This window comes from Amborella trichopoda, chromosome 2 (assembly GCF_054954075.1).
Source record: "Amborella trichopoda isolate Santa Cruz 75 chromosome 2, AtrichopodaSantaCruz75HAP2 v2.0, whole genome shotgun sequence".
Lineage (NCBI taxonomy): Eukaryota > Viridiplantae > Streptophyta > Magnoliopsida > Amborellales > Amborellaceae > Amborella > Amborella trichopoda.
This window is the reverse complement of record NC_142337.1, coordinates 43,860,223-43,932,311: the sequence shown is the minus strand read 5'-3', so window position 1 is coordinate 43,932,311 and position 72,089 is coordinate 43,860,223. Positions and strand designations below refer to the sequence as shown.

The 72,089-nt window shown below is 37.2% G+C and overlaps 1 protein-coding gene and 1 long non-coding RNA gene across 2 annotated transcripts; one reads left to right on the top strand and one right to left on the bottom strand.

Moving 5' to 3' along the window:
• Positions 1-21,315: 21,315 nt before the first annotated feature.
• On the top strand, positions 21,316-22,935 carry LOC18440971 (uncharacterized). The gene is made up of 2 exons (XR_016050620.1): positions 21,316-21,900; positions 22,559-22,935. It is a non-coding gene; the product is annotated as an uncharacterized LOC18440971 (long non-coding RNA).
• Positions 22,936-23,532: 597 nt separating this feature from the next.
• Positions 23,533-52,226, bottom strand: LOC18440970 (eukaryotic translation initiation factor-like protein). The gene is made up of 6 exons (XM_006851100.4): positions 51,989-52,226; positions 50,725-51,898; positions 50,337-50,527; positions 25,511-25,547; positions 25,325-25,392; positions 23,533-24,485 (listed from the first exon to the last, which is right to left on the bottom strand). The coding sequence occupies exons 1-6, from the start codon at positions 52,087-52,089 to the stop codon at positions 23,939-23,941; spliced, it is 2,118 nt and encodes a 705-aa protein (XP_006851163.1). The 5' UTR covers positions 52,090-52,226; the 3' UTR covers positions 23,533-23,938.
• Between the last annotated feature and the right edge of the window lie 19,863 nt (positions 52,227-72,089).

The window sequence follows — 72,089 nt, the reverse complement described above, 5'->3', positions numbered from 1 at the left end:
TTGCTCTAGTAGTAACCGAAGCAGCGCAGGATCCCACTCCTTCTCGAAGGGGTACACCTTGTTCTGGTGCTGAATTCAGTAGTCACTTTGATTATATTTTTAGGGGGCGGAACCTTGTTAAAGGACAACTGTTACTTGCCTCCAGCCTGAGGTGTTGTCTGTGCCTTGGTTTTGACTACCCCATTGGAGAAGTCGAAGGTTTGATGTGCGACCTACTTAGCGTCAGTCACGGTGACAGCCGCACTAATCACCCCTTTTTGCTGGTTGCTTCGATGGTTGAAGCGAGAATTGCCATTTCCTGGCCGTTTCCCTAGCTAGAGGGCGGCTGACGAGATCCACCATGGTGCTTGGACAGACCTTCTATATGAACCGCTTTAGAGATGAGTTCTGACATAGAGGGTGGATTGGAAGCCTCAACATGTAGAACGATCTCGGGCAGCATATTTCGTATGTAGGTCTGAACAGCTTCTCTTTCAGCCATGGGAGTGGCATGATAGGTTGCCAACTCTCCCCATCGGGCGATGAACTTATCGACTGGCTCACCAGGCTCTTTAGTGTGAGTGAGGAACTCGACGGTTTCCACGTTTCCCTGAACTTCATAGAAGCACTAGTAAAACAATTGCTACATTTCTTGCCATGTGTGTATCGAGCTTGGAGGTAGCCGAGCATACCACTGGAACGTTGGCCCTTTGAGAGTCTTGGCGAACTGACAGAGGAGGAGTCACCCTTCAACTGCCGTCTCTCGACAAGCCTCTTGGAAGTGAGCGATATGCTGGTGTGGGGATGTAGTACCATTGAATAGGGGGAGCTTCCCTTTTTTATTGTCAGAGGGAAAAGGCACCTGATCGATATTGCAAGGGTATGGCTTTTGGTAGAGCGGCTCCCCATGCATGCCCGGGATCATACTCTTGAGGCTGTGGGTCACCATGGCATCTATATCGGCTTGAGAAAATATGTAGGGAGCAGAGCTGTCTTGGGAGGCCGGTGGGGGAGTTTGCCTGGGAACCATGTCCTCACCTGGCGGGAAGTTGGACTCATGGTGAGAAGAAGGGAGACTGGAGGCCTCCAGGCGATCCATCTTTTCGAGAATGGATTGCATCATCACCTCAAACCTATTCATCTGATCTTCTTGGGTGACACTCAGCTAGTCAATCACAGTGACACTGACCGTTTCCTCTAGAGGGTCAGAGCCAGGTGGAGTAGTGGACTACTGGGGTTGCGAGTCGTACTCGGCAAGTCAGTTTGTAAGGGCTCAGCGTGCGACTGGACTCGAGTCTTGTACATTGACCATGTGAGGACCGGTTCTTGACGGTCTTGGGACTGTGACTTCTTGGCAGCTCGGTCTTTTCTTGTGACGGTAACCACCGAGCAATATTCTTGGACTTCTTGCTTAGGTTGTGGAGTCTGAAGGGGGAAGAAGGGATTGTGAGGTAGGAGGTCATCAAGAGTGGTGACTTTGACTGGCTTAGGGGCCTCTTTAGTCAGAAGCTGCAGGCCTCTCTTCATCTTGATCTTGAGGCTGCAATAGACTTCACTCCAAAATTGAGCCTGGGATCTAGGCTGCAACGTCTTTCTTAAGCATGCGAGGGTTGTGTCCATCAGCTGGAGCAAAGAGTGAGGTCCGAGGATAGAGGTCAAGCTGGGTTGCTGCCTTGAAAGTTATAGGCTTCTATTTGCCATCAGGCCTTTGCCCCAAATTCCCTTATGAGCTCCGGGTGCATGGCTGACCTAAGGTGGCTGACTCAAGATAGTACTCTTAGGGAAAACCTTTGAGTACCAGGTCTCGAGGTGTTTTCCTGGCAAAGGAAGGGTGATAAAAGAAGGAACTAGCTCTCGACTCCACCTGAGTCGAGATCAGGGAGGAACCTGTGAAGCTGGTGTGCTTGCACCTTTGGAGGCAGCCCTTCGGGTGACTTGGGGGTCATCCCAGGCTCAGTCAGCTGGTTCGACCCTCCGAGGCCGAGACCTACGAGCTCGTGTCTATGAGGGACCGAGTAGGAGCTTATCTCTCACAGGGTGAAGCCATATGTGATGAGAGGGAGGACGAAGTAATCGACCCCTGTGTGCTTGAGCTGGCGCAAAACTGGCACTGCCCCGAGCTGTGGGATGCATATGCATGGTGCATGCAGGGTTCAGCCCGAGAAGTCTTAGCCTTGGACGTGAGCTCAAGGCAGTATGAAAGTTGCCCCGAGGCACGGCTCGAGTGGACGAACCACGAGCCTTTAGGTGTGTGCACGAGGTGGAGGCCCCAGGATCTCCTCCTCGATGTGTCGAGCCTCTAGGCATAGAGGTTTGGGGTGGTGAAGGAGTATGGGGCATGACCTTGTGGCGACCCTCAAGAGCAATTGCAACCTGCTTGCCTTTCACGAAAGTGAACTGGGCAGCCTTTCGACGTATCTTAGCAATGTGACTGGCAAGGGACTTACCAGTAGCAGGTTGCATACTGTGGGTGGTAGCAAACGTGCTACCAATGAGAAAGGCCTTGGTGGAGGGTCCACCCGGACTAGAAAGTGGGGCGTTAGGGACCTTCAAGTCCCTTCTCACACCAATCCAGGAAAGAACCTGGGAGTTAGACTGTGAGTCCCAACTCAAGAGGAGTGTAAGGAACGAGGCTTGAGAAATCGCTTCCCCAAGATGGTCACTAGTGCAGGGATGAGAAAATCCCCAACTCGGATGAACGAGTTAAGTAACCCAGATGCCATGAAATGCAGTGTAGAAAATAAAAGCTGATGTCGATCAATCAAGAGTGAACCGACAAAGGGGTAGTAAGTCCCTAGTGGAGTCACTAAACTAGTAGGATGCCTCGATCTCACCCCCCCAGATCTAGGTGATCGGGTGACACGTGTCTCAGGTTTAGAAGACCCAGGACCTGAGACCGCTCTCTCGAGAACCTTGTTCACTGAATAAGGGTAGGTGCCCAACTGGTGAGAGAGGAATTTTATTTGTGAGGTGGGGACCAACCTCACCTAGATATATGACTTACTCAGGCTAACTCGGCCCCCCGGCTACTTCAGCTGGTTCGGAATCACCTCCCTTGACCTGCAATCTCCTTGTTTTCTGCAAAGCACTAACATGGTTAATTTGCAAGACAAGTGGGTCGGGGGACCCACCCTTGTCTTAGGGGAACATGCACAGATGTGTGCATTCACATGGCAGAGAAGATGAGAAGTTAGGGTGATGAAGAAGAGGATTTGGATAAGGAGAGAAAGAAAGAAAACTTGACAAGGGAACAAAACTGTCATGATAGCTAAACCAGTACAGTGGCCGACTCGGAGTGGTAGCAAGATGGACACGGTAGCTTAGACTGGCATGACGACAATGCTACTCGAAACTAAGGCCGATATGACTGTCCTAATCTGGTGTGGCAGCAAGATGGGCATGGTACTCTTGATCAGCATGATAGCAATACTACTCGACAGCCAAACCGTTATGACAGTGCTAAACTGAGTCTGTTCTTTAATCAAGTGAGAAATAGAAGGAAAGAGAAGAACAGAGAATGAAGAGAACACACGAGATGGCGTAAGAAGGTCCCTGACGGATTTAGGCATCGCCGCCCATAGCCGTGGAGTAACAGTGTCATGGCCCTTGGAAGACGTTAGACACTCTGCTGCTCGCAGCAGAGGGGTGAGCAATGAACTACAGACAGCGTTGACCATCGCCGTCGGTGACACGGAAAGGTAGCAAGACCCTTCACGAGTGGCGATAAGTATCGCCATCTGTGATGGGCATTGAGTGCGCAAGAGAGGCCTGCAGACGACGATACGCATTGCTAACTGCGACAGACGCAAATCACGGGTGAGACCCCCATGGGCGGTGATAAGCATCGTCATCTACGATAGGTGCGCAATAGTGTAAGACCCCCGTGGGCGGCGATAAGCATCACCGTCTGCGATAGGCTCGCAACAGGGTGAGACCCCCACGGGTAGCGATAGGCATCGCCATCTATGACCCGTAAGAGGAAAAATAGATAGTCTGCGATCGACGATACACATCGCCGCGCATGGCACCAATCCAAGAACTAAAATAGTAGCCCAACCCACTGCTTGAGTACGGCTCGGCTCACCGTGTACTCTTTCAGACGACGTTTCACACAACAACGACTAACGCCGTGCGTGGACTATGTCGAGGGAAAGAGACGAATGAAGAGGGAAGGAAGGAAGTTCGTGCATGGCGCTGTCATCGTCATGCACGACTTGCCAAGCCATAGGAGGTGGAAGAGAGAATAAGGAGAGAAAAGAACGAGAGAGAAGAAAGAAGGAAGCATGCACGGTACTGTCACTACCGTGCATGGCCTCTGAGAAAGACTCAGCAGAGAAGAAGAAGAAGATAGACGGAGAAGAAGAAAGAAGAAGAGAGAGGAGAGAGAGAAAATACCTTGAAGGTAAAAGGGGTATCGTTCTAAACTTTCTCCCTCCTCTCTCTCTCCAAGATGTGCTCAAGAGAACTCAAAAAGAAAGCCTTTCTATTGATCAAAAGTTGAATCCTTGTACAATGATTTGAATCCTTGTACAATGATTTCCAGCCTAAAGTCCCCTCTTTTCAATGAGAGGTAACTTTTATTTATAGGCTAGGGCTAAAACGTGGGTGAATTACCAAAAACTAACCCTAATTGATGATATTTGAATTAAAAAAGTAAGAAAATATGATACAAAATAACTGATTTTCCCCTGCCTAACAATTGGGAAAATTTCAAAATAGTCCCTACTGAGAACTAGGGACGTTCTTGATTCTTCTCGAGAATAGTGTGCGGCTCCTCCTGTTTCGGTCTTTACTTATAACTTCTTCCTGGAGTGTCCGTTTAAGTTAAAATTTGACCCCTGGGGGTTTCAACCGTGTTGAATCCAATGGCAGTGGTTCTATGGCCGTTTGATTCTCCGAGAGTAAGGTTCCAGTTATAGGGGTTCGTTTTAGGGTGCTAGAGGCTGATTCTGCCGAAACTCTTTCTTAGTCTGCAGTGCCTTGGAAATGTCAAAATGCGATGAAACTTGACAGGAGCCTTTTAGGAGTCCTTATGAAGATCTTGACTAATTCTAAGGTCATTCTGAGACTTTCAAAATTTCCACTATTTGTCAAGCTTTATTGACCGACTTCTCACTTTTATTCCGCATTGGGGACCCATGGTGCTGAAAATTGTCTTCAAACAAGGTGCTCAACCTGATTTTCTACTGACAAAATTGTATTGGGACATAAATATCACTAAAACGAAGACTCACTAAATGGTATGATTTAGGGATGAAACTTAGCACTAATTTATATTTTTTAGTCTATTTTAATACTCAAAAAGTTTCAAAGATAAACTCTTCATGAGTTGAAAGATATCTTATTTGTATCTTGGGATGCTCATCTTCTATTCTGCAGTAAATTAAAAGATGTGGTATGTTGAGACACATCTATGGTAAGGTCATATAGGGAAAGAGAATTCAGTAACCTTTTATTTTTAAGTTTCATATACTTATTTGGGTTTTTTTTTTGTTATTTTTTTTATGAATATGTATGGAGTGTATGGACATTAGGTGATAGGTGCAAACAAATTCGAAAGATCCAATTTTGAATACCCTGTATTTTTGTGCCTCCTTGTACTTAAGTATGAACTACTTATAGTAGTGATACACATTGAGATATGGTTTGATCGAGGGCTTTAAGCCTAAGTATCAAACACAGGAGATGGGTGTGGCTCATTCAAATATGTAAGCATGAAGGGAATGTTCTAATAGAACTTGTTCTTAGTGACCATACTCCCAATAAATGTCTATAATATGATGTGTTGCATATGATGATGATCTCTTGATAAAGTCTCCATATTTACCAAAAATGAAGTATTTTGTCAAGGTTTTAATAATTATTCTTTAGTCATGCATTATTTTGGATGAAATTAGAAGATGGTATTTATGATTCGTTTTTGTGGCCATGAACTTGACTTTGTAAGAAATTAAATGTGAATGCTTTAAAATGATTTATGAAGGCTAAGCATGCATTTTAAAATGAAATTGATGATTTGAGAAAAACCTAAGTCTATAAATATGGTTTTGAGAAAACCACATCGTCTTACAAGGTCCACTAAGTCTTTATGAAAAATCATTTTAAACCGTCATATTATTATCTAACTATTGCTTGTGAATGAATATATGTATACTAAATCAATAGTTTTTTTTTTATGTCTTGAAGGTATTTATAAAATTGGGAGAAAAATTGTCATGCACTAGTTTTTAAATACCCATATGCCTTGACCCATGTTTGTAATTACTTGGAATCCACGATTACCTAAGATCTTGAACCATATGGAATATTGTAGGAAGGTCATCTTGCTAGGTCTTTTTGACACATGCAGTGTAGATTAGACAACTTGATTTGTATGGGTTTACAACCAAGAGACTAATGCGGTTGAACCTTTGTGGATCAAAAAATGGTTCTACGAAAGAAAACGGATATTGAGTTATTGTTTAGTATGAGACTTGCTATATTATCTCATGACACAGGCATGATAGTGCTAAGATAATGTTTCTTATGTGTTATGTTTCAGTGGGAGCTATTAACAATCCCACGATTATTTTTAGTTGCTTGGATATTCAATTATACAGGTATCATGTTATGAAAAGATCCAGATAAACTCAATATTCCAGTGGGAGCACCAGCTTGTGTTTGATGGGCCTGTTGGAACAACGTACCGTTGTTCACCCATGGAACCGGGATGCATGGCACTAGTTGTATAGCTATATAAGGAAGCAACTTGATTGAAGAACTGCTTTAAGCCAATGAAGATACAACCCCATGCAATGAGGATATGTGATGATCTTCTGCGACAACAGGTCCATGATTCGTGATGCAACATAAAAGATGGATTGCAACCACGTTCGAAATGTGATCCGAGCATCAAAGAGAAAGAGGCGTCATAAATCCTTTGTGAAATGATTGATGGCAAAAGCCATGATTAATATAATAAAAGAAAATAAGTGAAAAATGTTTGTGAGAGATTATAATTGAGGGGATGATAATGTGAGAAAAAGATATTGTAAGGCCTCCAAAGGCCAAGTGGGAGATGTTAGGTGTATGTGGCTTTTAAAGGTCTTAGAAAAGCTTGTATGAGCATTTTATATAGTGAAACATAAACTCAGCAGGAGTGTGATCCTCTTGTGAATCATACTAAAAAAATACAATTTACCGATAATCGGACTAGGCTCGACGTGCTAGGTCAGCCGAGTTTAGAAAAACCAAAGATACTTGGGTATAGCGATCTACTGAGAAAGGTTTAGTGGGTTAGGCCTTGATGAGGTCGGAGTATACCCAGATGAGAGTCGAGGGACTATGTAGCCCTTGAGTGTGATGATAACCTTTAGAGACAGGGTTAAAACTTCATCGTTATATCATCACAAGGCATGTACATAGATAGCTATTTTGAGATTCACCAATGGGGTACATATACCAGAGATTACCCCTATGCACCATAGAATCATGGTTGCATCATGGTCTAGAGGACCATGATTTTTTTGTATTTAGCGGAGAACCTGGAATCCATAAGCTGGGATTGCATCCCCTAGTCTATTGGTTGAGTTTGGTGATCCAATCATGAGCCCCTGCAGTGGACTGTGGGTCATGGGCACTATTGGGTCAGTTTGATAAAGCTAGATAGATCGTGGTCCACAGTTGAAGGTGGAGTGCTCCCGTATATTGATAAATTCTTAGATCTAATGGATCTGATTCCCATCAAAATTAATTAGTTTTAATTATTTTATGATATATGATTTTTAAAATGTTTGTTTGAATTTATGTGAATCTTCTGATATTTTATTTTTTTCATTTGGATTTATAAATTAAGAGAAATTATTTTTCCAATGTTTTAAATAAAATATAGATTTAAAAATTATAAATACAAAATAAAATATTTTCTAAAATTATATGGGACCCTCTATAAATATGGGGGCCCAAGTTAGAACATGTGGGATTGAGTGGGGCCCATGTGTGGCCACCAAAGGGTGGCACGCCCCACCCATAGGGACTAACTTGTTCTCAAAGATCGGGAGATAGTTATCCCTTGTTTGTTGGCTTATCTTTTGGGTATAGTCAACTTACATGATAAAGTCAAATATTTGAAATGTTTAGTAAATCTTTTAATCAAAATTGCTTGATCCAAGAAATAAAGATGGGATATACTAAAATAGAAAATAAGATATGTACCTTTTTATTTAAAGATTTGATGGGAATAGATCTAGGAAACGCGGATAAGGCTCTAGCTTATCTCTTTGAATCATGATGGTGGATTAAAGAGATGGATGGCCCAAATCTCTCACCTCACAAGTCTCCTAAGATCGACGGTCAAGATTTGACCCTACGAATTGAGGCAAACCCCAAGGCATAGAAAATCTATAAAAGAGGCTCTCTCACCTCATAAAATCTCTACACCTATTTTATCTTTTCTCTCTAAGGGTTTATCTCTCGCTCACACAAAGATCTATATAGGTGGCACGCCCCACCTAAGGCTTCAAGATCTCTCCCAAGTTTTTTTAAGGAGGCTTCAAGATGTCCCCCAAGTTTTTCTAAGGGGGCACGCCCCAACCAAAATATCTCTCAAGCCAAGGGGCAACGCCCAAGCAATCTCTCTCAAGCCAAGGGAGTACACCCAAGTAATCTCTCAAGCCAAAGGGGCATGCTCAGGTCATCTCTCTCGTTTCTAGATGTTCCGCCTAGGTAATCTCTCAAGCCTAAGGGGCATGCTCAAGTCATCTCTCTCGTTTCTAGATGGCACGCCCAAGCTAAGATTAGCTTGTGGTAGTTTGACTTTTGGGTAGCAAATGAGAGAATCCCCTTGATAGTAGATCTCTCCCTCTCTCTTTGATCTATCTCTCATCTCTCAAAAGATCAAACCCGAGCAAGACTAAAGCATTGAGGTCTTAGGTAGTTGGTTTTAGATCCAGATCATTATGCCATTGAGTCATATGTAGGAGAATCGTAGATCCGAGCACCATCGGAAGGAGGAGACTCGATGTGGGGTGTACCAAGCCCGGTTGAGGTAATCTCTGGCACTCTCTTTTTGTTTCTTGTCATTTTTAATTATATTGTCTTTATATTCCTAAGCATAAGAATTGTTGATATTTTTTTTGTTTAAAGAAAATTGGTTTAATGGCATCAAGATTTTTAAGATCTTAAATTTGTTATTTTTATTTTCTTTGAAACAAAAGTTATTGTAATAAAGAAAAAAAAAAGAAAATGGATGAAAAGATATATATATATATATATATATATATATATATATATATATATATATATATATATATATATATATATATATATATATATATATATATATTCTCTAGCAAAATCACATTAGTGTTTCTTTCGCACACCACACTCTTAAAAAAATATCTCCACGGGCAGTTTAGTCAGCATACTTGAAGGGCAGGTTTTGTAAATCATGTGAAATAGTCCCTCCACATGAAAGGTTATGGTGCGCACATTTTAATGGCTACGATGTGCATAAAGGAATGGAAAACTTTGCATGTGGCGGGACCTGCATATTAGAAGTGTGATTCTTATTTCCAGTCATTCAATCTAAATAGACAGATTGGATAGTTTCAATCATAATGTCACAAGTTAATTTCTAAGCAGTTAATCTCGAATGGATGGCTCGTAGGGTATACCATTTTTTTTTTAAGTTTTATTTTATAAATCTTTTTGACATAAAATTTGGGCCTTCACACATGTCATAGGGTGCACTAATAAAAATACAGTAAATTTTATGATTAAAAAATATGACTTGAATACTCTTGGAACTTTCAAGAGTATTTTTGAAAGAAAATTTTCAAGAATATTTTGATCATCATTCTTTTTCAAAAAATAATTTTTGTTATTTTTTTTAGGTGAAAAAGAGTGAGCAAGCCCAAAATTTCATATCAAAATAGTTTGTCATAACTTATTAAAAAAAAAAGCAATATTACGCATGACATTATGGTTGAAGCTCATCCTTGTATTTTCTCCTCTTTCTCCCTCCCGTTCCACTCTCTTTCTAAAACTTTCTTTTTTATCTTTTATTTTGCTTTTCCTTTCTTTTATTTTCCACTATACTTATCCTTTATTTTTTTTTCATGTTCTCAATGAAAAAGGTAACTTAATTCTCATATATGTATATATATATATATATATATATATATATATATATATATATATATATATATATATATATATATATATATATATATATATATATATATATATATATATATATATATATGGGAAAAGATAGGATTAGCCCACTAGCTCATATGAACATATGAGCCCAACGTCCCAGATTGATTCTGGGCCGATCTGACGATTACTGATATCTAGTAGTATTTTAATTTTAGTTATTTTTTTACAAATCAAAATCACTTGAAATTTTACTCGTGTGTTCATCAAAAATTAGTGAATCTTTGAAAAATATCAAAAAAATATTTTACATGAAATAACTTGACCAAAATACCCCTGAAATGCTTCGGGGGTATTTTGGTCATTTTACTCTTCACTAATATTTTTTTATATATATTTTTATTAGGTGCGCCTTGATGAAAAGAACACATACTTAAAATTTCAAGTGATTTGGATCTGTAAAAAAATAAATAAAATTCAAGCACTATCGAAGATCTGTGATCGTCAGATCGGCCCATATTCAATCTGAACCGTTGGACTCATATGTTCATATGAACTAGTAGGCTAATCCATCTTTTTCATATATATATATATATATATATATATGATTGAAGCTTTTCCAATTGTCTATTTGAATCGGAAGGCCAGGAACAGCACTCAGTGATATTTTATGTGTGTGGCACCCGTTGTAACGGTCTTCCGAAAGGGATAAACTCATTGTGGTCTACTTGGACAATTTTGTACAAGTTGGTTTACACCTTAATGGTCTACTGGACAATTTTGTACAAGTTGGTTCACACCTTAACCACTTATTTAGGTGGATTTTTCTAACCTAAAATTTTTCAGATTCCTTTCTATTCACCTCTTGAAAAGAGCAAAAAATGAAGTCTTTAAGACAGTCCAAACTCTTTCTTGTATGACTATGGTCCAAGGCATTTTCCGGAATTGGAGCATATATCTTAAAGTTGGAAAAGGACACTATTTAGTTTCGAACAAATCCCCCATATTATAGGTGTTTGGCCCATGGACCAAATTATTTAGTAATTTGGCCTAGGGAATCATAGGAAACTTTTCCAAAAGACATAGAACTCAGAAATACACAAGGGAGCTTGGGCACTTCCCCAAAAGACATACAAATTGTAATAGAAAACAAATTAGGGAAAGTTATAGATATTCCCTTGACCCTATTTTTTAGGCATGCTACCCCAAATAATTTGTAAGTCACACTATTAGCCTCAAAAAAGACTATATTTGCAACCAATCCCTAAAGTCAAAATGTAGGCTTTGTTTAACTAAAGTACCCTCTTTTTAGGCCACATTTCACCCCTCTTTTTGTCCTGGACAGGCGCAATTTCATTTAAAGCCAGTCTGGTATTAGGGAAGGATGCCTAGAAAGTACATTAGAGTTCTTATAATTTTACCATTAGAGTTCTTATCATTTTTCTAAGAGATTATTCTGGAGTAGGCGGAAATTGAAAATTGGTGGTCGGTGGGCCTTATTATTGTTGTGATAATAACAGTCTCATTAATTCATTTGATGAGGTGTGTAAAGCCAAATCATTGTCATCGAAAACCTACTTGATTTTTACATTGCCACCCAACCTTTATTTATTGCAGGAAGACGAAGTTCCATTTTCTTTATTCTCAATTTTGAAATTATTCACGAGCATTGACGATGTTGTGTCATTGTCAATAGGAAAATTGTTTCATGGGGGCTGGACTGCATTTCTACCATATACAATCTCAAGGTATAAAGCATTCATTTTAAAGATAGATACAAATAGGTAGTCCATCTAAAAACAATTGAAACTAACAGTCCAGATGTTTTCATTATAAAATACGTTTTTTTTTTTTGCCATTCGTGATCTCCATGTTAGAGATTACGTATCCTTAAATTTTGAATCCGAAAATCCATCTCAAAAATAAATTTTTAAGAGTCGACTCATTTCCATATGAGCTCGTAGAAACCGTGTTCTTGTCAATATGTTTATTGTGCTTGTTGTGCTTATTCAATTCAATTCTCCCCCTCTCTCTCTTGTTAAGCACGTGGGTGGCTCCTTATTTTTTAGATTGTTTTTTTTTTTTAAGATTTTGCTCAGCTAAAACAAAGTTTGGTGCCGGACCCAATAATTTATCGACATATCTCACGTAATCCCTCCCGATATGTAGATATGTGTCGTTTTCCAGATCTGCCACGTAATCCAGTATAAATTTAAGGTTAGTGAAAAAATTTGAACAAGGTCTATGCATATTAAACCCACATCGTCTCTGCAAAAATAGGGTTTTGGTGGTGAAAAAACACCAAATGATCATCTAACCTCAAATGTATATGGGTCTTAAACTCTAAAAATAATGCATCTTATAGTCCATCGTGTGGACTATCTACTTTTCAAATATTTACTGGATTTGCAACAAATTTGAAGCTTCAATTCATAAGCTTCATTTGAAATTAAATTCTCAAACTCTCATTGGGCTTCTTGGAATTAGAACTGCATTTTTTGGTGAGCGGCCCAAAAACCCCAAAATTATCATCTCAACCTCGAAATTTATGAATTTGAATAAAGATGGACCTCAAGTCTAAAGATAAAGTATCCTATATAATAATACGGAGCATCCATTTTCAAGTGTTCACAAATTCACTAGATCTACAATATCTTCGAAGTTTCAAATGTTATAATTATATATGAAAAAAAAATTGAACAATCCAAGAGGTTTATGAAACTGGAATTATGTTTTCCAGTGGGGTTATAAGGTGGGGTTGTATTAAAGCCTGGGCCTTAACACTAATTTGGGACTGCTATTTTATTGATACAAGTGAAGATATTGCATGCATAGCCAAATGGACTAAGGCAAATGTATTGATTATATCGAAGTACCCTTACGTCGGCCTTACGAATTCATATCATGTATTATTTGTCTTTGTGAGTGCGCCGGCTCTAATTTTGTCTCATCCATCTTTAGTAAGATAAATCCGGGTTTCATTTCATAATAAGTCAGATTATGCCTACAGTTGCATAACAAATTATCCCAATAATTATAATGCCATATGATAGTGGAATTGTATATTATAAGATTATTTACCAAGGGAAAATTACATACATATATGTTATACTTTGTATTATTATGGATGTACCTAGTTTCTGTTATCCGTTTTTTACTTTTTATAATGTAATTTTTAAAAAATACGACTTTAACTTTTTAGGATGTTGAATAACCAAATTAGAGGTTTTTCGGATATTCAGCATCCGAAAATTGGCCGAAATTTTAACGTTCACATTCTCATTTTCGGATGTTGAACATCCGAATTGAACGGTTTTTCGACTGTTGAACATCCGGAAATGGTTTCCGATGGTAAACATCCGAAGACATCCGAAAATATGACTTTAAATTTTCATAAGGTCTCTAAAATTTCGCAATCATTTTCGGACGTCCAACATCTGAAACTATTTTCACAAGGAATACAATGTATCGACATAACCCTTCAATTCAGATGTTCAACACGCGAAAATGGAAATGTGAACGTTAAACTTTCGGCCTATTTTCGAATGTTAAACATCCGAAAAACCTTCCAATTCAGTTGTTCAACATCCAAAAAAGGGTAAAATCGTCTTTTTAAAAAATTACGTTATAAAAGAGAAAAAACGGACATACATGTAAAAACGAAACTATTTGGTACATCCGTAATAACGCAAAGCATAACGAATATTTATATAATTTTATCTTATTACAAAGTGTCACAATTATGCTTAGTCATTAGATATCAAACTAGATGGCTTGGAGTGTGTCGTAAAGTTCAATATTTTTTTTTTTTCAACTTTGAGTTTAGTCAATGACACTTATACAATCAACCGATTTGATACGTGACGTACAAAAGTGTTGGTGACCTCTTGTATCAAAAGTAAATTGTCTCTTTGTATACTTTCCATGTGATAGTATACAACATTCTCTCTCTCATTACCAAATTATCCGAATAATTTTAGTATTCTATAATAGTAGTGTTGGTATGTGGGTCGGGTATGTAGCGTCCACCCCTCGCTTGCGGAATCAGGATTCTCAAATATCAGGATCCCACCCAAGATCGTGTACATAATTGGCTAAATGCAAAGTAAATGAATATAATTATAAATCGAGTGCAAGAATTAAAGCAAGCATAAAAGGCACACCACAACAATACACGATACACGTGGTTCACCTCGCAGGGCTACTTCCACAGCCTTAGCAAGTAAAAATCCACTATCTCAATAAATATTACAATTTTTGATTCAAGAGATAAGGGAAAGGTTTTTATGCTTCCCTTATAAATAGAAGTTCTATCTTCCCCCTACCATCCAACCGTCTAATTTTGATCAAGAGAGCCATTCACTGTTTGATCTTAAATCCGATGTCTCAAAGTATTTAATTTTTAATTTTTTTTTATACAAATTGTATGAATATGAAATTTGGTACGTGCTATCTTCTCATTGGGATGCACCTATAAAAAATATTAAAATAATTTTTTGATAAAATATAATGACCAAAATACCCCTTGGATTTTTCAGAGGTATTTTGATCATTTTATTTTATTGAAAATATCTTTTTTATATTTTTCACTAGTGCGAGTTTTATAGAGGAATGGACATCCAAAATTTGGTGTCAAAATATTTTATAAAAAAAAATTAAAAATAAAATAGTGTAGAGACGTGACCTTGTGATTGGGGCAATCTTAGCCCTCCATTCAGAATGGACAATTGGATAAGGGGGAGGATAGAACTTCTATGCTGTAAAGGAAGCATAGAAAGCTTACCCATGAGATAATACCTTTCTCTAAACATCAGTAACAAAACATCACCAATCTTCCTTCTAAACCCGTTTGCCCGACCGAGCAACATCGTCGATCAACATCTTTCCCACCTCCATACCACTATCAGAAAGAGCACTTTGAGAGTAAATAAGAGACTTTCTCTCTCTAGAAGTGGAAACTTAACTAACCCAAAATCCTATGGGAGTACCACCTCTCTCTTGGAAGCCATGTTTCTCTCTCTTGGAGACTCATCTCCATCATGGAGATCCTTTCCATAACCCCCAAAGGGATGACCCTCAAAATGATAAGTATTGTGTCTTCTTTTGTCCCTCTTTTACAGAGATCACTTGGGTTTCTTTCTTGTTCACCAAGGAAGCCCATTTTTATTTTCCCATAATACCCTCAATTTTTTAATGAAATATATATGTGGTGATTTTGACTAGCACCAAAACTAACAGTGTCAACCTATAAACTTGATACAGGTCGAATCTGGATCCAAATATTGGATGAAATGAGTCAAGTTCGGCTCCAAATGACCACGATCTGACTTGAATCGAGTATGGGTCGAGGTTCATGCTAGAGAGTATTCAAATTGAGTGGTCGGGTTGGGTCGAGGTCAACTTGGCCCGATATTTATATATAACATGTATGAATGTGTTTAAATTTATTTATGTACTATAAAAGTACTTACTCTCTTTTTCTTTAATCTAGACCCGGACCCAACCAATTGGCTAGGTTGTGTAGGGATCCAACGACTTAGATCTAACATGGGTCCAGGTCGGGTCTAAGTCCAGTTAAGACCCTGTCATGTCCGGTCTAGATGAGACAGACCCAAAACCATCCCTTAATACATGACAGTAGGCCTCTCCCTATCTTATATTTTATATATATGCATGCGATCTATGTGCAAACAACTAGCACATATAATACTCGTTAGAATAAATGAAAATTCACGTCTTAACTACCTTCTGGCCACTACACATGAACAAATAAGCAATACCTCATTGACTTTCTCAAATAATTGAAAAGTAACATGATGAAAGATTAGGATATAAAATATGTATTGCGCGCACACACACATATAAGGCATATAAGACGTGGTTACGGTGAGTCAGCTGACTCACTTGTTGTTGTGCGTCCCCTTAATCTTCAAAGTCCCTCTAATACTATGGACACTACAAAACGGTACCTCCTAAAAAGGCAAAACAGATGGTGGAGAAAAAAAAAGAATTTTGAAAACACCAATTTTTATTTTTTCAAAAAAAGAAAATTTGAGTTTGATGCTCATCTCATAGTTAAGCTCAAGAAACCCTAAAATTTGGTATCCAAAATCCATGTTAGGATGGATTTTGAAGGCGGCACATATATAGGTGAGTTGGTTGACTCACAAAATATTTATGTGTGTGTTTGTGTATATGTGGTATAAGAATGTTACAATCATTTTTGGCTATTGATAAAATCCAATTTATGAAAATACGTCATAACATTCGAGATTTTTATTTTGGACTTTATGCTCAAATAATGACATATTCTCAACCACCCGATCTCAAATCTAACGGTCAGTGAAGAATGTGACCTCCTTGTATCATAAGTAATATTCTCATTATATATATATATATATATATATTGGTGTGGTTTCTATAAGGTTGCAACCTTAAACAATCCAATTAAGGTGCACGTCCAAATTTTATCATACCATGTAAGTTTGGTGTAAAACATTCTTAAGATTATGTGAAAATCTATTTTTATATCTAATTATAAAATTTTAAACTTAAAAAATAGTTAAAATCAATTAGATCTATAAACATATGAAAATCTTGAAAATGGACGGTCTAGATAATGTGCTGCAAGATGCACTATTTCTTGGACTCAAAATCCTTATTTTTTTTCATATTCATACATCTCAATGTCAAGATAATCAATTAGAGAGTTTTTAACATTAAAACAACCTTTTTGGATAGATTTTGTATGTGTATCTTTAGTTCTACATTTTAAAGTTGTAACCTTATATATATATATATATATATATATATATATATATATATATAATTTTGTCTTGAATTAACAACCTCTCAAAATACAAAGGTTAAAGTTAGAAGGGGTTGTGATGCGTATATATATAAAAAGGACGATTACTTTTTTAAAAAAAAATCATTTTAATAGATAATATAACTATTAAGCAAGAAAAAATTTAGAATTTTTACAAAAGTACAATAGCAATTTGGAAGCTAGTGTCGTGGAATTTTATTTGTAGAGTGCTATTGTCTTTTAGTAAAAATTTCAACTTTATCTTTTATGAAGATGACAAAAATACCTCTTGTCTTATAATAATATTTACAAAATTGCCCTTACCTAATGATGAAGATATCATTAAAAGTAACTTTTTTAAAAAATATCGACTACAAAATTAATAAATCCAACCTTTACAACTCTCTCTATCTTTAACCTTTGTAATTTGAAGGGTTGTGAAGTTTAGATTATCCCTATATATATATGAAAAAATCTAAATTCAGTCCACCAGCTTATGAAACAGTGTAAGCACAACAGCCCATATTGAATCTGTACAGCTCTGGCGGCCACAATCTCATTTTATAATATAATTTTAATATTTTTTTCTACAAATTAAATCACATGAAATTTTAGACGTCTAATCTTCTCATCTAGACACACCTAATAATATGTTAAACTGAATGGCTTTGGGTGAATCACGAAGTTCAAGAATTTGTTTTTTGGAATTTTGTGTATATTCAATGACACTCATATAACCGCCCATTTTGAAATTTAGGGGACCAGAATGACTGTGAAGTCCATGTACAAAAGATCAAGAGAAAGGTTTATATAAGTTTGCAACTTTAAAATGTAGAATTACAAATGCACCTCAAAAATCCATTGGAGAATGTTGTTTTAATGTTGAAAAACCCTCTAATTAATCATTTGACATTGAGATGTATGAATATGAAAAAAAAAAAAAAGATTCTAAGTCCCAGAAATAGTGCGTCTTGCAATATATTATCTAGACCGTCCATTTTAAAGATTTTCATATCCTTATAGATCTACTTGATTTTTATCATTTTTGAAGTTTTAAATTTTATCATTAGATTTGAAAATAAATTTTCAAATAATGTAAGAATTTTTTACACCAAAATTATAGTTTATAATAAAATTTGGAGGTACAGCCTAATTGGATTATTTAAGGTTGCAACCTTATAGAAACTACACCCAAAGATAAATGGCGTCTTTGTAGATAACCGTTTATTTATGTTATTCACATTTATGTTATTCATGTTGTCACCAAATTCATGCCGTATTTCTACTTTTTCATTAATTATTACCATGATTATTATTATGGTAGTGGACGCCAAGATAAGATAAAATTATTCGATTAAAATTAATGATAGCGTGGCCTCTAAAGCAAAAGAGCCCCAAAAATAAGATTGCACTTGGGGGAGTAAAGAATGTCGAAATCATGGATTAGTGCTCGGTCAACCATCCAACAAATGAAAGCTACAGCCGTTGACTTGCTAACCAAACCTTTCTTGCGTTTCATGAGAAAGCATTTTCAATACTTTGAAGTTTCTATAAAGAATTTTCAATATTTTTAAGTTTCTATAAAACAAAATTCAATATTTTGAAGTTTCTATTTTACAAACGTACGATTGAAATCACCAAAACTCATGACTCTGTTCATTTATTTGCTAAGGACAGTTAAAATTTTTCTAAAGAACATTCCTTAAAAACAAAAAAAAAAACAAAAAGGAAAGATATATAAACGAACGAGCCCATGTATTATGCTCCCATGGGGAGCAATACTATACACCTGCTGTCTCAAGCAGATCAACTACGTGAGAGGATCTTTTCAATTTAAAATTTTGGAAACCACCTAAAAATCATTAATTTAATTTTTTCTTTCAAAACAGAAATTTTAAATTTTAAGTTTTCTAATACTTGGGTCTCACCCTTGAAAATTTGGATTGTAAGATGTAAGAATCATTAATTTAATTTTTAAAGAGGATAGAGTTTTTTATTTGAAAAGTTTTTTTTTTGAAGTTAGTCCATGAGTTGAAGAGGTAACATCCCTAAATTTAAAGCATTGCAAATACTCCTAGAATGGATTTTACCTGAGGGAGTAAATGGACAGTATGCTCCCATTGGAGCATAAAATCTTTTGGGGGTAAAGGAAATATAATGAGAAAATTGCCGTTGATTTCCATTTTATATACTAAACAAATTTCATGAACTGTATTAGACTGCTCAAAACAAATTTCATGAACTATAGCACCTTTTAATGGTAACCGATCAAAAGCGTGTTTGTTTCATAAAAGAGGGGGTTTCTAAAGGGCCCTCTTTGAGAAAATTTCGAAGCCCTCAATTTCATGGGTTACCATGAAATTGGTGGTCCAAAAAAAAAAATTTCTTGTTTTAATGCTGCTTGGAACAACAGCGTCCAAAATCCCCATACACTTCCTGCATAACAAACAAAGGATTGCGACAGTAGACACAACTTCCACAAAACAAGCACGCCATTAGTTTTATTGGGCGGATATAATATGCTCCCGTCGAACTGTATAACAACTCCTTCAGCCAAAATAGTACCTTGGCAGAACTTTTTTTATTCAAAATTTTGGGATTCATCTTAGTTTTCAAAAGAAGAATTCGGATTGAAGTTCTTGAACACACCTAGAACTTGCTCTCCAAACTGCAGGGTTCTTATTCAATCTTAAAAAGTCGCACATGGAAAGTTCTCTATTTAATTTCTCTTCTTTGAGGTTTTAGCATTTATAGCTTGCTCCCACAAGATCTTGCTATAGATGTACTCCCTCGAGAGAAATATTCTAGGGTATGTATACTATGTTCCTTCGGTCAAAAGACTTATTTCTACTCCCTCGTCAAAAGGCTTCTTTGGAAGCATTTTTTTAAATTTGAAATTTTGGAAACCACTTTTGAGTTTTTTAACACTTAGATTTCATTATCTAAAAATTAGACAGTCTCTATTCAATCTCGAGATATTATTTTTTCAAATGCATAGGAGTTATAATTTAAAAAAATGGTAAAATTATATAAATATCCGTTTTAATTTTCGTTATTATCAAAATACCGAATACTTTTCATTATTACTGATATGTCGGCTTTTTGAATTTCATAACAATTTTTTTAAAAAAAGACAAAGCCACCTAGTTTCGATTTTTCAAAAACCGAATCAGGCCAATTTTGTTTTTTAAAAAACCAAAAATTTTAAATTTTTGATTGTTGAATAATCGAAAAAATATTTCTCCCCGTCTTTTCCCTTTTAAACTCTTCCCTATCTTTTCTATCTCCACATTTGCAAAAATAGCCGGTCAACCTATAAATCAATATGGGCCACTTGTGAGAGCGCCATTCATGTAATTTGACCTTTTGTAAACTCCTTGACAAATGGAAGAGCTATTGAAAGAGTTAGATGAAACTCGAAGTTGAGGATCGTGTCAAATCAGATATTTCTGAGAATCTAAGAAAAGCTCTTTAAGAGCAGCTCAACAAGTTCAAAGAAGTCAAGATTCGGATGGAAAAGTAGTCTGAAGTGCTAAACCGGCGATCTGAAGAAATAGTGGTTGCAAGGTAAATGTATGAGGAACTAAAATCCGGACGAAGGAATCTGCCTAACTGAGAAAGAATTTGCCCTGAAACGCCTGAAATTGTCACGAGAAAGAGGAGAGAGAGAGAAAGAGAGGTGTTTCCTTTCAATTAATCTACCATCCAAAAACCCCCCAAAAGATGAGAGATCAATCAAAAAGAGAAAAAAGAAACAAGAAACCTAACTATTTTTTTTTTCCTTAAATTGCAAGTCCTAGCTCTTTTGAGTGTGAAGACTTTGAAGACCTAAAAAACCTATAAAAAGTTGCAGAAAATGGAAAGCTTCGGTGTGCTGATGACCCAACCCATGATTCTCTCAAGACGCTGGGTGAAATTTACCCAAAAAAAAAGCTCGGTCAAGTTTTACCCAAAAAAAAAAAAGCTCGATGAAGGGGAGAGAGACTGTTCCAAAAAAAGCCCTTTTTACCCATGTAATGTCTAGAGAAAGAGAGGTAGAGAGAGAATATACCAACAAGAGAAAAAAATTTGGGTTGTTGAAGAATCAAAAATTTAAAATTTTAGGTTTATGTGAAATTGATTTGATTTTAGTTTTTGAAAAATTGAAAATATATAGTTTTATTTTTTTAAAAAAAAATTGTTATGAAATTCAAAAAATAAATATGTAATACTAGAAAGTATTCGGTATTTTAGTAATAACATAAACTAAAATAGATATTTATGTAATTTTTTCAAAAAAATTAATCTATTGATTGAAAGGTTATCTCTAAAATTTGATTTGCTAAAATTAATTCAAAATAAAATTTTTCAAAACTACCCCTCACCGAACTTTTCAAATCTACTTTATTCGGAATTGAAGTCCGTACGGGACCCGCCAACGATTATTATTAGAGACCACTAACAACACTCCGCTTAGACGCCTCGTATTCAGAGCTTATAAAAATATGAAAAACAGAATACAAAGCTTAACCAATCCATCGGAAAATTTTCGTCGACAGCCTTTTCCTGCTAGATATGGGACTGTTCGAACTCGTTCCTTGTTGCCGGAAACCCGTACAATCTGAGGAAAACACCGGCGAGGAGAGTCATTCTCCAGCGCCGATTCCAGGCGTAGTTGAGATCTCACTGCTCCAATCAGTCTCTTCGAGAGTTTCGGAAAGGGGTGAAATGTTGCCCGAAAAGAGAGAGATTGCACCAGAAATCGACGCGTTCCGTTTGGATGGAAGGAAACGGAGCCGGAAATATACGAGGTGTTCTTGTTCGGTGTTGAAGCAGTGGAAGCCTTCGCTTGATGCTATAGCAGAAGAAGGGGCGCTGGTCTTGTCCAGGAAAGGAGAGAAGCCGTCGATTTCGACTGCTAAAGGAGAAATTCTGATGAAGAAAACGGTAAAAGGAAGGAATACGATTAGGGTTCACGCCACGAAAGAAGGTGTAAGGTAAAGCACAGGCCCACGATCATGACCTGTTGTTACTTGTTCTCCTTTTACTACTATATCCATTTATCTGCTCAATTCGAGCAATTTTTTTACTTTTTCAGTTAGTTAAAGAGAGAGGGAGAGGGAGAGAGCTTTGCTTCTCTTGTCGATTGTAAGTAATTTTTCGGTTATGAGGAGAGGGATAGATGTTCAATTGGAGCAAAATTTTCAGTTACATTAGATTAGAGTAAAGGGGGAGAGACATTTCAAGTTTGATAGTTGATATGTTCAGTTTGAGCATTCATCAGAGACGGTTATAGACGGGCGATGAGATGGAATGATAGTTTCTGCGGAAGAAAGCTGAGATAATGGTATCCCGTTCACTGGAGCATAACGGAGAAGCAATTCCACAATGGTGATTTTAGGCATTTCCACCTTTTACTGTATTATACTGTATTGAGGGAGAATACCCCAAATGTATAGATTCGAACCCATTTTGGTAATAACACTTTCTACCATCTCAACCGGAAATTGTATTAGATTAGGGTTTCAGCAAGAATTGCAAAGAGAACTCTAGTAATAGTTGCAGAGCTTCACGTAAAATATTTAGCGTTAGAGATCTAATTGCTTGACTGAAAAGTCTGACTCTTTCTCTCTCATCATTTTCTTTTTGTTTCAGGTATTCTCAAATTCCAATCGGCCTTCCGGCCTTCACTCCAATGGCTTTCATGTTCTGAGACATGACCTCTCTCTCCCTCCACCCCTGTGCCGCTTTCATGTTCTGAGACGATGGCATCTCTCTCCACCCCTGTACAGGAGATGCGAAGAAAGAAGAAATTCTCAAAAAAGTTATATTGTTATTGGATTTTGTTGATTCAGAGAACGTTATCTCATGTTCTGAGACGATGGCCTCTCTCTCCATCCCTCTTTGTACAGGCGATGCGAAGAAAGAAGATATCTCTTGAAAAACTTATATTGTTATTGGATTTTGTTGATTTTAGAGAACCTTCTCTCAGAAGTTTGTAATTCACTATAAAATATTAATTTTTTATGCAATGTATGTTTTATTGTTTCAGTGAGTCCGCTCGGACTCGAGCTCGAGTTGGGTTGTCCAACTCAGGGACTTTAAAAAACCAATCATAAAAATTCAAAAAAATAAGAAATCTATTTATAATGTCTTTTTTGTGTTCTATCAATTTGACAAAAGATTGGAAAATATTTTAACCATAAATACTTACTTTTACATTTTTCCCTTTTTTAGATTATTTTTTGAAATACCCCCCCATCAAAAATTGATTTTTCAAAATCTATTTTGTGACTATATTTTTTAACCTCATTTAGATGTGTTCAATTTTACTTTGATCCTTTTTGTTTTGGATTTTTTGTAGTCTTCAAAAGAAATTTAACATTTTTTAGCTTGATCAACACTTAGCCACTAGGGCGCCTGGGCCGAGTACTCGGCCCCAGTTGTTCAATCAACATTGGTTTTGGCGATTCCAAATTTGCAGCCCTCTTCTCCGGAAAGAATCGCAACCTCAATGCTGGCACATTCCTAAGCAAACTCCACTCAAAAAGACAATCAGAAATGGAAATTGCTCAATAAATCAAAACCAATAATAGGCATACCACGCGTGAAATGGAAATACAGAGATATTTTAAATCAGGTCTAAAGCACGATATGCTTTCATTAGAAACAGGTGCATATCGCCCCAACAAGGCCAGGCGCGGCCAGGCCATTCTGAAGATCGTGTATTCATAAACAACAGTAATCACCCCACAAGGAAAAACCTCACCAAATGCATATTCAAAATCAAGAATCGGCATCTATCTTCACTCAAGTAGGTTACATTATCATTTGTTATCGAACTCTCTCCTCATGTGGTGTACAAATTTTTCATGCGCTAGGATTGTACCCCTTGATTTCGTCTCCTCATGGCACAAGCAGCCAATGGCCAACAATGAAACGATGAAAAACATTAAACTAAACTGATCAACAACGATTCTGAGCAGAGGACATATTCTTCAGCTCCAACAGCCACGAAACAGCTTGACACCCTCCTCAGTAGCCATTAATTTGGTGCTGGGGCCCACCAGAGTACAATGTGTGCGTGTCTGTGAGCCTCGAGAAGGGGACCACCGGGCCGCGGCCAGGCCCAACACTCATGGACCGGCCCCTCTGGTGGGCTGCAGTGGGGCCATCTGAGAGGTTTGTAGAGCTCGAGAAAGCCTGAGCAAGCTCAAGGGCTGATGCCACCTTCCCATGCCCAAACCTCCCCGACCGCTCAACCGTGCTCGGCTCAACCGCCACAGGCTTGCGCCGCGTCTCAGTCTGCTGCTGCTGCTGCCTGCGCTCATATTGTTGTTGCTGGTGCTGCCTCTCATTACGCCAGTTGTCAGTTCTATGAGAGTTGTTGCTCCTATGACTGTCAGTTTTGTCAGCTTCTTGGTCATGCCGATTGGATGGGAAGTCGGGGCGGTTTCCATGCCGCTTTTCGGCAAATTGTTCAGGGTGGCGGACAGTGTAGGCTTGGGTTGTGGGCAGATCAACAGCAGCAGCCTTTATGTCTAGTTTTAGAGGAGGGTCTGCTGCTGCTTTGTTCGTAGTCCTTTAAGAAGTTAGGTACAACAGTGTTAAAGACCCACAGCAAGGATTATGACAAGCAAAAACATTCCTCGTCGAGATGCAGCAAAAACATTCCTCAACGGTTCCAAGAAATTGGCATACGCAAATGAGATGAGAAATACATCATTAGAAGATGTGTCGCATTAGGAATTTTTGTCTTTTTCGTTTATGATTAACATGGTTACATTAGTTGTTTCTTTTGCTTTTCTCCCCCCTTTTCTGATGATTGAAAAAGGTGGGTTAGCATCCTGGGTACAGAGGAGATTCCAACAATCGGCCAAGCACAGATATTCTCAGTGAAATAAAGTTTCTTTGCCAAGCATGTTTGTGTGAAACGAATTGTCACAGATAGAACTGGAGCTATCCAATCCACAATAAAAGCGATTTAACTTTAGAGAAACGCCCAAATAATTTTTATGCATTAATTACCTCAGCAAAAGGTCCCACAACATCATTTAATCAAAAGTTCAGAACCAAATTCCCAAATTTATTGATAATATTGAAAAATGATTAAAGCATAGTGAGCAAGAAATATTTCAAAGGGTACACAAAATAGGAACACACTCTCAATACTTGCATGCCATGTAATTATATGTATATCTTGAGGGAGTAGGAGCTTCTATGGAGAACCAAGGTTTTCTATTCTACTGTAACAACCCATTGAACAAGACTATGTCAAGGTATCCTATTTTAGTTTTTTTTGCAAGTAATAGGTTTAACCAGCAAACAATTAGATAAGTTCCGATGTCCATATATTCGGCAATTGATTTTTAAGTTTGGAAATAGGAACCATTCAACAGGCAAGAGATGCAAGGAAATTACCTGCTGGATGGTTCGACTGAATCATGGTAATGGAGCACAACATCATCAACACCACGCTCCTTTAAGACCTGTAATTTGAGCATCATAATATCAATGAAAGGCTCAACATGGAAGACCAATTCAAAATTGAATCAGAACTGACGATCTTTCATCCATAAGGAAGACAAGCTAGATATCCTGGCTTACCAGTTCTCGTGGGCGTGCACCACCGAATAATGATTTCCTGTACATGAACAACAAATGATAAGAAAACGAGTAACTTCCGTAAGTCAAAATTGGTTCTATAGGAAACATACAAACTTCACTCACTACAAAACAAAAAATAGGGCATTTCTAAACCTAGTGATCCTGCAATGATTATGATCAGATGAATTGCTAAATCAATTAAATCAAAATCTTCAAACTTTCCACTATACATACAAGTTTCTTAATGCCAGTGCACTGCTCTAGGATATTGAAAGCAACAGGAAACAAACAAAAGGAGTTTCATCTCCTATGGTCAATGTATGAAGCTCGGCTTTTGAGTATTCTAGTTCTACATTAGATTGATAGTGACATAATTTATTTTTTTTGTTCAACTATTCAAATGCTCAGTTATCTATGAAACTTGTTGAACTATGGAAATTGTTCCACGGATCCATTTTTGTGTAGTTACTATTTTTTTATGAATGAATAGTCAATCTTTTAGGGGTTATTGTATGGGTTTCTATAAAAGATAGGGCTTTTTAATTTTAATACAAAATTAAAACTTTGCAAAGAATTTGTGTCTATTTTTTAATGTAGGGTTGTCATATTGTGAGTGGTAATTTCTTTGTTGGAGGATTGTTGGATTGGCCTTTCAGGGTTTAGTTGGTGGTAGTGAGTGTCTAAGAAGTTGGAATTGGAGATGGGTGGTTTGGTTGCGTAATTGGCAGCTCGGTGGTTGTTTTGGTGTAACAAACTACGAGGATGAGGAAAGAATATCCTACAAGTAGTACCAGTAGGTCTAAGAGGAAGGGAGAGGTAAGCAATTATGTCCCACCAAGACACACACTAGGTACCCAGCTGACAACTAAAAGTATGCAGACTTGGGAGAAGGCAGTGGAAAGCGCACACATGTTTGCAGGTAGTGGATGTATCACTCAGCCATACCATTTAGTGCCTTCAAAAGTGTTTTAAAATGCGTGATGCGGCCGTATGCGTTGGGGGGGGAGCGCAACACGGCTTGATGCAATCTAGATGCGGGTGCATCGTCACGATGCGGTCGATAAATATTAAAAAGTTCTAAAAAATTAGAAAATAGGTTATACCTAGAAAAGATATGGAGGTGACATATATGATAGTAGGTATTTATTTTATTCATTAACTCCAAAATATTAGCTGTCCGAGATTCTGTATCCACTATCCCCTGAGAGAAACTACAAACTTGAAACTAGCTTCATAAAATATTAAACAATTAACAACCATACGCACAAATTTGCAACCACAAACTTTAAAGTTACAAAATACTACAAACTAAAAATATATGAAGATTAAAGAGTTCAAAAGTCAAGCTCAAGAAAAGTCAATACAATCATCATCATTTCTCAAGTCTTGTTTCCAGAAGTTCGCATAAACTTCCTCAAATCAACCCCCAAACCCTTCCCCCCCAGTTTTGGGGTCAAAAAGTCCTAAATACCTCTGCCGAGGGGTTCATTTTAGTAAAATTGGCAGACCACATGGGCAGGATTATGCGCCTTATGTGGGATGCAAGCGCATATGCAGAGAGATGTGGCACATATGTGGGCGATCTCTCCAGAGCGCATATGCGAGCATTTGTGATGCGCTGCCCAGCGCATAATGCCTGATGCGGCCACAGTTTAAAACACTGGCCTTCAATTACCCACTTCCATCCTATGTTGGATGCAGTGACATCCATAGGCTTAGGATACAACAGCTCTAGCTTCCAAGATGGTAGTAGATGGCTAATGATGAAGAATGTAAAAGAGACCAAGGGCTACACTGAGACATACAGGGAGATATGGACTAGTCATGGATGTTCCATGATGGCTGAGGAGTAGATTGGTAAGAGAGGTGCACAGTTGATGAACTTTTTGGTCGATTGTCAAAAGGGTACAATTTTCTTGAAGTCTATGATGCCTTTGTTATTTTAAAGACAGGGGAGGCAATAACCCCTTTTTTTTTCTCTAATTCAGTTGTTTAAAGAGGTTTATGATAGATTGTGTTCAGTTTATCAACAGCAATGCAGCCGATTACTCCCTTGGGGACAGATGCAGCAAGATTGTTACCCCACCAATGTTTGGATAGATTGTTACCCCATTCATGTGCAGCTCATTGTATAGATTTAATGCTTGAAGATATTAGGAAGATGATGGATACTTCACTAAGGGTCAATTAGGCGAAAATATTGCAAATTAGTCTACAACTCATTTGTCCTGAATCTAATGAGGAAGCGCAAGAATGGAAGCGAGACAGTGATGCCAGCAATTACAATACAAACTTCCTCACATCGCAAAGTCCTTTGCAACAAAAGGATGGCTTGAGAGTCGTGGTCACCGCAAATGTGCGGTCAGATTTTGTATGGACCAGTAAGAGTAAAGGGTGTAGTTTTTATAGAGCCAAAGCTCTAAACAATCAAAGTAAAGCATACCTTCAAATAGTGTCAGGAAAATCTTTGTGACAACCTTAAAATATACTTTCATCTTTAATTAAAAAATTTAAGAGAAAATATCTCCATAGACCCCATTTTCAACTTTCATTTTTTCCTAAACCCAAAGTTTCAAAACCTATCTTTTTCACCCCCCAAATAACTTTATCTATTTTTATTCCAACTTTTAACCCAAACAAATTAAAAAAGACATCTTCTTCTAACCCCCTCTCTCCTCTCTCCTCACGTGTTTCTCTCTCTAGACTGTTCTTCCTCTCTCTTTGTGCAACCCATTTCTTTCCAGCTCAACAATGGTGGAAGCCGGGAGATTGTAGAGAAAATGGGCCACCTCGTGCCGTCAAGCTTCATGATGAAGCTCTACGTCATCGTCGCCATCTTATCCACCATTGCAGTACCAGAGGCATCTCCACCTTTATCACGATCCCTCATCTCTCTCTCCGCCTCTCTCTGCAACTTCTCTATAGCTTGCATAACGTTCCAACCCTCAAGCTCTTCATTGCTCACAAAGCCATATTTTGGCTTTACATCAATGAGAGGAAACAAAAAAACCAACCTCCTCGTCACATCATAAATCTCACCGGAATTTCCGCCCACTTCCCCGGTTTTTTCCCCTAAATGGCTAGAATTTCGCTGGGAATTGCTGGAAAAATGAGCATTCCGACCAAAGCCTTCCTCCCATTCTAAGTCGAAGAAAGAGGGGTGGGGTTCCTGAGGCTGCTGGAAAATGGGCCGGCGATGGCTGGAACTGCTTTAGAAAAACGATCGCCTCCTAGATGGAGATGCCTCTGATGAAGGGATGGCATAGTCAATGGTGAAGTAAGTTACCCTTTTTTATTGATGGAGAGAAATGATGGCCTCCTAGAAAAGCACTTTCTCATCGATTTTCATGTGTTGTCATGGTTTCTCCGTTAAATTCTAGAGAGAGAAACCTAAGAACTCTGTTTCCACACAGTGAAGGTGTCGCGGCCTTGGTGAAAAATTTGCCCTTTTCTATTGATGAAGTCAATCAATGGCTTCGTCTTAAACCAGTTTCTCATCCAGTTACACGTCATCTTATGGCTTCTCCTTTAAATTCTAGAGAGAGAAATCCAAAAGCCAAAACTTTGAGAAATCCACTCACCTCTATTGGGATTGAGAAACCATTAACCCTATTCGAGAGAGAGAGAGAGAGAGAGAGAGAGATTTCCCATTCCGTGTAATCTGATTTACTGGCTTCTTCAACTACCAGAGAGAGAAGCCAATTAACCCAATTAATTGTTTTCACTGGTTTTGCCTCATAATAGGATCAAAAGAACCTAGCTCAATATAACAAGAGAGAAAATCGCAGGTGGGTTTTCTCTGTAATTTCAGGGATATGAGTGGAATGTTCTCTGATGAGTCGCTGGGAACTTTCGTGTCCATATTGGTTTATTGGTTTTATTTTGGGATTTATTTTCTATTGATCGATTTAATAACTATGCCTGCACTCAAGGACAGAGAAAGGGAATCATGTCAAGAGAGAAAGGGGTTTAGAAAGCGAGAGGGGTTTAGAAACAATGTCTTTTTTAAATTTTTTTGGGCAAAAAAAATTAGTAAAAAATGAATAAAATATGTCTAGGGGGTTAGGAGATATAATAAAGTGAATTTCTATGTAGTAAGATAGGTTTTGCAACCTTAGGTCAATGGAAAAATGAAAGTTGAAAATGGGGTCTATGGAGATATTTTCCCAAAATTTAAAGCTTCGAAAATAGTCTACATCAAGCAGATCTATGCAAACTTCAAAATCTTGAAAATTGACAGTCCAAAAATTCGTTACAAGATGCACTACTTCTAAAACTTGAAATCCATTTTTCTCTCATGTCCATGCATCTTGATGTCGAGATAATCAATTTGTGGATATTTGGGAATCCAAGCAACCTCTTCTAGTTAAATTTTTGAGGCGGGCTCTAATTTGATTGTTTAGAGCCTTGACTCTATATAAACTTTTTCCAAGAGTAAACGCAAGGCCATGATACACTTGATTTTGACTGACCAATAATGAATGATAATTGCCAATGTAATTAGAGCAATAGAGGATAGACCTCTCATGGGTTATTATGAGGCAATGAATACGACCAAGGAGAATATTGTGAGTTTCAAGTATAAAAAAACTAAGCATAGGCCATTTTGGGGGATTATCTATAACATAAAAGATGGCATAGGCAATTGTGTCACCCTATACACACAACTACTTAATGGCTCAAGTCGGAAGGAGATGAGCTTGTATGAGAAGGGCTATAGCGATTTTGCATGAAAGTCTGACATCCTCCCCTGTAATCCAATTTATTTTTATCCTTTTCATAAACTAGAATTTAGGATTACAAGAAGCTAGCCCCAGAATAAAGGGGCTACTTCGAATAGGATTCACCAAGCAACATGGAATGTAGGAAGTCTAATCGGTAAAATTATGGAGTTAATGGATACAATGAGATGAAGAGGAGTTAACATAACTTGCTTATAGGAAACTAAGTAGAAAGGGGAAAACACTAAGGAAATTGATGGATATAAACTTTGGTATATAGGAAAGGATAATAGTAGAAATGGCATAAACATAATAGTAAAAAAGATTTAAAAGTTAATGTAGTAAATGTACGAGATTAGGTGCTAGGGTTCCTTTAAATTTGTGCTAGAAGAGGTAATTAAGGTAATTAGTGCTTATGCGCCAACTAGGACTAGAGGATAGAATTAAAAGACAATCATAGGAGGACATGAATGGACTAGTCCAGGGAATACCAAATGGCGAGGACATTTTTAAGAGGGAACTTAAATGGTTATGTAGAAAAAGACAGTAGAGGATATGAAATGGTACATGAATGATATGGACTTCGGGAAATAAATGAGACAGGTGATGTTATTTTTTATTTTGCTATGGCTTCTAACCTAGCAATAGCAAATACCAGCTTTAAAAAGTGACATGAACATTTAATAAATAACAGAAGTGGATCGTATAAATTTCAGATAAGACATTTTTCAAGATAAGAAGGCAAAACGACCAACATGCAAAGACTGTAAGGTTATGGATGTTTGCATAAAGAGATGGAAGACAAGTGAAATTAATAGGTGTCCAAGACCTAGGAGTGGAATTTAAAAAGGGAGAAAATAGAATTATTCAAGAATAAATTGATGAAAAAAGGAAAATAGAATTTTAATGACAAAATTAATGTTATGTGGAATGAGATAGTTGATTGTATTAAGAATGTAGTGAAAGGAGTTTTAGGAGAATCTAGAAGAAAAAGACGTTCAAATAAGGAAACTTAATGGTGGGGTGATGAATTGAAAACGCTTTTAACGAAAAACGACCATATGTTACAAAGCTTGGCAATGGAATAGAAATGGTCAAAAAATGGAAAAAAAATAAAAATGCCCAGTAGAACGCTGAGAAATTGCAAGGCTAAGCTTAAGGTATATGCTTTTATCTATACAATAAATCGGGAACAATAAAAGATGCCTTCAAACTAGCAAAAAGGAGAGAGAAAGTGCAGGGATCTAGATCATGTTAAATACATTAAGAATGAGGATTGGGGATTTTGGTGAAAGATGACGAGGTCAATGAAAGGTGGGGAATTTATTTTCAAATATTATTAAATGACGATCACTTCAGCAGCACAAAACTAGGAGGAAACTTTAGCATAAATAAAGTTGGAGGTCATAGATACATTTTTTATGATTAGGATATCTAAAGTGAAAGAAGCTTTGAAAAAAGATGGAAAAAAATACAATGCTTTAGGACTAGATGGTAGACCAATAGAGGTTTGAAAGTGCATGGGAGAAATTGGTATATTTTGATTGATCAAGTTGTTCAACAAGGTCTTGAGAAAAAAGAAAATGCTACGCAAATAGAGAAAAACCATTGTGATAGTTATTTACACGAGCAAATGAGACATACACAGTCGCACAAACTATCGAGGGATCAAATTTATGAGCCACACTATGAAGCTGCAAGAGAGTGATTGCGCAACAACTACGATATGAAACGAGTGTATTAGAAAATCATTTCGATTGTGTGCCAGGGAGGTTAACATTGAGGCTATTTTCCTATTTAAGCAATTGATTGAGAAGTTTAGGTAGAAGAGAAAAGGTCTTCATTGATTAGAGAAAGCATATGATATGGTACCAAGAGAGTTAATTTGATGGGTGATGGAAAAGAAAGAAGTCTCTAGAAGATATATTAACATGGTGAGGGATATGTACAAAGGTGTGTTAAGTAGTGTGCAGATAACTAGTGGAGAGACAAGTGAGTTTTCAATGATAGCAGGCCAACATCAAGGGCCAGCGTTAAGTCCATATCTCTTTGCATTGATTAAAGACGGGTTAACTAGGCATCTACAAGATGAACTACCGTGGTGAATGTTGTCTGCGAATGACATAGGTTTAATTGATGAGACTAGAGACAACGTCAACACAAAGTTAAAACTTTGGAGGGATACTCTAAACTTTGAAGTTACAAAATTAGCCGGACTAATACAAAATATATGAAATAGTACCAACAATAGTATAAATGAGGTATTAGTTCAGATTAATAGCCAAGTAGTACCTAAAAGAGATAATTTTCGATATCTTAGGTCGATAATCCATGAGAATGGATAGATTGAAGATGCCGCGAGAGAATTAAAGCTAAGTGGAGATGTGCTTCTAGAGTCTAACGTAATTGTCGCATACCAATGAAATTGAAGGGGATGTTCTATAGGCAGCGGTAGGACCAGCCATGCATTATGGGACAGAATTTTGCGCGGTCAAAAAATAACATATCCATAGAATGTGTAGCTGAGACAAGGAGTTGAGATAAATGAGTGACAAGACAAAAAAGAATAGAACTCAAAATGAATACATATTAGGGAAGTTAAGGTAACTCCAATAGGCAATAAGAGGAGGGAAAATAGACTTAGGTCGTCTCGCCATGTGCAATGTTGACCTAGAATAGCACCTGTTAGGAATGATGATTTAGATTCAGTGGAAGGCTCTAAAAGGACGCACGGAATTCCCAAAAGAACATGGATAGAAGTAGTGAGAAGAGATATGATGACTTATAGCTTGACATGGAACGGCCCTTGCTAAAGCGAAATGGAGGAACAGGTTTTCATGTTGCTGACCTCCTCATAGCCCTCAAAAATTTCAACCCCTCCTGGGGGCTCTAGTTTAATAGTGGAGAGTGACTCCAAGAATGTCATCTCTTGGGCCAGTAAGACTTGTGATCCCCCATGGTACTTCATCCAAGTGTTTGACGAAGTTCAACAACTTTGCAGGGCTATGGACGTCTCATGGTAGCATACTTGGCGAATGTCCAACGACTTCGCGGACCGGCTGGCGAAGGAAGGTGCTAGAAGACAAGGCGAGGCAACCCACACTGGTTCCACTTTCTTTTTTGCTTTGGACCAGTGAACCGCATTTTTTTTTCTTGGGCCCTTTTTAGCTCTTCTCGTCATTGTACACCAGAAGGAGGGCATTTTTATAAGCCCTTTCCTTGCATCTTTTTGTATATCATTTTTAGGGGGGAAATCCTTTTACTGTACAGGGGTTTTCGTTTTTTCTTTTACCGGGGGTCCCATCTAGTGGGTGGGTTCACCCGGAGTTACAATACTTTGTACTTCCCTTTCTCAGTAATGCAATTGTTAACTTTATCAAAAAAAAGAGTTGCACTATGGATCACATGATGATGATGACAAATACAAATTAAAATCTCTCGTATTGTTCTCCAGTTTTCTCTGCCATTCAATCTCAAGCTGAATTGTGCGAAAAATTTAATAGAACTGCTCCTAACCTTCAAATCTCATATTTCATATCCTCAATCAAACTTGCAATGCAATGATGGTGAGAGGAATTAGGAATGTCTAGGTTGGAGAATTAGTGGCTAAACAACTTGGTTTTTGTGCAATACAACTTGAGGTTGAACCAAAGGTGAAAAGAAATTCAAAAGCTAACAACAAAACATAGTAATTGGCACATATACTATTTTTCCGTTATGGTTTAATTGCATATAGTATAATGTTTTATAGTTCTCAAGGTTCTAAGCTAGTGAAATAATATGAAATGAAGGACCATTCAAAGAGTCACATGCTCAGACCCAATCAACAAGATTGACATTGTTGAAGAAGGAGTCATTGAGCAAGAGAACCATTTCTCAAAGGCATTGAAAAGTAATTAAATGATTGGATGGAGACGGAACCACCATAAGGTGGAAATTTTTAAGTTCTAGATCTATGCACCTGATTTGGAAATTTGAATATTTCAAGAATCAAGACTCATAGGCTCCTAGGGTTTGATATAAATAGTAATTTAGTAATGCAAAATCTTTCTCATACATGGTGATGACTTAGGATTTCAATCGAGGAGATACCAATGATGATGATGATGATGAGGAACGTGGAAATGATGAGGAAGAAGAAGGAGATGAAATATGAGATGAAAATGGATTTACATATGACTTGGATATATTTGTTCTATTGTGCAAAAGTTAACACTTATACATAAATGGAAAAACTATAACTGTGTGCAGAACAATTTTGTAGTTCTTAAGGTTCTAAGCTAATGAAATAATATGAAATTATAGGACCACTAAAAGATCCACGTGCTTAAACCCAATTGACCTAGAGAAGATTAATATTATTGAAGAACATACGTCAAGCAAGAGCACCCAGTTCTCAAACGCATGTAAGAGTAATTAGATGATTGGATGGAGATGGAACCACCACAAGTAGGTAACGTTACTATATAAGTTTTACGTTGAAGCACTTGAATTTGGAAATTCAGATGTTTCAGGAATCAAGGCTCCTACGCTCTTATGGATTGTTAGTAAATAGTAACTCAGTAATACTTTCTCACATGTGGTGGATGACTTAAGACGGTTGCAATGGAAGGGACAATGCTACGATGATTAGGAAGAAGGATACGAGATGAAGATGACAATGGAGATTTACATATGACAGATTTTATTTATTCTATTATTTATGTATAAGTATTCATTTCTGTAACAATTTAACATTGGCTTCTAATATTGTGCATTTAGGAATTATAATTTCAAATTGTTCCCAACAATTCTTCTAAAAATATTTTCTAGATTTCTCCTAGTTTTCTATTTTCCTCCATTATTTTTTGATGTATATGAATCTTGTTTTTTAATTTTCATCAGTCAGACTGGAGAACCAATATAATTCGACCCTTGCAAAACCAGTGCCTCCACCATTTGATATTTGAACTGGTCCTAATAGCATTCGTTGGGACTGGAATGGAAAGTGTAGAGTTTATGGTAGAGGAAAGGGGTTGGAAGAGTTCAGATTGGACGAGTGATAGGTAGTTGAGTTTAATTGTTGAACTAAGTTATTATCCAAAAAAAAAAAGTTAAACTAGAGTCAGCGCATTGATGGAAGAATATGGATTAAGAAGAGATTTTCATGGAAAATAGTCATCGGCATGATTGGTGAAGGTTTGATATATGGGTTTGGTGATGGGTGGATGAATGTGGAAAAACTTGGGCTAGCCAACTCGGACCCTCCCAAGTAGTCCAACTATCCGAGTATCACCGAGTTAGGTGGTCCGACTAAGGGATCTTAAAAAAAAAAATTAAATTTATAAAATCCAAAAAATAAGAAATTTATTTGTAAGATGTCTTTTTGTGTTTTCTATCATTTTCGCAAAGATTGGAAAGTGTTTTGGCCATGAATCCTCATTTTTACAGCTTCCCTTCTTTTAAAATTATTTCTAAAATACCCCACATCAAAAATTGGGAGTGTTCTAAAAATCACCAGGCAACGCACCGCCCATCCCCTAGGTAGCTACTGCCAACCGGGCTTTAGGGCAGCCTAGGTGGAATTAGAAGGGCAAGAGGTGTCTGATCCAATTGTTTTAGGTCCAGATTCTATGTAAAACTAAAAAATGTGTGCTGAGGAACATAACATATTTACTATCATCATCAAAGTCTTTTCCCAACTAATTGGGGTTGACTATACGAATCTTGGTCCACCATTCTGCTCTATTAAGAGTCATACCGTCAACAAGGCTATAAGTCCCCATATATTTTCTCGCTACTTCCAACTATATCCTATTGGGCCAACCCCTTGCCCTTTTTTAGCCTTCCACTTGAACTAACTCGTACCCCTAACAAATGTTATACTGGGTCTGCACCACACATGGCCAACCCACCTAAGTCTACTCTCTCATCTTACCGCCTATTGGTGCCACAACAAGTTTTTCTGAATGTATTCATTTCGAATTCTATGCATTTTTTTCTTGTCATTCATCCATCTCAACATCTTCATCTCTACTACACTCATTCTATAGGTATATTGTTTTTTGACCGCCCAATATTCCACCCCATAGAGCAAAGCTGGTCTCACAGCTATCTTATATAACACATGAAGAATGTATAACATATAGTCCATCCATTGTCCATAGTTCATACACTTCATACCAATAGTTTAAAAAACGGATCGGTGCCCCAGATCGTGCACTCCAAAAACCTATCCGGATCGGTGAATTAACGATCCGGATCGGGAATCGTCTAACTCGGTTGGATTAAGCTTTAAAAAAATCCAAAAAAATTATTAAAATTCATTATAAATGTTGTCTTTTAGGAATCCAATAAGAAACGAGGGTACTACATTGTTAACTTTCATTTTTTTCATCAATTTGTAAATATTGAAACGTTCTTTCCCTGTATAAACTTATGTTAACCATTAAATTTACATCATACAAGAAAAATCATAAAATTATCAGTGATAAAGTATATCAATCATACATAGACTACAATAAAGAGTAGACTAAATCGATGAAAAAATGACCACTAAAATCTCGAATTGGCTGAAAACCCTAATTCCCCAAAAAAACCCAAATTATTACAACCTAATTATAATCCAAAATTATTACAACCTAACCATAACATTATATACTGAAATTAAAATTGTAGGTTAACATTTTATAGTTATTTTATTATACAAACAATAACAAATCCAAAATATTTTATAATATCATCTAATTTAAAATGTATTATTGACAACTGTAAGAAAAATAGTACATTACATGATTTATAATGCAAAAGTTAATAAATAAAATAAAAATTTGGTTATCAATATAGAAATTATTTGAATGCGTATCAATTTTCAAAATAACACTTCAATTTTTCAAAATTTTAATTTTTTAGATTCTAGATTAAATTTAGTAAAAAAGATTGCTAATTAGAAAGATAGAATTTCAAAGGGAATATTTTTTTTTTTTAACAACATTATTTTCGAAATAACAATTCAATTTTTCAAAATTTTAATTTTTTAGATTCTAGAATAAATTTAGTAAAAAAGATTGATAATAGAAAGATAGCATTTCAAATGGAATAATTTTTTCTTAACAACAATATTTTCTGCTTATTTTTTATTTATTTTACAACAAAAATAAAATAATGTATACAAAAATAAAATAATGTAGCGCGCCCGAGCTGGGGTTCAAACCTGAGGTGTCCTTCAACAAAGAAGAAGCAATAACCATAAAGCCACGTTGTGGCTAGTGTAATAGCTTTACATATTAATAATAGTTATTCAATGTCTATTTTAATTTAATGCACCTTGTGGGAATTATCCCACATCTAAGAATGAGTATAAAAGTGTGTGATATGAATAGTTTTGTTGTGCTTTGTTACATGCACGCGTGAAAACGCGGGGCTGCGATGCTGTGGGGTTGAAAGCCTGCTACGTGTGACTAAGTTTTGAGGCTTGCCATGTGTGTCTGAGAACAGGAGAGAACCGGTAAAAAGTGATGTCATGTGGACCGGTTCTCCCCGGTTTGCGACGTCTATAGGCGGTTTATGGTTCAGAACCGACGGTTCTGATCTAGAACCGGGCGGTTTCAGATTTTACGATGTAATCGGCACGGGGTTACCGATTCTCGTGCCGACTCGGGCGAGTTCGTTGCGACTCGCCGATTTTTAAACCACTGCTTCATACCATTATTCCATAGTCCATACAAGGTTTAAAAAAACGGACCGATGACCCAGATCAGCCACCCCAAAAACCATGTCAGATTGACAGATTGGTGGGGTTTGGCCCAAAAACAATACAAAAAATCACTAAAAATCTCTAAAATAGTGTTTTTTTTAGATTCTAAAAAAGTTTGGGGTTGTTATATTATGTACTTTCGTTATTTTGCAGAACTACATGACTATTGAGATGTTTCCCTTTCTGTATGTCTATAAACTAATTAATTATATTATAATATTGCATTAAACATAATTAAAAAAAACACTAAAAAACACTTCCATATTATAAGAATAGAAAAATTAATACCCCTTATAAAGTGAAATTAGTACTACATCAAACATTTGCTAATTCTTTCTACTCATCAATAACAACACAACCAACTATAATACTATAAACGAAAATTGAAATTATTAGTGTTCATATTTTATAACTATTTTACTATAAAAATAAGAATAAATTTAAACTGTCTTATATCATCTAATTTTAAAAAATCTTATGTACAACTATAACAAAAAAAAATACATTATGTGATTTAAATAAAAATAAATTAATAAATAAAATACAAGATTTGCTTCTTAATGTATAATATAATGTAATATTATAATATTGCATCAAACACGTAACAAAAACTATTAAAAACACTACCAAATTATAACAAAAAAACAGGAAAACCCCTCATAAATTTTGATGCTGTGACATTTTAAAATTATCTTAAGAGAAACCGTTTTTCTCTAAAAAATGAAAAATAGTGACATAAAATTAGAAAAAATGAAAATAAAAATTTAATCACACACCACATGAATCAATAACTGTTAAAAGTTCAGGAACATTTCGATTTCTTGGATTTGGAAGCAAAATCGATGAGGAATACTAGTTTAATCGAACAAATTAGCAATAGAATACTGTGCGGGTTTTAATTATCCCAAATAAAACCAAATTTCAGGACATTTGATGACAAATAGAAGATGAATTTGATAGAATGGGGGATGTCTACAAAAGCTTCAAAAACCCTTGATTTTGATCGCCAATTCTGATGTTGTTTTTCAAAATTGATAGCATAATGGTTATATAAGCAATTTGCAATCATTTTAGAGCAATAATTATCTGAAAAAAGGTCCTGAAGATGGATAAAAAAGCCCCAAATTTGGATCAGAATGCTTGAAAACTTGTGACTCATTGCCCTAAATAGTGAAATCGGCGATTTTCTACAGTAAATCGCCGATTTGGATTGCCCAAAACTGGGTTTGGTAGAGAGGATCGCCTGGATCCCGATATACTGAGGGATCCAGAATAGTATGGCCGATACCTGATTCGAATCGAGCTATTCCGATCCGAATCGCCGTTTTTTCAAACCTTGGTCCATACACTTCATACCAACAGTCCATAGTCCATACACCATAGTCCATACACATCATACCATTAGTCCATAGTCCATACACCGCAGTCCATACACAATAAAAAAATGCATATTTAGGTAAGGTCCAACGTAATTGAGATTTGGACAATTCGTGAATAACACATTAAGCAAAAGGAAAGTATAAATTATAAAATCCAACATTCAAAATTTTCAAATTCAGCCAACAATCAGAATTTTTTAATTCACTTATCACTCATCATCTGGAAATGGAAGAAACAACACAGTCCATAGTCCACAACTTTTTTGATGTTTATCTCTCTCTAAAATGTCACAAAGGCCTTTTTAGCATAAGAACCTAACCCCTTCCCCCCTTAATTTAGAAACAAAAAGATGAAAATTCCCTCAACAAGGGCCTTTTTCGCCCCTGGGCGAGCACAGACCTTGGGCGTGCGCTCACCCAAGGCAAGTGCCTAGGGACCCCAGCCTAGGGGTGCCGCCTAGGCCCCCCTAGCCCACCTAGGCGCTAGGTGGGTCGCTATTTGAATTAATAGAAATTGATATTTTTAAAATCCATTTTTTACGACTTTTTAACCTCGTTTAGATGTGCTTTGTTTAATTTACTTTAAACATATTTTTCCTATTTTTTGAGATTTTTTTGTATTTATATTTTTTTTATACTTTTTGGCTTGGCAGGACTGCCAAAGTCCCGTCCTCAAGTCGTGGTTTTATACATTGGGGTGGATAAGTGTAGGGGTGGCAAATGGGCCAAATCAACCCACCAACCAGAATTGGGTACTAGTCTGAATCCTATTTCTAGACCAAGCATGTCAAGTCCAAATCCAGATATAGGAATCTGATAAGGGATCTGGTCAAGTCGGGTCACGTCCGGCTAAGTCCAGGTCGACCCCCACTCAACCCAACCCAACCCAACCCAACCGGCATATTTTATATTTAATGTACAATATTTAATATATAATGGTTGGGGGTGTTGCCCAAAGAATGCAAATGCTAGGGTTCGAGATCCCTAAATATTAGGGATCTCGATCCCAATCTTTTGGGGACCTTTGTCCTAACCTTTAAGAGTATTATAGTCAAGGATTATACATACTCTTTAAAGTAGTGATCTCTTTGTTTATGGGCATCAAGCAATGCAACTATCTTATTAAAAGTATAGTTGCATAGTTAATTGGCTTGAAAGCATCAGTTTGGTCGTTATCTTGGTCTTTAAGGTGAGGATCCATATCCCTAATAGTGGGTATAGAGATCTCTAAGAGGGGGTATCGAGATCCCAAAACTTGAAAATCAATATCCTTTGAAGATCCCTTTCCAAAACACAAAAGCAAGATTTCGAAGTGGGATTGCCACCTAGATTGGGAGATCCCAGCAACTTGGGTGGTGCTCAGTACTCGCCATTCACAATGATGAATTTACTCCAGATTCTTATAAATACTTACGAGACTTTCCGCTTTAAAATTCTCACCACCACCAAGAATATTCTGACCACCACCTCTTCCAAAAAGGCTTTTTAGATGTTCCCATCAACAACAGATGTTAGCTTAAATTCAATTATATACCATGTGATGTAGCTTGAGTTTGTATTCCTTTCAGGAGAAACTAGTCAATTTGGTTCTTTATTAACGTAGAGTTGCTAAGGTTATTTTTGTCATTGTTTAAATAGAAGGTCAGGATGTTTATCTTTTTGATTAGGACTTACTTGTGATTAGGTTTACCAAGTTAGGCTATTTAAGTTATTTTTGTAGAAATGCATGAATTATTTTTTTTTGAATAAGTTGACAATATATAAAGGCATGAATTATTACAAAGAAGAAAGAAGACAGAAGCGACGTTTAGTATATGAAGCAAAAAGATTGCGAAAAGAATGGCGAGAGAGAGAGAGAGAGAGAGAGAGAGAGAGAGAGAGAGAGAGAATGCTCTTTGTTGGGCATGCAAGGGAGTTCACGCCACATACAATAAAATAAGGTCTCTTCATGAGATTAAAACTCAATTCTTGTTATTCTTCCTTCTTTACAATGCACTTAATTTACCCCAAATAAGTTCACACACTTGAAGAACACAACCCTAAAAACCTAACAAATAAGTTCACACACTTGAAGAACACAACCCTAAAAACCTAACTTGATCTATGAATAACCCTAACCCACAAGTTAACATTTGCATCTATTTAAAGCAATGTCAAAAGAATGTGTAAAATATCTACAACAAAAAAAGACCAAATAAACCTTAATTTCTCCTAAAAAATAAAACGAAATAAACCTTCACCTCTTCACTACTTACTTTTTAATAGCTAGTTATTTCAACGTCAGACTGCTTTAAATGCTCTAAGGAGCAAAATTTGTTTAATACCGGTGGTGTGACATGTGTGGCTCATAATAACACAGTCAGAGCACAATCACTGCATGACTTAGTTCTTAGAAGAAAGTGTGTTTTGGACAATTTTTAAGAGAGCTCATAAATTTTTGGAATGCCTTAGAGAATTGGTACAGAAGTAGCGTATTTGATAAGTACAAAATGACATAATATATCAATATAATAAGGTATCATAACTATAACAACTCTTGAAGTATTTGCTATGTATTATATTATCTACCAGATATAATGTGGAAATATAGCCCAAGAAGTTTCAGCAATGTCAAGTATCAGCAACATGTCGGGTTGACATGAAATACTAGATATGTTACCTTATACACATCAAAGAAGAGTTTCAAAATGCAAACTCGTTCCCCACCTCAGTCACAGCCAAAACCAAGTCAACTTGTCCAAGTTCCACAATATTATGAGAAAGCAGTTTCTTTTTCTATTTTGGCAGAAGATATTTTCTGACAACAGGATTAGATGATGCAGCCTAAAGAAGGGTTGCAGTGGTGAGTACCACCACAAAACCCACACATCTGAGTACTAATAGTAATTTGTTTAATCCAAAAACATAGAAGCTCGGTCATAATAAAACTCCTTCATGTGCCAAAAAGAGTAGCCTGAGGAGACTCATCACAACTTAGAAAGTTTATAATCTGCATTAGGAGAAACTCCAGCAATACCAAGTACTTGTGTCCATGCAATATTGCATCAACACTAATACATGAGTAGAAAGCATGTCTCACACACGTACATAATTACATACAAGCAAATATCTTTCTATCAGTCCATCAATACATATCTCTTCATCCATTCATCCACAGATTCATAGAGGAATAGAACCATGAGGTTGTCCACTCAAGCATCCTACCTAGAAATAAATAAAGGGTGAAATTGTAATTTTCATCTATTTCAAGAGTGAGCTGATCTTTTGAACTATAAAACCCACATGCATTCTTTTATGGAATATTAGAATAATTTTAAAATATCCTATTGATTGGGATCATGTTCCACAACCGTGCCATTAACCTAGCTGCTAAAACTGAAACTCCAAACTCCATCTTTACTTAGAACCCAAGAGCACTCTAAACCACCCACTAATCTATTTCCCTCACAAGAAAATGGATTTGGAGCATCTAAGAATATCTAAATAATCTATTGTCGATTGAAAGGGAAGGCCCAAATTGTAGCTGCTGGGATCTTCCAACCACGAGGTCACTTCCGCTCCAAAATCTCACTCCTAGGCTCTAGGGAAGGGAATCCCGTTCGTTCCTATCAGAGCTCGAGATCCTAAGTTATAAGGGATCCAGATTCCCAAGCATTGTAGTATGGTACGGTATTTAGTAAGATAGTACAGCATTGTGTTATAGTAGTATAGTATAGTAGTATTGTATAGTCTTACTCTATTGATGTAGAATGGTAGAGTAATTATACTACACAGTATAATATATAATATATAGTATATAGTAGCATATATAGCAAATTTAAATACAATAGCATAATGTATGATATAGTAAAATATATCATACTAAGAACCGATGAGCATGTTTGGGGTCATGTTCCATAACCGTGCCATTAACCTAGCTGCTAAAACTGAAACTCCGAACTCCATCTTTACTAAGAACCCAAGAGCACTCTAAACCACCCACTAATCCATTTTCCTCACAAGAAAATGGATTTGGAGCATCTAAGAATATCTAAATAATCTATTGTCGATCGAAAAGTAGGGCCCAAATTATAGCTACTGGGATTTTCCAACCACGAGGTCACTTCCGCTCCAAAATCTCACTCCTAGGCTCTAGGGAAGGGAATCCCGTTTGTTCCTATAAGAGATCGAGATCCTAAGTTATAAGGGATCCAGATTCCCAAGCATTGTAGTATGGTACGGTATTTAGTAAGCTAGTACAGCATTGTGTTATAGTAGTATAGTATAGTAGTATTGTATAGTCTTACTCTATTGATGTAGCATGGTAGAGTAATTATACTACATAGTATAATATATAGTATATAGTTGCATATATAGCAAATTCAAATACAATAGCATATTGTATGATATAGTAAAATATAGTAATTAGCATAGTATGGACGACTTAACTAAGCACCTACAAAATGAGGTACCATGGTGTATGTCGTTCCCGGACATTATAGTTTTGACAGATGAGACCCCAAAGCAGCATCAACGAAAGGTTAGAACTTTGGAGGGATGCTCTAGAATCTAAAGGATTTAAAATTAGCCAGTTTAAGACAGGGTATATTGGAATGCAAGTTTAGTAATAATAGGAGTAGAGACAAGTAGTTAAGATTGACAGCCAAGAAATACCAAAAAGAGCACGCTTTTGATATCTTAGGTCAATAATCCAGGAAAATAGAGAGCTTGAGGAAGACGATGCACATAGAATTAAAATTGGGTATGCGAACTGGAGATGTGTAACTAGAGTTCTATGTGATCGCCGTATACCAATGAAGCTGAAGGGGAAGTTCAATAGGACAGCTATGAGAGCAGCCCTGCTTTATTGGGCGGAATATTGGGCAATCAAGAAACAACATACTCATAGGATGAGTGTAGCTAAGATGAGGATGTTAAGATGGATGAGTGGCAAGACAAGAAAGGATAGAATTCGAAATGAACACATTCAGGATAACTTAGATGTGGCTCCAATAGGCAGTACGATGGGGGAGAGTAGACTTAGTTGGGCTGACCAAGTGCAACGCAGACCCCAGTACAGCACCTGTTAAGAGATGTAAGTTGGTTCAAGTGGAAGGCTCAAAAAGGACAAAGGGTAGGCCCATGAGAACATGTTTGGAAGTAGTGAGAAAAGATATAGGGACTGATCGCCTCACTGAGGGCATGGCCCTTAATAGGGCAAAATGGCAAACCATAACTCATGTAGCCAACCCCAAATAGTTGGGAAAAGGCTGTAATGATGAGCATAGTATTGTAGTATAGTATAGCAGTATATTATTGCATAGCAATGTGGTATAGTATTGTAGATATAATGTATACTATACTACTAGTCTAGCTGAGTGCTCTCGAGGGTCTCAATTTTTAACTAAATGGAGCTCGAACTTGGATAATTTATCATTAGATCCCAATTAAATTTTGATAGAGCTCCCCAACTTAGTTGGATATAAACATCTATAATAAGGAGTTACCTATCACAATCCTACGATGCAATCCCGGTAACTTTGGTCCAGTCCTAGGAGAAGTATTTGAAACGGATCCCATTCCACTTTATACCAAAACAAGTAAGGTGAAATGTCAATTATGTCCAACAACTTTGGAATAACTTATTTTGTGTACTGTCCTTTGGTCTCCCAAGCATATACACATAGTTTCCATACATTTCCTGAATGCCTCCTAAGTATTTCAATGTCATTTCAATGTTTCTCATGTGATTTTATCAATCATATTTCCCATTGTAATTCCTGGTAATTATGTAAATGTTCTATTTCCCAAAATATTCAGATTTCCAACTACTTGCTTCTAGCATATTTACTTAATGGCTTCTTGTACCCATTTCTCCTAGAAATTATGTTAAATAACTCCCACTTCCAACTCAATTCAAAACATTCATCCCAGAACATAGATACCGGCTCACCGCTGTCGGAAGTAAGTGACAAGTAGTTTGGGAAGTTAAATCTGCAAAGTAGCTTAAAGATATATCCAATGAAGTTTCATGAAGGCTAGCGAACAAAGGAAATTTAGGAAATACATTCCTTGAGAAAGGTTTGAGAGAAAATAAAAAACGGAGAATGGGAGAGTAAGAAATGAGAAAAAAATTCTTGAAAATGCTTAGCAATTGTAGAGGCCTCCCTTTCTTTGTATTACTCAATCCCTTTATTTTTACTACAAAATCAATGTTGACAGCATATTCACAGTATGTTCTACCTATACATCTTATCTCCAATATTATGCCCTCCCAACTATTTCCCATGCACATCCCTCTTTGTAACACAATCAGTACATTTCTTAGCAATTATTTCCCACCAATCCAAAGCCAGAATAGCAAGTCATGATCACAGTTAAGAATCTGCTGAGCACTTGCACACATTGTTTTATCACATAATGGGATGCACATCATATAAGACATAGGAATATGTACAATCAAAGGTAAAACATAAATAACATCAAACCAATGTAAAACCCAATTCATGATAGCTCAGACTAAGAAACAGCACAGCGTGAACTTAAACTATTAAATTTTTTGTTTGTTACAGCACAACAGACACACTACCAAAAGCAAATTGCAACATAGGTTACCTACATTAGCTATACTATATGCAATACTAACAAACATAGGTTACCTACATTAGCTATACTATATGCAATACTAACAAACACAACCATTGGAATCCCTGAATGGTATAGGCAGAACGATAATGATAATGAACAAGTAATCAAGTATAGAGCGTAAAGGATTACTGATGCTTTGATTACTTGACTCAAACTTGGCTGAGTCCACTTGACTAACAAAAATCCATTATTATTGATGCTTGACTACTTGACTCAAACTTGGCTGAGTCCACCTGACTAACAAAATTTATTAATATACATATGACCTAGTAATTTAATTCTAACTTGGTGTTGACATGCTAAGAAAGCTTGGATCTCGCCATAATCAGCTGAACGCAATGACCTTGTATGGCCCAGTTTTGGAGGCTATAGATGAAAAGTGGGATAGGCAACTTCATAGACTATTGCATGTAGTTGGGCACTATTTGAACCCAAAGTTTTTTAATGCTGACCAATATATTGAGAGGAAAGGTGCTATTATGGATGGCTTTGGCGAGTGCCTTGAGAGAAAGAAATGGCAGTGAGACAAAGGAACAAATCAGATCCAGGTAATATATTTCATTTGAAAATTTTCCTTCAAGTTTCTAATGACTAATGTTGTTTTTTTAATTCGCTAAAACTATTTATGAAATGTTAAATCAGTTATAGAGAATGCACCTAAATTGTGGAGCCAGTATTGGAATAGTGCTCCAAAGATGGTTGTTCAGGTCTTGAGTTTAAAACTAGCGCTTCTAGTTATGAGCAGAATAGGAGTTCATTTGAGATGGTATGTCTAGTTGAGATTCTTTTATATTATACAAGGTATAGACATATAATAGCACTTTTGCAATTTTACTTTAGTTCTCTCTAAGTCCAAATTTGAAAATCTAGATGGGTTAAGTAGTAGTACTATAGTACTCACGCATTTTTTTCTTATAGGTGCATACAAAATGAAGATATAGGCTTGAGCAAAGGAAGCTCAATGATTTCACATTTGTTTGAAAGAATCACAGGCTTAAGGAGAAGTTTAATCAGTAGAAGAAGGATCCCATCGCTTCCATGGACAAGGAGAATGCTAATGAGTGGCTGGTTGGAGACCTTGGGACTGAAGAGGTCTTCCCTGGGGAGAGTTTGATTTATGGTTAAGGATGTTTCAGGTTCAGCTTCAAATCTTAGGAGGGACACTCGCGCATCAACTCTGGTTGGTACTTCGAAATAGGTGAGGCAAATAGACAAGGATGAGGCAGATTCAGAAGAATTGACGAAAATGAGAAATGTGTTGAAGAGGGTAATGATTTTGATGATGGCGGCCTTGATTTAGATGGAGGTGCAAATGATGAGGAAGATTCTGGCAGATGATGATTGAAGAATCGAAGATCTCTTCCCTCTTCTTTTGTATTTCATCATATCTTTTGTATTGCATTATCTTGAATTGGTTTTATACTTTTTATTGGGGACTTGAAGTCCATGTGACTATTTCTATGTGTGTGTAAGTGTGTGTCATCATTGTATGCCACTACCTTGTTTGGACGGGAGAGGTGGAGACGGATACACTACGGACCTGCTTATGTTTTCCACTAAATTTTCAATGATTTGAAGTTTTTGAACGTGTTTCAATATTCAATATATATATATATATATATATATATATATATATATATAGGGTTATGTTATGGTGCTCACACTATGGAGTAATTTAACATTGTATTTGACAAAATTTGGACACTTCAATACCTTTGCTTTGTACATGGAGCATTAAATGCTGCCTCATGTGGATGACATCACACCCCATGTGGATGACGTCACACCCCTCTTAATGACCAAAAATACCCCTATTAAAAAATGCTCCATGTACAAAGCAAGGGTATTGAAGTGTCCAAATTTTGTTGAGTAAAATGTCCGTGTGAGCACTCTAACATAACCCATATATATATATATATACATATATATATGTATATATATGTATATATATATATATGTATATATATACATATATATACATATACATATATATACATATATATATATACATATATATATATATATATATATATATTTGCACAAAAAAACGTTAGTTGAATTACATATAGATGCATAAAAAAATACAAAATTAACACAAATAACTACATGTATGCGCATTTCGACAGAATGTGTACAATTCTAAAAAAAATCATCTCAGGGTGCCGAGGTTCTGGGCACCCACCTGAGTGCTTGGCGCTACGCCGGTTGCCTAAGAGTTGCCTAGCATTTTTTAGAACATTGTTCTATACCCAAATAGACTCCTTTAAGAATCCCCTCCTTTCTTTATCTAGAAACCTCATTAACACCCTTCCAATTGCCCATTGATAGTGTTCATGTCCAATAAAAAAACCTAATAACTACAATGAAATACATGTCCCATACTGTGCAACGAAACCGTCATCTCTGCAACCAATTATTTGCTCCACTTCTTCAATGGAATGTTCTAAAATAAAGAGAGATCGAGTGGATGCACAAAGAGAAAATGAATGGTTATTTATAGGGAACAATAGAGAGAGAGAGAGAGACGTTGTGCTGCTTGTGTGCGCATGTGTGTGTGTGTGTGAGAGAGAGAGAGAGAGGCACGAAGATATTGGAAGAGGAGTGTGAGGATCTGGTCAAACAGGATCCCATTAAGTTTCGTTGACAGAAAACCATATGCCACAAGATACACTTTTCAAAATTCTACAAAATTCAAGTCCCACTTAAACTTTGTGGAATTCAGATAACGTGGCTTCATCATGATTACCAAGGAGAGGGTTTTCATCAATCACGCACCTTTTAGTATCATTACTTATTTAGATCCCACGATACTATGAAATATCATGATATTGTGGGGTTATCAAACATACCCTTAACTACGTTAAAAACCAAAAACAAAAAAACAAATTCATGTTACGAATCTTAGCAAGTATAAAAAAAACATACAATTTCCTAATTACTAAAATAAAACATTTTGAAACTTAAAGTATCCTATTAAGCCATACTTGAACCACACGAAATAGGATAATATGAAGAAAAATAGAGAAAAAGACTCTCTTTTACTATAACTCAGCACAAGACTATTTACCTCAAAGCTAGGAGACAAAAAGGCAAAAGAAAATAAGTTTCAGATCACAAGGTTCTGAAAATAGCACCCCAAACATAAAATGAGGAATCAAAAGAGTTAACAGTCAAGCACATTCAATGATGGGGTCAAGACATTATAGTAAACTAACAATTCACAAATTGTAGTGCACCCTTGGCCAGGTATCAAGTGCAATGAGTGGAGCAGCAGCACAAGAACCTTTTGTGAGGTGCTATAGGCAAAAACATTTATCATAATGCAATAGGCGGTGTCATTAGCAAGAACAAGTATGTGATATTGTAGACATCTATTCAGAACTCTACCACAACCAAACACATTCTCCGGGATGGTTCTCCAAGTTGTCTAGGTGACAAATGAAATCTATCTCCAAGTTGGGCCAATGACAACATGAGCCATTCTTATGTGAGGCTGGCAGCTTTTACCTCAAGCAAATTGTTCCAAAATATCATAGTTAAGATACATCAAAATTTTCATGATCCAAATTCGATGAAATTTTGAATGCACCGTCGCTTTTAAATTCCATGTGAGCACCAGACGCTTCTATGTTTTCCTTATCTTCACATGTGGTGAGCACCATTGTAAGCCAATAGAGAAGTCTCCCTTTTTCTTTTGTCTTTTTATTTTTAATGAAAGCGTACTTTTTTTCTAGGTATAGACTCTATAGAATATAAGAATGACCCTTAATAACTTGAAAAAAGATAATCAACATTTCCCAGTCACAAGAACAACCAGAATATTGCATCACCAAAGAAAATATGATCAGTTCTTTTACGGGATCCCAAAAACATGTCCATCAATAAGGGATAATCTCGAACCATTTCCACTTCCAAGAGGAAGAAGTGGGAAATATTCCTCAATCATGTATATTTTTAAGCATCACTTTAAGAATCCGATACATTTAAAATAGATGACTTTCACAACACAAAAGAATAAATTTAACTGATGTTCAAAGACAAAGTAGTAAATAACCATATAATCATTTTTTAAGACTATGGAGAACTATCTGTGCTCCAGCTGTAAGCTTAAAACATGCCATATTGAAGGATAAAAAAAGATGCACACAATCATAGAGTTCAAATTAGGATCATACAATTACAGTAAATTATATGCTACTGCAAAGAATGAACCCAGACTACTGAACAATGTATTTGAAACATGTAAGCATACCAAATAAACAATGACTGACAAAAAAGCATATGATACAAAACAAGAAACTGTAGATAGATACTGCCAGTTTATTTGTATAAAAAAAGGAGCAAGATTTGGAAGGATCAGTAACCTTTCTCTTTCAACATTTTCATCTGCTTTCTCAAGAGGCTGAGAGCGTGGCTTCAAATTCAACTTGGGGCGCTCACTATTTGTATTACTTCCCTCAACCCCAGCTGACCCTAGTGTTTTCTGAGGAGTATTCACGTAACCCTCACCATCCACCTCTGATTGTCCATAATCAGTGGTACTCTGCTGATACCCCTGAAACCATAAATAACAAATTTAAAACAATTTCTCTGATTAACAACATGTTCACAACAATGCCTCAAAATCAGCAACACATCTACAATAATTCCTTGACAGGATAAAAACACTACCTACACAAATCATGATATCAACACACATTAAACAAACTAACATTTGCACATGCACAATTGACATAAAAAACTATTGGAAACCTGTTTGCAATCTTGAACTTGAGTCTCCAAAGGTTCGAGTGGCTTAGTTCTTGGAAGAAGCTTCAACTTGGGCCTCTCTGAAACTTCAGAAACCAAACTGGATTGAAACCCACTTTTATTTTCTTCTCTCAAACCAGGCCCCGCGGGCCCATCAGAGTAAACCCACGAACCAGATTGAAACCCATGGTCAAAATTGTGGGTTCCTCTTCCCCTCTCCTTTGAATCGTAATATGATTGTGATCTTGGATGTTCATGCACTTCCTTCGATTTTGGCTGTTCATGCACTTCCTTCCCATTCGGCCAAACCCCATCATCAGAATTTTGAGAATAGCCTCTCCTCCCTTCTCCACCCATAGCTCCACCTTCGTTATCCCACTTGAAACCAGAACTGTCGGATCGGTGACCCTCCAAATCACCGACATCCCTTTCATTCCCACAATCCGAGTAATGAACTGCCTGAGATTGATTCCCTTTCTCCCTAAAACCAAACTCATCACCGTACCTGCTCTCTTCACTGTAAGACCCGTGATTACCATAGCTCTCATTCTCTTTCTCAGAATATTGGAGCACATCAGTCCCTCCGGCCGAGTAACCCAATGGCTGAGATTGCACGAGCCTTGACTGCCATCTACCCGATGAGACCTTATCCAGAGCACTAGCATTAACCAGGCGTGAAGGCCCCATATTCAAGGAAGCTTGAGAAACCTCAGCTCCTTCTTTACGATTAGTCCAAGCATTAGGTGGGCCTGAAGCCCGAACTTTTGCCTGATCCTTAGGGGACCCAGTAAACCCTAACCCTAAAGTAGAGCTCTGATCGCTCAAAAATGAGGACTTTCCATTAAATCCCAACCCTGGCGATGGGTGATCGCTCAATGAAGAGGACTTTGGGGATGTGAATGGCTTAGTGCTGACTGTGAGATCCAAGTTGAGCTTGTGGCGGCGGTCATCAGCCAGTAGATCACCAGCAGAGCCAGGGCGACAGGGAGGTGCGTCAAGAGGTTTGCGCTCGTCTTCATCAAAATTGCGGCCAATTCGAATAGGGTTCGAGAAGAAATTCGATTTCTCGTTGAGTGCGGAACGTGGAGTTGTGCCTGATGATCCGGGGCGTGTCCGGTGGTCCAGTCTTGCAGGAATTTGACGGTCCATGGTGGAGCGATCCCCAGATCTTACAACACTGGTTAGAGATAGAAACAGATTAAAGAGAGGCGGAGAGAGAAAAAGAGAGATGGGGAAGTAAGATGAGAAAAAAAAGGTGGGCACTTACACGCCTGGGGCGGAAGGGAGATGAAGATCCGAGGGGATGGAACCGCCATGGAAGTCCTTGAGGGTCATGGTGGAGCCGCTGAAGGCCTTCTTTTTCGACATGGTGATCGGTTTGGCACAGAGAGAGAGAGAGTTCTAGGTGGAGGAACGAACCGCGAGAGAGAGACAGAGAGAGCTGCAGGAGCAGAAGCTGCACTACAGCTCGAGGGCGAGGCGATCCCCGAAGATCTGAGAAAGCCGCGACTTCCCAGAGGGTACCGTGGATTTTATACGGATCGTCCCAAAATAAAGGGGGTGAGGTTTGCATAAGGTTGCAACCTTAAATAATTCATTTAAGCAGCACCTCTAAATTTTATAGTAAATGTAATTTTGATATAAAAATTTTTAAAAAGATTCAATAATTTGTTTTCTATCTCTATTTATAAAATTTTAAATTTTAAATATAATTCAAATCAAATAAATTTATAAATACATGAAAATCTTAATAATTGACGATCTAAATAATGTATTGCAAGATACGCTATTTCACATACTTGAAATCTTTTTTTTTTCATATTCAAACATCTCAATATCGAGATGATCACTTAGATGGTTTTCCAACTTTTAAACAACCTTTTATAATGGATTTTTAAGGTGCATCTTTAGTTCTACATTGCAATCTTATTTAAACTTTTTCCAATGTATACAAAATTACTCTAAAATAAGAAAAAGAAAACGAAATCTTTTCTTTTCCTAAAGTGGATATTGGATGGAAGTTTGTTGAAGTACGGAAAGTATAGAGTGAGCAATTTATAAAGCACGAAAAAATTCAAGGGGAACCATGAATCATTATCAAGAAACCCTATACTGTAGGTTTTTATATCGAGCCCAGCCCCTATGCATAGCATGTGAAATCATAGTTGGCAAGTTGAGGAACACTGGTAATGAATTGGTTTTGTTTCAAAAAGTCGGCGGAAAAAATCAGGTTAAAAATACGGATCACCAAAAAATGAGGTGAGTTACAAAGTGTGAATAATTCAAATTTGTTTCAAAAAAATGGAGTGAACAATTTGGATATGTAAGGATGATATAATATAAGATTATGATTTGCAGTTATTGTATAAAATCTATAGATTCATTAAAGCCATTGAACAATAATTTTATGATCTTATCTAGTGTCGTTAGAGTGATATTTGACAATTTATTGTCTAAACGTTCAATAAGTCCAACAATAATGCTTACTCTGTTGTCACAACACGAAACATATCACATATTTATTTGGAGCATAAAAGGAAATATAAATAATACTTAACACAGGAATTACATTAGTAGATAACAAGAACTATAAACTAAGATATAAGATTATTGTTTGAAGAAAAAAAAAACACAAAAAAGGCCCTCAGTATAGGATTGGCAATTAACTAAAACAAAATATACCCAAATACGTAAAATAGTAGTCAATCAAAAATGCTATGTTGTATACACCAATGAAATAAAAAAATAAAATTAATCAAACTTCTCTGTATATAAAGAAAGCTACAAAATGTTTAAGCAAATTTGAATCCCAAGTTGAATTCCTAGCTGCTTAAATCTTTAGTATACAAAATCTTTAAGCAAATTCAAATCTCACACAAAAAAAGAAAAGATTTTTCATTAGGTAAGTCTTCTACCTCTGCCTATTATTTTGAGATATACGATTGTTCTGATATCTTATTTTTTGGGGAATGTATTATCTGTAATTTTTTGGGAATTTTTTAAAGGAAAACTATTGGTGAAACATTTTATGGAATTTTATCTTTAAATAAAAATTCAATAACATTAAGTTAATGAAGAAATAAAGTTATAGGGAAGAAATTTTTTTAACAAAAGTAAAATACGGGTTTCCATCAGCTCTATGAAAAAACACGATTTTTTGAAGATCTTTTGAAAAACTTGGAGTTCTAAACGAATTCAAAAAATCGTGTTTTAAACAGAGACTTGCTAACTATGGGTGAAATACGTCACATCAGGCCAACATGGTTGTCATGTGTTTTTCTACAAACATTCGTGTTGTGTTTAGCTATGCCAGAGCTTCTGTAGTGTTGTGGCAATTCTTGGTTCGACAATCCCCCTCTTTTCAAACGCACTTCCATATATGCCACATAAGCCTTGGTTTCCCATTGAATGAGAAGAGCACACTTATCATGGGAAGCTAGCCCAAGCAAAAATGCAAAAATGCCAATGGAGCCTCGACAGGAGCTTCATGTGTGGAAATGCGTCAATCAACCCACCTCGACAGACCGCACCCACAACTATAACTACCTTGATATGCCCTACTCTGACTTGATGAGAGATGAAAACTTAAGAGTGAGCTGGCTTCATTGAGATGCATCTATAAAAAAAAATATTAAAAAATAAAAAAAAAATGGACCAAAATGCCCCTATTATTTTAGGGATATTCTTAATATACCTTTACAAGCATATATAGGTGAATTTTAGCTAAATCTGATGTACATAAAAAACAAAAATTGGAAATACTAAAATATGCTCTCATAACTAAATGGACACAGTTTTTATGAGTTCTAGGACTCATATGTAAATATGTGTGCCCCTCTTTGTGATCTATTATTGAGATGGATTTTTTACCAAATATTTTGCGTACATATAATCTTTAAAGTGGAGAACATAAATGTATTAAAAATAAACAAGTTTTAAAAGCTAAAAATGATAATTTTTTAAGGAAAATTCTAGACCGTTGATTTTTCTTCTTTTTTTTTTTTTAGAGAGACCACAACATGATTCCTCGGGGCTGCAAATGTAGTGTGTCCCCTGACGTATAAACCACTTTACCAAACTAAAATACTTCAAGTTTGAAACTTCTAGGTTTATCAAACTGCTTACACACAAAAAACTAATGAGGTGAGAAATATTCATACTTCCTCCACCTAATTTGTGCCTAAACGAGGCCAACTTAAAGAGCATGGTATAAATAGGGTTTCGTCACACTATAGAACACAAAATGCTCGACCTTATGGCCTATCTTCTATAGTCCTCTGCTGACTAGAGTCTCACCAAATACTAAAAGAGAACTTGGCAATTATTGACTGGTTCAACCTCCTTATCTCCAGCAATAGTGGCAACTGGCTCAAAAGGAGCCTACGAGCATGAGCTCTGCCATTTGGTGAAAGACATATCCGAGATGCTGAAGAAATTTTCAATCTCAAGAGAGTGTTAATTGACAACTTCCCTATTATAATATCAAAGGATGAGTTAGTGGTTGCCGACTGCCACCAATGAGTGGCCGAAAGCAAGCTGCCGCTTACAGAGGTTCAAGAATAAGAGTTCGAGAAACTTAAGGATCAAGTGGTACGAAGCGAAGCTCGTTGCAAGGAGATGGAGGAGAGAAATGCGCATCTCAAAGCAAGCCCTCGAAGCACAAAAGAAAGGAACTCCATTATGAACGAGATTATTGTACACACTCGAATCTCGACTGGAGAAATTATGAATGGGTTGAAATGTCTCAGGCAGACCACCGGATATTTTAAACCATTCACCCCACCAGGACCCTTTAAGCAAACCTAGCCTCCACCAAACCAACATTGCCCCAATTGGGCAAGACAAGGCAAGACAGACACTGATTAACCTGACTTCGGAGCACTTCAAAAGGGCAGGCTTTGATGTTGCCCCAACGGCCACCAAAGCCCTACCAAAAGTCCGAAGACAACACACCAAAGACACCTCAGTTATGAAACAGGCAACCAGGAGGGGCAGAAGCTTGGCGCCATTCCTAGTTGCACCAGCACCTGTCCAACCAGCACTCAGCTCTAGGCCCCCATGAGCTTCCAAAATGACCAGAAGTCTGGCGGCACTGCCAATGCCACAAGACCCATTCCAAACATCGTTAGGCCCAAAGACCTCCACCATGTGGGAAACAGCCTGGTCGACAAGATTGAGATGAAATGCTCACATGTCAATCTGTGCTCGTCGACTTGGAAGCCATGTCAGAGTTAGTATAGACAATGGTTGTCGAGCTACGATTGGTTGATGATCAAAAGACAGTACAACTAAGATGGCGTGCTAGCTAGCATCCAACGACACTACAAACGTCGTCAGCGCCACTCGAAATAACTTCAAGCTGTGATTGGTCAATCATAACCAAATCAGAGTGACCAGAGCGCAACACGTGTCCAAAACAAGATTTAAAAGAGTTGGAATGTCATTGGTGCCATTGCCAATGGTGCTAGACACTGATAGGGCCGTATCAGCATTAATGAGAAATTAATAGTTATTGACCGTCATTATTGTTGTATTAATGACTTGGAGTCAATGCAAGTGTCGTTGGCGCCACTCTAAATGTCGCCAGAACTCTGTTGGTCCGAAAATCGTGCAAAATCGACCTACAGGCTGTCTTAGGACCATTTTGCCTATAAATAGCCCCTTTGGCCTCAGGCTTAAGGTCCGTGATCTTGATAATTTTTTAGCTTAAGCTATGCCCAAGTTTCCAAAATCTTGAGTTTATATTGTGCACAAATTCCCTTGATCTTGAGCTCAAGCTTGAGGTTGTGAGAAAGCCCCAAGGTGAGCCCATTTCAGCAAAACCCCATTCTATCTAAACCTCCAAATCCAAAACTAAGTTTCTAATCCCATCAAGCTACTTTATCAAACCAAACGAGGTCTGGATAATCCGAATTTCGGGGTACTCTTCCTCCTATTTCTATTTGCCCTGTTAAAAACCAAAAAATTCGGGATTGACTATACAACAAATCGATCTTAATCGACGTTGACTATGGGCGCCGGGCTTAGGAGCACGGCCTAAATGTTGTTTTCTTTCTTCTTTATTTTGTTTTTCTAGTATTTATTTTCATTTATTAATTATAGTTATGACTTTCTTCTTTACTTCATTTTGTGATTTAGCTTTCCGTCCCATCTTCCTTTTCATTTTAGTATTGATCTCCCTTTTGTAATAGTATTTATTTCTCTTTCTCTTCTTCAATTATTTGTAGCATTAGCCTCTTTTTCCTCTTTGCATTTATTTTCCCCGTGATAAGATGCATTTATGTTTCCCCCTTTTGTTCTCTTCATTTATGATCTAACTCTCTCATCTTCTCCATTTAGTATTTGTTTGTCATCTCCTTGTTGCATTTATTTACCTTAGTTATATTTACTCCCCTTGTCCCTCTTTAATATTGTACTCATTGTTCTTGTTTCTTTGCATTTAGTCCTCTCTCTCTTTCTCTCATTCTTCTCTCCCATTTTCCTCGTTTAGTGTTCATTTTTCTTATTTGGTTGTATTTACCCTCTTTTTATTTATTTCTTCTCATCTTGTAACTTAAGTCTTTCTCTCTCCCTCCTTGTATTTACTTTGGCTTCATTTTGCATTCTATAGTTTAGTTCATCATTATTTTCTTTTACATCTATCTCCCTCTATTCCCTTCTCTCTTTCTCTTGCACTTGTGTTGGTATTTACCGCATGTTTCGTTCAATAGCTTAGTCTCTTTTTTCCTCTTCTTATTGTATTTACTTTCTTTATGTTAATCATTGTCCCTTGTTATTGACTCATATTTATCCACCCCTCTTCTCTCTTTTAATGTTTCATTTTTTCCTCCTCTCTATCTCGTTTAATCTAGCACTCTTTTTTAACGCTTTTTCCTTCTATCCCTCTTTTTAATTATCTTTGTTACTCTCCTTGCATATCATCTAATAATATTAGTCTCACCCCCCTTTTCTTCTATTTCTTTTTTCCCATGTTATCTTATTACTTTTATTTCCATCTTATATTGATATCTCTTTGTCGCTCAAGTAGAGATCTTCTTGTCTTTCTTCTTCATATTCATTTCATTATCTCTATAGTCTTATCTATTTCATTTTATATGATGCATTTTTAGCTTGGACCATGCGCTAGATATCTTTATCTCCATGCTCTTCATATTCTTATTCTTCTTACATTTCATAGTTAGATTCTTTAACCCTGTTTATATATACTTTCCTATCTTGATCATTTATTTGTAGTTGTCATCTCTTGTTCCTTTTCTAAACAGCTTCTTCTTAAAATTTCTTTTTTATCACCAGGCCCCTTTTCGAAAGCTTTTTTTATTGAGTTCCAAGGATGAAATAGGAGGGAAGCTGGCTTGACCCTACTCTCCCTCGGAGTGCAATTTGATGGGACGCATTATCTTCCAACTCTTCGACTTATTTACACATGAAACCAAGGCTAGGGCAAAGTTCATTGTTCACACTTTCGAGTATAAACAATTACGTTTATAATCTCTTGGAAGCAAGGGTCCTAACGCAATTAAGATCAAAGAGACTGTGGAGAAACGTACTGAAGAGACGTTTCGCCGAATAAAGGAGTGGGAATGATGCTTATGAGATTGTTAACATTGACACATACCCATTTTCACTCTTATAAACAAGATAATTTGAACCATTTGATATTTCTTATTTTATCTCATGGATATATATATATATATATATATATATATATATATATATATATATATATATATATATATATATATATATATATATATATATATATATATATATATATATATATATATATATATAGGGCAATGATTTCATGCAACGGTTGTATCATAATATAATACAACGACACTTCTAAAAAACTATGTTTGTGGTATTTGTATGACCCAAAATTTTACATACACACTCTCTTTATCTCAATAATCAATCACAAAGAAAAAAAGTTCAGTTCGAACCCTAGATATGGTCAAAATGAGTCCCATCCAACAACGAATCTAGGCCATTCATTTGGTAAATTTCAAGATCTTAGCATTTACAAACTAAAAATAATTTTTGACTTTTTTAATATTGTTCATCTAATCATAATAAAGCTATCTAAAAATTTTGGTAAAGAAAAAAATCCTTCTAAAGCCTAGATCTAAGTATATCACCAAAATAGACGACATATGTTAATTGAGCTAAAAATATACTTTCTAGGTTGCGTTTATTTTTTGTGATTGTTCATTAGAATGAAAATAGTGTATATTTCAAATTTTGGATCAAACAAATAGCCCTAACTAGTTTTTGAAGGTTGTTGTATCATATTATTGTACAATTATTACAAGAAATCATTGCTATATATATATATATATATATATATATATATATATATATATATATAGGGTTTGCCTAGAGTTAACAACTCCTCAAGATACGAAGGTCAATGCTAGAAGGAGTTGTAATAGGTGTATTTATAAAAAAAAGATCATTACTTTTTGTTTAAAAATTATTTTAATTAGTAACTTAACCATTAAGTAAACACAAATTTGAAATTTTTACAAAAGGACAATAACATTTTGGAAGTTAGTGTCCTAGAACTTTATTTGTAGAGTGTCATTGTCTTTTAGTAAAAATTTCAGTTTTATCCCTTTTGGAGATGACAAAAGTACTCCTTGTCTTGTAATGATAATTACAAAAATACTCTTACTTATTGAGCAAGATATCACAAAAGTAATTTTTTTTAAGAAAAAAACGACAAAGTTAGTGAATCCACCGTTCACAACTCATTTTATCACTAACCTATGTAATTTGAAGGGTTGTGAACTTTAGATTATCTTATATATATATATATATATATATATATATATATATATATATATATATATATATATATATATATATATAGTTACCTTTTCGATCTTGGTTTTATAATGTGTGCATGATGGTGTGTGTTTCACCATCTTTTTAAACTATAGTCTTTAAATTTTGTAGCCATCATGCCCAAAATCTCAAAGGTCTTTTCGCAGCATTTCATGGTATGAAAACGAATCACAACCTTGATTGTAGATCCAGTTGGGGCTGCCTTCTTTCTCATATCAATGAGAGGGAGTGGGGGTTGTGTTCGAGCGTTTCATACCGTGATAGAGTATGTGTGGCCAATGCTTGGAGTCATAAGACTGCAAGAGTCTATGTAGTGTATAATCATACAAGAAGGATTATGTGGCTATGTTTTAGGTCGTACTTCATGGACCTCATGAAGAACAGTTCTAAGGGTCATGCATCATAGACAAGTAGTTTAAAGTCATACATCACATACTATACGATAGGAGTTTAAAGTCATACATCATGGACTGTATGTGGCTTAGGTGTATGCCCCCTGAAGGTATGAATGACCAGTATTTGGTAGCATATGTTAGCATCCTATGTATCTCAATCATCATGTGTGAAGGAATGGTATTTAACCATTCGCCAAGGCTCCAATCACCTATACTAGTGAACTTGGACACCTGTAATCGAATGGTTAATCTTCTAACAACATATGGTGGCTAACCAGATGGTGGTACATGCTCACAGTATATGGTGGGTATCCCAAACATGAACTTCAATGGGCACTAACCAGTTTATAGTCTTGAGGCATGGACTATATATGGAGTGGTTCATGTCCACAACATATTGTGGCTATTGTGTCTATGAACTTCAACTTGCACCGATCTGTTTATAACCTTGTGACTTGGACTATATATATGACAGGGATTGGTTGGGGACGAGCGTTGATGGCATATTATGGTAGTACCAAGCATCTATACCTCGACCCTGATGGTCATTACACAAACCGTCATGTGGTTGACAGTTTAAAGTCTTGTAGCGTGGGCTTATTTTTTCAAGGGTAATATTTCTTTAGATTCCTCCCGCTGATCAGGGGCATGGCATCTTCTCCTGTTTCATTGCATAACATGTATGCTCATGTGGAATATGCCTACTTAACTATGTATGGGTCACCAATTTGGGCTGAAATTTTGATTTCGCTCTCTAATAGGGTGCTGCAAGGCTAAAACTAAATCTACTAGTTTGAAGGAATGCAACCTAACCTTCTTGTCAAATTCCCTACTCATCCTTACCTGATAAGCTTCCAACTTTTGTTATGCGATAAGCCTCCTTTCACTGAGTTCATTCAACTCATTGTACTTAAGCTTAACCTGCTCATCATTGGTTAACCCATAATAGACTGCTAATCTCAGAGTGGGTAACTGAATCTCAAGGGGCAGAACGGCTTCAGCCTTGTGGATCAATGAATATGGAGTTGCTTTGGTTGCAATCTTCCTAGTTGTCAGATATATGCCCATAGGGCCTCTAACAGTCTCTCGTGTCAATCTTATTGGATTTCTTTAACTGTTATCTTAAGGATTTTGCAGAGGCTTTTATTGAAGGCTTCTGCTTGGACATTTTCCCTTGGGTTGTACATGGACGAATATTTCCAATCAATACTGGATTGGTTGGCCAATTATGTGATGTGGTCATTTTTAAATAGGGAGTTATCAGAGACAAACGAGAGGGAAAGAGAGAAGGAGAAGAAAGAGAAGAGAAAAGAAGGAGATATCAGCGAGAAGGAAGAAAGAGGGAGAAAAGAAAGAGAGATAAGAGAGAAGGAAGAAAGAGGGAGAAGAAGAAAAAGAAGAAGGGACTAGAAGAGCGGAGAAGAGAGAAGAGAAGAAGCAGAGAAGAGCAGTGAGAAAGAAGAGAAAGTAGGGAGAAGAAAGAAGGAAGGAAGAGAAGGAAGAGAGAGAAAGAGAGAGAAGATAAATATGGACGGTGATGAGGTTCCACCGTCCATGAAATGAGAGAGAGGGGAAAGACAGGAGCATGGATGACGATGGGATCCGCCGTCCATGATAGAGGAGAGAGAGAAAAGAAGAAAACATGGACGGTGATGAGGCTCTGTCGTCCATGACAGGGGAGAGGGAAAACATGGATGGCGATGAGCTTCTGCTGTCCATGACAGAGGAGTGAGAAAACATGGACGACGATGAGCTTATGTTGTCCATGACAGAGGAGAGAGAAAACATAGTCGATGATGAGCTTCCACCATCCATGACAGAGCAGAAAGAAAACATGGATGGTGATGAGCTTCTGTCGTCCATGACAAAGGAGAGAGAAAGCATGGATGGCGATGAGCTTCCGCCGTCCATGATAAAGGAGAGAGAAAACATGGACAATGATGAGCTTTCACCGTCCATGATAAAGGAGAGAGAAAATATGGATGGTGATGAGCTTTCGTCGTCTATGACAAAGGAGAGAGAAAACATGGACGACGATGAGCTTCCGCCATCCATGACAGAGGAGAAAGAAAGCATGGACGACGATGAGCTTCTGCCATCCATGACAAAGGAGAGAGAAAATATAGACGACAATGAGCTTTCACCGTCCATGACATAAGAGAAGAGATAAGAGAGAGAAGACATGGAGCGCGATTGGGTTCCCCCGTCCATGACATAGAAGAAGAGACAGAGGAACTTGGACAGAGGCCCATCCCTCCACTTGGGTTAAGGCCCGGCACACTGTTTATGTTTCAGAGGTAGGAGCACATCATACCCAGCAATAGGCTCTGCCATGCATGAATGGAGAAGAGAGAGAGAAGAGAACATGAGGAAAGAAAGAAGAACGAGATTAGGAAAGCAAGGAAAGAGAAAGGAAAGATAGAAGGGAGAGCAAGAAAGTGAATAAAGAAGATCAGGAAAGGGAGAGAAAAGAGAAAGAGATATACGAGAGGAGAGAGAAAATAAGAGGAGAGAGAAAGAGAGGAGGAGAGAGAGAGAAGAGAGGAGGAGAGAGAGAGAAGAGAGGAGGAGCGAGAAAGTTACATTCACCAAAGGGTACCTGAATTTTTCTTCTCTCTCCGCTCGCTCTCTCTCCAAGACTTGCCCACAATTTCAATGTGAAAACTCTCAAATTTTATTCATGAGATCGAATAATGTTTTACAATTAGGTTTAGCATGTATTTATAGAATTAGGCCCAAACATGGGTGGATGCCCAAAATCTCGTCTAATTGATGATAATTACAATTTAATTAAATTAAAATAAAATCTAAAAATGGGTGCAAAAAGACTGTTTTGCCCCTGCCCAACAATATATAAAATTCCAAAACAGTCCCTATTGCTACCCTATAACGTGTGTGATCTTCCATGGATGATTCGGGGTTGCTCCGGTGTCCATTTGGATGAAAGATGATTACTTTATTGTTAGGCTCGGCATGACGATCGATTTGATACCAACTCCGAGCCACGGATTGGGTTTGTAGGCCATGATTGTGCGACTCGAAATTTGTATAGATCTTGAAAAATTCTGATTGATAGTGTGCTTATTTCTTGATGTGTTTCTTTAATTTCTTCTCTGAATTGTACTGAGCCTGCCGTCATGATTATGTTGCAACAAAGCAGCTCGATTTCATGCTCGGACGTAGATTTCGTCGTTTTGGGTTTTTTGTCGGATCTTGAAATCTGACGGCTGAAATTGGTAGCAACTTTGATGCCTTCGTATGCCGAATCCAGCCGTTCGTCGTACACGGGGTTCAGACCAAACATAGCCTCAGACCTTACATACATAATGCAATTGGTCTCGCATCGATCGGGTATGCCACCGCCGTGATATGGTCGCTCGAGCGAGGTGTATTGCTGCTGAATTTTCTGTAACTGTCTCCACAAATTGCCAATTTCTATCTAGTTTTTCTCCCTACCTGAGTATCGTCATAGAACGTGCCATATATCAAAATGCTCATCTTGACGAGACGAACACGGTCACCAAATTTGTGCAAGATCCGACTCAAGATGAGTGAGGTACGAGTCTTTAAAGTTGCTGCTTGTGACTGAGCAAACTAGTTTCCTTTAAAGGAGATTGGTGCAGGTAGGTCGCACGGGAATAGCATGAGGCCCACCCCTTTTTAATATTGTACCCATAACTTTGTCTTGAAACGTCTGTTTAAGTCGAAATTTGATCCGTAGGGGTTTTCAACTGTTCCAGATCCAATGGCAGTGGTGACACACTGAAAATAGAGTTCTAGTTACGGGGTCCGTTTCAAGGTGCTAGAGGCTGATTTTTCCAAAATTGTTTCTTTGTCTGCGCTGCTTTAGACATGTCGGATTGTAACGAAACATAACAGGTGGCCTTTTAGAGTGCTTAGGAAAATTATAGATCGAACTATAGAATTGGAAAAATGGGTTACCTTTGTATCGGCTAAGATCATGAGTTGGAGATAAGCAGACTCAAGCCGCTGACATCTGCCACAGGGTAAACCACCGCGTCTCGGGCCTCCCCGACTGATTCTACCATAGAGGCCAATGATAAACAATAATTCCCCTCTGAACACAGCTTACAACTTACCCGTTAGGGGGTAAGTATGAGACTGTCGGGAATTCCAGTGTATATTAGAGCTTTATTGACCAACTTCTCTTTTATTCCGCGTCGGGGACCCAAGGTGCTGAAAAATGTCTTCAAACAGATTGTTCCACTGAATGTTGTGCTTTGAGAGAAGCGAGAAGGACAACATTTAAAAAATTTCCTTCGGCTTTATTAGTTTTTTCTTCCTAACCACAAGACCACATGAATGTTGAGGAGATCCACGTAATGCCGTAACTAGGATGCTCAGATGTTTGGATGCAATTTACAGGTCAATCCATGGAGACTTTAGGGGGAGAAGAGACTTTTTTTAGGGATCCTATCAAAGTCGTCACACTCGCGTGGTCTGTTTGTGATTTTGACAGCTGAGGATTTTTTACGGATCTCGTTGGTCAAAATTAGGCCCGTCTGGGGGTGAAGTGCCATGCTTAAGGGCATTTTCCCCATTTATTCTCGGTTTGTTTGCTTTGTTGTTTATTCTGGATGGTGTTCTGTTGGCGGCCGTCTGCGTTTCGTATCAGATTTTGGTTGGTGGGCAGAGTACCTCAGTTTATCGAGGTGACCGGCTTTGGGTAGAACCCTGGCTTACTGTTAGCAGTTTCAACAATTAGGATACCTCTCTTCTTTGTCAAGGCGACCCTTGAGGGCTCAATCCTGTTGCTTTATAACATGTCCAAGGTCTGGCTGACTTAGCTTTCTTGGGGCACCTTTAGCATCTTAGAGTGCGTTAGTGACCTCCTGGGAATGGTTCTCTTCTTCATGAGACTTGTCTTGCCTTCTTGGCGAGTCTTCTATCCTTCGAGTCCTTTTTACAAATGGATTCAGGCTGTTGGAATCTTCTTGAAACTCATATTTTTGGGTCTTGGTATTGTAACCCCAGGTTTTTTTCTTTGCAGAATGTGGGCTGAAGCCGCCTATAGAGGTGAACACTACATCAACATGTTTATTATTCCAAGTGTCCGTTACAGATTTTCACTTGGACTTGGGAAGCAGAGCCGTAGAGACGGTTTTAACCAACTTCCTAGCTTTTATTTGGGGCTCGTTTACCCATAACCTTACGGCCACATGCACCCTTATTTTTCCGTTTTTACTCACTGTGCCTTTTTTGGGGTTTTCACAGTGCCGGGGTTTTTATTTTTACGTAACTCTTTTACTCATGGTTTCATGACCATGCCCGTTCGTTATTTTTACTCATGGATTTCCCTTGTCCAGGTATACACCATACTTATTATTCTTTTTTTTCTTTTTTTCTTTTTGTGAAGGCATGTTTAGGGTCATGCCTATGTGACAAAGTACAGAGGCAAGTTTTTGCCAATATACTTTAACGAATTGGAGAAGATATTTGGCATGGATGCTTCAGATTGAAGCCATGTGGAAGGGGCAAGAAATAGGTGCTGATGTCTTCCTCAAGGGACCTCGGCATCTCAAAACTATCTTCCTAAGAATCTAGTCTTTCCTTTCATTAAAGTCTAATTGTTGTCTAAATCTTTTTTTTTTTGTTAATGTTGGGAATATTGTGGGACAAACAACAATGTTATTTTATTGGTGAATGAGATATATTTTTGAGGTTGGGATATGGATGCATTAGTGGTGAATTTATGTCTAAGTAGTGTTCAAGCTATTACAGGTTATTATTAAATGGGCTGGTTTCTTTTTGCTTGCATATGGATGCATTAATTACGCATGTGTGTTTGTATATTGTGTTGAAGCTATTATGGCACAATTCAATAGAATACAGAAAACCAAATCCACAATTGCCATGGCCGTCGATAGATATGAATATGCATGTGTGTGTACACATGTGTGTGTACACATGTGTGTGAGGAATAGCGAGAGAGCGAGAGAGTTTGCAATCAGTTTAAGAAAAAGTCATCGACAACCTACTTATGAAATTTAAACATCTATTCCACTTCATATTTGTAAAAAGGCTCAACAAATTGTATACCCACAATAGTTAAGAAAATATATTGATTTCTATTTTGAGACAATTGATTAGGAAACTAGTGATTTGGTACATAATATTGAATTGAGTTTGTGCTTGACATTGTCTACAAACAGCTTTAATTTTGAGGCCCAATGAAGTTTATCATGCAACATCTGCTTCAATTGATGTACACATATCTCTCTCTCTAGGACACTTCTCTCACTCATCAATAAAAATCTCTCTCATAACACATACACACACACACTCTCTAAATCCAACGTACTTTACTTTCAATTGATATTGTATCTCAAAAAATGATATTCTACAAATTAATAATAAATAAATAATATCTAGGTCTCAATTTTAACATTTTACATCTTACATATTTAAAGCTAATCCAATACAGATACTCAGAACTTCTTTAACTTCCTAGGAGGTTATCAAACACAGAAACCAGGAACTTCTTAACTTCCCAGGAGGTTATCAAACACAGAAACCATCAACTTTTTAACTTCCCAGGAAGGTTATCAAACATAAAAACCAGGAACTTCTTAAGTAACTTCTAATTTATAGTTCTTCAGAAACTTTCAATTTACATTTCATGAACTTTCTTCCAATTATCAAAGAGGCCCTTAGTCTCTTTATCAGTTACTTAAACTTTTTTCTTTTGTTTTGACTCCTTAGGCCATTAATGGAGTATCATGCTTAAGCAGAGCATGGATGCCTCACTTGGCTATTTGAGAGGAATGAGCAAACGATCACCCTTTTCGATGATCTTTTTCATCTAGGATTTCAGGTTGGTCTACAATGGTTAATGAATTTGTGACATGTGGGAGACGTCAAATAAGGCATGGGCCTCACCAATTACCTCTGCTATAATATCATCATCTATTGAGGGTGCCCCTATCAAGTGGTTTGGTGAGGCAGCCCCTGTAGGGTCTTCTTTATTAGATGAGACCGTCCCGATAAGTATGTCGGATGGGACCACCTCAATTGTATTTTCTTTAGTCGTTGTTGTTTACGATGAAAATCTAACAAATTTTTTGATGAAGATCTCTCAAATTTTAACACTTTAAACTAATTAAAAAGACGTAAATAAAGTGGTAGAGAAAGTGGGACTGATCGAATTCAGATCTGAGGCCAGATTTGCCCGGAAACAAGCAAATCTACTTTCAGATCAGTGGTAGAGCTAGCATGATCTAGAGCATTAAAATATGATTTTTAAGACAAGTTAACAGATAAAAAATAAATAAAAGAAGCAAAACAGTAAAAAGAAGAAGAAAGAGAGAGGAAGAAATAATACCAAACTGGGTCGGATGGCCGTGGATTCCCGAGCCTTCGAGGGTTCGCTCGTATCAGAACCGGTTCTCTTTGCCTCTTTGATTCGGATGTTGATCAGTAGATCTCTCATGTAAAAGGTTAGATCTAGAGTTGTTGTGCCCTAATTTTAGTTTTGATCTAGGGTTTTTGTGCCATAGGTCTAAGTTTTCTCAGTCTTGGGGGTTAGGACTTCAGGAGGCTAGGGTTTCTATCTTCTCTAGGGTTTTCAATCTAGAGATTTTTCTAAAGCTGTCGGTCTTTTCTCTGGTTTTGGAGGAGAATTTCCTTAGTTTCCTAAGGGTTTTGTGATCTCCAAAGGTTGAATATGAAGTTTGAGATTTTTTCTAATTTTTTAGATTTTTGGGGATTTTTCTTAAGTTTTTAAGAATTTTCTAAGGGTTTTTACTATTTTTTGGTATTTTTGGATAATTTTCCTAATTTTGGGAATTTCTAAGGATTTTTTGGACTTTTTTTTTCTTTTTGGGTTAGGGAGAGGGGGCATTTATAAGATTCAATTGGTGATTTTTTCTAAATTTTTTGGAGTTTTTTTTGAATTTTTTTGGATTTATCTTGAAGTTTTAGCCTTATCTAATTAAAAATATATATATTTACTGCATCATCATATGCATTGACTGCATCATAAGCCTGCGTCTGGGCCTGTTGGGCTCGTTATAGCCCGGCTCGTGGCTTGACAGTAGGGTCTCATAGGGATTAAATTGTCATTTATTATATATTTTTATCCATGGGTCCGATTCAAGTGATGCTTGGACTGTTAGAAAGCTCTTCGGATCTACTTCAAATTGGGACAGGATTTGAGTAGTTTTGGAGTAACTAAATTGGGTCTACTAGGATAACGTGATCTTAAGGGTTCAAAAAATTATAGAATTTGCCATATTTAAAATGGGGTGTCTACAGTTGTCCCTCTTTGGCACTTCCTGTCCTTCGAGGGATAGGTGAGTGGCATAGAAGTTGACACTTTGGCGTTCAAGGGGCAGGTGAACATCAAAGATAAAGCAGACATTTTAAATTTCTTCTGAAGGTCACGTGGTCAGAGGGCACACTAACTATCCCTCTAAGTCATTGCACTCACGGAGCTCACCCACCTAGGGTCTTTTTCCTCCTAGGGTTTTCGGTGTGAGATGTCGGTGAGTTACACAAGCTTGAAACTCGATTTGGATTTTCTAGCCATGCCACTTAACTTCAGGGGTTTTTGTAGCTTGAATTTTTAACATTGACATTTTCTTTGATCTCCTTAGGGTTTCTTAAGGCTGTCTATAGGAAGAGACTTGTCTGATCGAATTGGAAGTAAGAGATGAGGCAGCAACGCGACAATCGCGGCAACGCGGTAATCATGATAATAAACGGGTGTCCAAGATCCTTCGTTTTTTTTGAGACTTTTTTTTTTATTTAGAATTTTTAAAAGTAGGAGGAGATTTGAAATAGAACCTGGAGTAAGGATAGATTACAATTTTAACAAAGAAATTAAAGTTTTTGAAAAACGCAAGACATATAGTGAAAATTTTGAAAAGAGAAAGATATTTTGAAAAACAAGGTTGGTTAGCAGTTTAACTCTTGCAACCATAGAGCCCTATAAGTAGTTTAGTGTCATGCAGTGATGGACCATACACCCGACCCTTTTACATCAATACGGGGATGGACGGAATCCATCGAACAGGGTGGTTGTGCCCTAGATACACCCGACCTTTTTGGTTCATACGAGACAGTACCTACCTCGACTCTTTTACGTAGCATGAGTTTGACATTTTTCCATCGAACAGGGTGGTTGTGCCCTGGATACACTCGACCTTTTACGTCATACGGGAATAGACAGTACCTGCCTTGGCTCTTTTACGTCGCACGAGTTTGACGTTTTTCTAACTAATACGGTGGTTGTGCCATGTATACACCCGACCTTTCACGTCATACGGGATAGACAGTACCTGCCTCGGCTCTTTTATGTCGCACGAGTTTGACATTTTTCCATTGAAATATGGTGGTTGTGCCCTGGATGCACCCAACCTTTCACGTCATACGGGGCTGAACGATCCCTGTCTCGACTCTTTTACGTCACACGAGTTTGACGTTTATCCTGTCTCAACTCTTTAATGTCACACGAGTTTGATGCTTATCCTGTCTCGGCTCTTTTACATCACACGAGTTTGACGTTTTATCTTGTCTCGGCTCTTTAACGGTGCATGAGTTTGATGCTTATCATGTCTTGGATCTTTTACGTCGCAAGAGTTTGACATTTATCCTGTCTCAGCTCTTTTTACGTTGCATGAGTTTGATGTTTATCCTGTCTCGGCTCTTTTACGTCGCACGAGTTTGATGTTTTCTGAATTGGACTTTGGGACATTGTACGCACACACAGGGATGAACTTGCCTCATTTCGCCTCATGGGATCCAATCGAGAGAAAAATGCTCCTAGACTAGCCAATATCGTTATTGGCGAGGTTCACCCATCTCCGATATGTGGTAGTTGGTAGTTATACTCATACAACCATGGAGTGTCTAGCTAGTTTCAAGCCTTCATAACAGGAGTAGGATGTTGGCTTCGAGAACGAGGCCAGATCGACTAACAGTTTAACCTCTTGTAGTGATGGAAGAAGTCCTTTCTAAAAGGGTTTTGGAAATGGAGGGTTTTAACAATCAGATTGAAAAAAGTGCTTTTAAAAGGGACAGGCCTTACAGTTTTAAAAAGCGCTTTTACAAGTGGTCATTTTACATTTTACCCAAAGATGATGACAACATTTCCTTGTGGGATCATGAGAACTCACCAGTCTCGAAGTTGTCTTTTTACCTTTTGAGCTTTCATCCTGTGAAGAGTTCTCTAGATTCTTGTTGAGATTCCATCTTGGAGAGGTCCCGATGTTCTTTCAGGATTCGTCGAAGTCACTTCGGTTTTCCATTCATATTACGCACCCGCATCTTTCTGAGTTGGTTATGTTGGAAACCTGTAGGGTTTAGGAGGAGTCTTCGTCCTCAGGGTCTACTTGTGCCGTATTCTTGGAACTTGCAAGTACTTGTTTATACTTGAGTGTTTTGAAATCAAAAGCTCCATCTTGGAGATTTTTTTTTTTTTTTTTTACCCATGATGCCCTTTCAAGTTTTCACCACATCCATTTTTTTTAATTTTTTTTGATGCCTTTTCAGGTTTTCACCACTCTTTTGAGCTCGTTACGGGTAGTATTTCCTGAGATACATCGCATTGATGGGGTCGTTGAGCTCTCATCCCTCCTGATTCTTGATCTTATAAGAATTGGCTGCATGCACTCGAGTGACCACGAATGCCCCTCCCAATGAGGTTTGAACTTGTCTAAGGGGTGTGGGTTTGTAGGAGTGTGGAACGTTTTCTTGATTACCATGTCCCCTTCCCTGAACTGTCGAGGAACAACTTTACTTTGGTATACCCTCTCGATTCTACGCTGGTAAGCAACAATATTTTGTGTTGCTTGTAGTCGTCTTTTATCCAAATTAACGAGGGCAGTGATTCATGCTTCGATCTTTTGTTCCTCATCTGAATCTTTATGAATAAGCACTCAGAGAGACGGTATCTCAACTTCAATGGGTAACACTACTTCCATACCATACACCAATGAGTACAGGGTCATGCCAGTAGGAGCCTTCTCAGTTGTCCGGTAGGCCCATAGCACGTCATTTAGCTTTTCGTTCCAATCTTTGCCACCTTCTATTATTCTGTCTATAATTTTGAGAAGTCATTTGTTTGTAGCCTCTGCTTGTCCATTTCCTTGAGGGTAAGGTGTGGAGAATTTCTACGTTATCCCAAAAATTTTGCACACCTTAAAGACCTTTTCATTTTTGAGATTGGAATGTTAGTAATGATTGACTAAGGAACACCGAACTTGAATACAATATTGTTCTTTATGAAACGAGCAACATGTTGTCCCTCAATTTTGACAAATGATGCGGCCTCTACCCATTTGGTGAAGTACTCTATAGTCGTTAATATAAAATAGTGGCCGTTTGAGGCTTTCAGTGAGATCATTATGATGATATCAAGACCCCACATGACAAAGGGCCATACAGGTGGTGTTGAGTTGAGTGGTATGGATGGTGTATGGATGAGGTCTCCATAAAGCTGACATTTGGGACACCTCTTTACGAACTTCCAACAATCTTCAGCCATGGTGGTCCAGTAATAGCCTTGGTGCCTAATTTCTGAGCTAAGGCGACTGCGTCAGAATGACCTCCTTCATTATGTAACTCTGTCAGTACTTGGTCGATTTCTATTTAATCAAGACACCATAGAATGATGCCATCGAAGGACTTTTTGAACAGGAGATCACCTCTTACTAAGAATCCCATAGAAAACATTTGAAGGGCTTCTTTATCCTTTTTGGTGGCTCCATCAGGGTATAACTCATCTTTCAGTAAGGAAAAAACATCGTGGAACCATGGTTTTGCCTTAATTAGCGTATCTGAAGCCATGAGAGACACTTCCCCATCGTTCTCACTTTCTCGTTCTATTTCTTCTTCGATCCTTGGTGGGGAAGGATCATGTTTGTTTTCTGATATAGAATGGCAGCGTGATGATTTCTGAAGTAATATCAACCATTGAAGCAAGCGTCACAAGGGCGTCGGTGAACCGATTATTTTCCCTAGTTACATGCAGAAAGGTGATTTTCTTGAAATATGAGATTCCACCTGTTCTTGATAGGGTTGAGCTATTCTTCTTTCACCTTCCAAATCCCTTGAACTTGGTTTATGACGAGTAAGGAGTCACCAATCACTCGTATTTATTGGATT

What these genes read in the sequence shown, in the direction of transcription:
- LOC18440970 (XM_006851100.4), bottom strand. Translation starts at nt 52,089, where the DNA reads ATGTCGAAAAAGAAGGCCTTCAGCGGCTCCACCATGACCCTCAAGGAC. An exon ending in CTCCCTTCCGCCCCAGGCGT is followed by an intron (nt 51,899 to 51,988) that starts GTAAGTGCCCAC and finishes ATCTCTAACCAG; the next exon opens with TGTTGTAAGATCTGGGGATC. An exon ending in AAGTTCAAGATTGCAAACAG is followed by an intron (nt 50,528 to 50,724) that starts GTTTCCAATAGT and finishes TTATGGTTTCAG; the next exon opens with GGGTATCAGCAGAGTACCAC.